The sequence below is a fragment of the Oncorhynchus clarkii genome, chromosome 6 (assembly GCF_045791955.1).
Source record: "Oncorhynchus clarkii lewisi isolate Uvic-CL-2024 chromosome 6, UVic_Ocla_1.0, whole genome shotgun sequence".
Taxonomy (NCBI): Eukaryota; Metazoa; Chordata; class Actinopteri; order Salmoniformes; family Salmonidae; genus Oncorhynchus; species Oncorhynchus clarkii.
The window spans coordinates 13306707-13378795 of NC_092152.1; the positions used below are offsets into that span (position 1 = coordinate 13306707).

The 72089-nt window shown below is 42.4% G+C and overlaps 3 protein-coding genes across 4 annotated transcripts; all 3 read right to left on the reverse strand.

Moving 5' to 3' along the window:
* Window positions 1-6452: 6452 nt before the first annotated feature.
* On the reverse strand, window positions 6453-16681 carry LOC139410644 (uncharacterized). Of its 2 annotated transcripts, XM_071156004.1 has the most exons (6): window positions 16555-16681; window positions 14654-15202; window positions 10508-10633; window positions 10077-10167; window positions 9336-9552; window positions 6752-7294 (listed from the first exon to the last, which is right to left on the reverse strand). In XM_071156004.1, exons 1-5 carry the CDS (start codon window positions 16601-16603, stop codon window positions 9339-9341), a joined length of 1029 nt encoding a protein of 342 aa, XP_071012105.1. In that variant the 5' UTR covers window positions 16604-16681; the 3' UTR covers window positions 6752-7294; window positions 9336-9338. The 2 variants fall into 2 exon arrangements, with proteins under 2 accessions (XP_071012104.1, XP_071012105.1); XM_071156003.1 differs by having other exon boundaries at window positions 6453-9552.
* Window positions 16682-17047: 366 nt separating this feature from the next.
* On the reverse strand, window positions 17048-28839 carry LOC139410645 (arrestin domain-containing protein 3-like). Its single transcript, XM_071156005.1, has 7 exons — window positions 28508-28839; window positions 20533-20590; window positions 20296-20443; window positions 19511-19607; window positions 19045-19301; window positions 17307-18795; window positions 17048-17269 (listed from the first exon to the last, which is right to left on the reverse strand). Exons 1-6 carry the CDS (start codon window positions 28761-28763, stop codon window positions 18349-18351), a joined length of 1263 nt encoding a protein of 420 aa, XP_071012106.1. The 5' UTR covers window positions 28764-28839; the 3' UTR covers window positions 17048-17269; window positions 17307-18348.
* Window positions 28840-29472: 633 nt separating this feature from the next.
* On the reverse strand, window positions 29473-32433 carry LOC139410646 (arrestin domain-containing protein 3-like). Its single transcript, XM_071156006.1, has 6 exons — window positions 32085-32433; window positions 31768-31825; window positions 31481-31628; window positions 31208-31304; window positions 30387-30643; window positions 29473-30285 (listed from the first exon to the last, which is right to left on the reverse strand). The coding sequence occupies exons 1-6, from the start codon at window positions 32332-32334 to the stop codon at window positions 29836-29838; spliced, it is 1260 nt and encodes a 419-aa protein (XP_071012107.1). The 5' UTR covers window positions 32335-32433; the 3' UTR covers window positions 29473-29835.
* Between the last annotated feature and the right edge of the window lie 39656 nt (window positions 32434-72089).

Consider the following 72089-nt stretch of genomic DNA (forward strand, 5'->3'; position numbering starts at 1 on the left):
TTTAAAAAATACCTAAAGTTGTATTACAAAAGTAGTTTGAAATGTTTTGGCAAAGTTTACAGGTAACTTTTGGGAAATTTTGTAATCAAGTTGTGCAAGTTGGAACCGGTGTTTTTCTGGATCAAACGCGCCAAATAAATGTACATTTTGGATATATATGGACAGAATTAATCGAACAAAAGGACCATTTGTGATGTTTATGGGACATATTGGAGTGCCAACAGAAGAAGCTCATCAAAGGTAAGGCATGAATTATATTTTTATTTCTGCTTTTTGTGTCGCGCCTGCAGGGTTGAAATATGTTTTCTCTCTTGTTTACTATGGTGCTATCCTCAGATAATAGCATTGTTTGCTTTCGCTGAAAAGCCTTTTTGAAATCTGACATGTTGGCTGGATTCACAACATGTGTAGCTTTAATTTGGTATCTTACATGTGTGATTTCATGAAAGTTGGATTTTTATAGGAATTTATTTGAATTTGGCGCTCTGCATTTTCTCTGGCTTTTGGCCAAGTGGGACGCTACCATCCCACATATCCCAGAGAGGTTAATGGGGAGATGGACCTGGGAGGAGATATTAGATGGAGCAGGACCCTGGACACAGCCGGGGGAGTATCGCTGTCCTAAGGAGGAGTTAGAGGCAGCGAAAGCGGAACGGCGATACTACGAGGAGAAATACAGGAGAATAGAGGAACATATGAAAGTACACGGCTAGCACGGAAGTCCGAGAGGCAGCCCCAAGATTTTTTTTGGGGGGGAGACACACGAGGAGATTGGCTGAGTCAGGTAGGAGACCTGAGCCAACTCCTCGTGCTTACCGTGGGGAGCGTGTAACTGGTCAGGCACCGTGTTATGCAGAGATGCTCGGTGTCTCCAGTGTGCTATTCTAGCCCGGTGCACTCTATTCCAGCTCCTGGCATTTGCCGGGCTAGAATGGGCATCCAGCCAGGACCTATTGAGCCAGCTCTATGTTCTGGATCTCCAATGCGTATCCCACGGTCCAGTGTTTCCTGTGCCTCCTCCCCGCACTCACCCTGAGGTGCGTGTCTCCAGCCCGGTACCACCAGTGCCAACACCACGCACCAGGCTTCCTGTGTGCCTTCAGAGCCCAGTACGCCCTGTTCCTCCTCCCCGAACTCGCCCTGAGGTGCGTGTCCCTGGCCTGGTACCACCAGTGCCGGCACCACGCCTATAGTGCGCCTCGGCAGTCCAGTACGCCCTGTTCCTCCTCCCCGCACTCTCCCTGAGGTGCGTGTCCCCAGCCCGGTACCACTAGTGCCGGCACCACGCACCAGGCCTCCAGTGCGCCTCCAGGGTCCAGTACGCCCTGTTCCACAGCTGTTTATCGTTGTCTCTGATTGGGGATCCTATTTAGGTTGCCATTTTTCCATTTTGGTTTTGTGGGTTATTGTCTATGTGTAGTTGCATGTCATCACTCGTTATTATCAGCTTCATGTTCGTTTTGTTATTTTGTTAAGTGTTTCTTCGTGTTATTCATAAATAAAAATGTATTCAAATCACGCTGCGCCTTGGTCTCATCGTTACGACGAACGTGACATTAAGAGGGTCAAAGTGCTGTTTTTTAAGACAGACTTGCCTCATGATTTGTCAACTTGCGCACATTCTCTGTCCTTTACATCTGAGTGCTGCTGCAGGATTTTTGTGTGTCTTGACCAATCAGATTCACAGAAATCGCAGATCGTGTGGGCAGGGCACAAAGCTGGAGGCGCGCTCAACACTTTCTCAGATATTTATTTAGCAAGCGTGTTAATGGGATCAAATGTTGTTTATATTCAAACTTGGGCTGACTGGGCCACCTAGACTTTTTATATCCAAAATTAACAACTGGAAGGAAAAAGTTAACACAGTAGCTGACATAGACTGATTTCACGTTTTATTAGGTCTACAGTAGCATAGGGCAGGACTACACGATGCAAACCTGCACAAAGCAAGCCCTGTGAGTTTCAGTGTCCAATCATGCTTTCTCTGTGTATAAGAATCTCCCTAGTCCTTTCTTTAAAACATAATTCATATGAACAAGTACAAGATTGCTGCGGTTTAACAGGGTTTTCATCTTCCCCAAGGGCAGTTAAAAAAAAACATGTAACCTGATTAGAAAAACTCTGGTCCTATCTAAGCCCATATTCAACCTTTTAAAAAATATTAATCACATCATACCATATAAGGTCCGGAGTTTCGCCTGGTTAGGTTACCAGACTAGGTAAAACTATGGGCCCCAGAATATTTTTCTCTCATACCACTCTGGGGACCTGTGGTGCCACCTCTAGTAGGAACTGTTATTAATAGCCTGGTCCCAGATCTGTTTGAGCTTTTCTCTACTTCCTTGTCATTGTTTGTCATGATGATTCCATAAGGAGTTTGCAAGAGAGCAAAAACAGACTGACACAAAAGCTAGTGTATTACAGACTGGCACCCAGGCTATGTAATTACCACTTTCGTGTCAATCATCCACAAAACACCAACTCCACAGACCTTGTATTGTTGTTAAACATATATTAACTCCTCAGGTTATCACCTAAAAAAAGTGTCTTATAATATTTACATATGTAATCCACTTTTTTTTATACAGTATGTGTAAGGGAATGTCATAAGAACAGTTACAATACTGTAGCAGTCCGTAATTAAAATTCTGAAAAATAAAGTACATTAATAGAGCCCAACTGATATATCGTTACACTGATATTATCGGCCGATATTGGCCTTACAGCGATATATTGATATCTGCCGATAATTCCTCTGATATTCGATAAATAGGATAACAAAATGTTTAAACTTTATTATTACGGTTAGGAGGCTCAAACACAAAGTTTACCAGAGGATAGCCGGAAATCACTTTCTCAGCAAAACCTCTCACACACCTAGTCTGGTTCCACATTTGCATGTGCTTCAGGCAAGAGCAGAAAGCTGTGAAGTAGCAGAGGCATGAAGGAGTGGCTGCTCAGCTGCAGTGTTATCCCCGTAAAACCCAGGTGTTATTACTTGACTGTGCGTGCATGTTTGTATTCATGTTGTGTTCCTAAGGAATCTGTATGTGGGTTTGGGTGTTTTCATGCATGTTCAATCATGTAGCGTTCCTAGGTATGATTGATGCTTGTACTCAAGGGTTTCTATACCATTAGCACCTATGCTGCCGCCTCAGGAAAAACTGTCAGGAAAAATAGTTTAGATTGATAATAGATAGAAAATAGATAAGATTTATGTCATGAAATTGTGAAATAATTCATGGCTGCTATCAATACCAGGTTAGGTAGCCGAGTGGTTAGAGCAGTGGTCGGGTTGATCGTTCAAATCCCAGAGCCGACGAGGTGAAAAATCTGTCAATGTGCTCAAGCAAGACACCAGGGTCACTGTTGATAATGGCAGGAGGTGACCCCACTCTCCGAGGATGTCTCAGGGAGTTGGGATTACATGCTGTGAAACAGGACAAATGTAAGCACCCACCAAATTATGAATATATAGGTAATCATGATTATTGGCATCATAACAATGATAGTCAGAAGAGTTGGATTGCAAGTTCCAACAGAATCATACTCACAATAGCCAAGTTTTTCCCTGGGCGGCATAGAACAGTTTGAGAATTTGGAACTAGACGTTCGCATACTTTTTGAGGGCGTTACAGCATGTCATCACACCCACATGTGGTGAGAGCCTGCCATAACCTATATTTACTGTACCAGTCAAAAGCTTGGACACACCTACTCATTCAAGGGTTTTTCTTCATTTTTACTATTTTCTACATTGCAGAATAATAGAGAAGACATCAAAACTAGGAAATAATGCATATGGAATCATGTAGTAACCAATAAAGTTTCTTTTAAATTTGAGATTCTTCAAAGTAGCCACCCTTTGCCTTGATGACAGCTTTGCACACTCTTGGCATCATCTCAACCAGCTTCATCTGGAATTATTTTCCAACAGTCTTGAAGGAGTTCTGAGCACTTGTTGGCTGCTTTTCCTTCACTCTGAGGTCCAACTCAACCCAAACCATCTCATTTGGGTTGTTGTCAGGTGATTGTGGAGGCCAGGCCATCTGATGCAGCACTCCATCACTCTCCTTCTTGGTTAAATAGCCCTTACACAGCCTGGAGGTGTGTTGGGTCATTGTCCTGTTGCAAAAAACAAATGACGGTCCCACTAAGCTCAAACCAGATGGTATCGCTGCAGAATGTGGTGGTAGCCATGCTGATTAAGTGTGCCTTGAACTCTAAATAAATCACAGACAGTGTCACCAGCAAAGTTCTTGAAATTTTCCAGATTGACTGACCTTCATGTCTTAAAGTAATGATGAACTGTCATTTCTCTTTGCTATTTGAGCTGTTCTTGCCATAATATGTACTTGGTCTTTCATCAAATAGGGCTATCTTCTGTATACCACTCCTACCTTGTCACAACACAACTGATTGGCTCAAATGCATTAAGAAGGAAATAAATTGTTGAGAGAATTCCAAGAGTGTGCAAAGCTGTCATCAACGCAAAGGGTGGCTACATTACAGAATCTCAAATATATTTTGATTTGTTTTAACACTTTTTTGGTTACTACATCATTCCTGATGTGTTAGTTCATAGTATTGATGTCGTCACTATTATTCTACAATGTATAAAATAGTCAAAAAACCGAAGTCGAAAAACCCTTAAATGAGTAGGTGTGTCCAAACTTTTGACTGGCACTGTAATAAGTTTGACCACCCAAATGAATTTACTCTAGAACATGACTAATATATATATATATATATATATATATATATTCACCGATATTGTCGGCCGTTATTGATATATTGATTTTTACCGGTATATTGATATCGGCTGATAATTCCATCGACATTCGATACATATGATGAAAAAATGTATTTCATGTTTATTGCGGACATTCTCATTCAACCCTTATTTTACCAGGTAAGTTGACTGGGGGACAGCTACAGGGGGAGGAGAGGGGTGGATAAGCCAATTGGAAGGTGGCCATGATGGAAATGGTTGGCGGGGGAGATTTATTTTGAAGCAGTCTAGTGCTCTTGCAATTCACCTAGCTTCCACATGGGGGAGAAATCCTAGGTGTAGCACCTTTAAAAAAATGATTTTTTACTTTTAACACTTTTTTGTGGCATCCAATTGGTAGCTGCAACTCTACTACAAACTCGGGAGAGACAACGGTCGAGAGCCATGTGTCCTCCGAAACACGACCCTGCCAAGCCACACTGCTTGACACACTGCTTGCTTAGCCCAGAAGCCAGCCACACCAATGTGTCGGCGGAAACACCGTCCAACCGAAGTCAGCTTGCAGGTGCCTGGCCCGCCAAAGGAGTCGCTAGAGCACGATGAGAGAAGGACATCCCGGCCGGCCAAACCCTCCCCCAACCCGGAAGATGCTGGGCCAATTGTGCGCCGCCTCATGGGTCTCCCGGTCACGGCCGGGTGTGACAGAGCTTAGATTTGATCCCGAGTCTGTAGTAACCTCAACACAGCGATGCAGTGCCTTAGACCTCAGGAGGCCTAAAGATGAGACATTTGTAATCAAAAGATCATATTAACATGTAAATATTATAGATCGGTAACAGAATAGCAGAATAATACTGCAGCAGATTCAATTATGCTGTATTTGAAAATAGTACACTCAATGTAGGCTACTGCCCCTTTAAGAGCTAGCATTCATTTTGTGGTTAATGTTATCCGGGATCCTTGGGAAAACCATATCCTTACCAATAATGTGCATAAATCCTGGATGACTGACAGGGGGCGCTGTATTGAAGCCACTGCGCAGTCATTTTGGTACTCCTCAATTTTAAAAAAGATTTTGGAAGCTATAGAAATGCATTTATTAAAGTCTACACTATTTTTTGACAATTATTATATTGTGAGCTAAACATTTAAATATATATATATATATATATATATATATATATATATAAAGCATTTTCCTTAAAGTATATATTTTGAGAGTACTAATGTTACTGTCCCCACTACAACAAAAAAATACTTAAGTACATGTAATTTTGTCCTTGAAACATTTAATTGAAATACTATAGAATTCCATTCATTCCTATGGAGGACTGCTCCTACTGGGTAGTGCCAATGTGGCCGACCAGCGGCTTCAAAGCCTCTCAAATGGACAAATCCAGGGATTATATAGGCCATTGAACCTAACCCTAAATTTAAAGATGCACTACGCAGAAATTGCTCCCCATTTCCTGGTTGCTAAAATTGTAATAGTTCTCTTCATTTCAGTTTATGTGACAAAACAAGCTAGTGTCATTGCACCACATAAAACCGCTGTGAAATATACTTTCTCATAACCAAAAATATTGTATTTTCAGCTGGTGTACAAAACCAAAACCTAAGAACGGGAAGCATAGAAATAACGCACACACAACAGATCTACCGCCTCTTAGACTTGCTTTCAATGAGAATGACAGATCTATAACTCACATTTCGATGTGGATTTGGTTGCAGATTTCTTTTGGGCTTGCGCCACAGACAGCTATATCAGTCCACTAACAGAGGAGTAATAAAGTTGCAGCACACCTACTTCCCACTGTTATGCTTTTGAGGGGTCTGAATTCATTTGGAGTGTTCACACTGAACAAAATAATTAAGCGAACTGCACTTAGTTCTTCAAAAATTCACTTAAAGGGACACCCTTCGTTTCAGAGGCAAGCCAGCAGTGGGATGCAGGGTGGTATGATGCTGGCTCATGATGTAATTCCTGTCACAATTTAAGAAATCAACATTTGAAACATATTTCTTGGGACTTTTTAATTTCCACACTGTAAAACAGTATATCGGCAGATATCAGTATTGGTTAGATGTGTCCCTTAAAAGATCTAAATCAGTATCGGACCCAAAATCCCCATGTCAGTAAGGCTCTATGCATCAAAATATCAGAACGTTGCACAGTAGCTGTCAACACTTCCTATATTAGTGAGCAAGTACAATATCCATAATTCAGACACAAAAATCTTTAGTTACTTTTCCACATTTCACCAATTTAAAATGTCATTTCACATCATATCTTCCATACAAAAGCTGTCATTATACTAGCTCTGAAAATATACTGTTATCAATGCAAAAACTACGATTATTCTCTTCTATTCTCATTTGGCTATATTAGATTGACAACATTGTTGACACCTCAAAACACTAGCAATTGATATCATAGCAATGCTACAAATACCTCAGGACTCACCTTGAACATGTTACGACTACAGTATGTACAATCCACTGCTTTCGCACACTTGCTGGAAGCACATGGACATACAGTACCAGTCAAAAGTTTGGACACACCTACTCATTCAAAGGATTTTCTTTATTTTTACTATTTTCTACATTGCAGAATAATAGTGAAGACATCAAAACTATGAAATAACACATTTGGAATCATGTAGTAAGCAAAAAAATATTAAACAAATCTAAATATATTTTATATTTGAAATTCTTCAAAGTTTCCAACCTTTGCCTTGATGACAGCTTTGCACTCTTGGCATTATCTCAACCAGCTTTATGAGGTAGTCACGTGGAATACATTTAAATTAACATGTGTGCCTTGTTAAAAATTAATTTGTGGAATTTCTTTCCATCTTAATGCGTTTGAGCCAATTAGTTGTGTTGTGACAAGGTAGGGGTGGAATACAGAAGATGGTGTTTTACCAAATAGGGCTTTGTCCATATTATGGCAAGAACTGCTCAAATAAGCAAAGAGAAACAAAAGTCCATCATTACTTGAAGACATTAAGGTCAGTCAATCTGGAAAACTTCAAGAAATGTTTATGTTTCTTCAAGTGCAGTTGCAAAAACTATACAGCTCTAAGATGAAGCTCTCATAAGGACCGCCAAAGGAAAGAAAGACCCAGAGTTACCTCTGCTGCAGAGGACAAGTTCATTAGATTTTGCAGCCCAAATAAATGCTTCACAGAGTTCAAGTAACAGACACACCTCAACATCAACTGTTCAGAGGATACTGCATTAATCAGGCCTTCATGGTCAAATTGCTGCAAAGAAACCACTACTACTAATAAGAAGAGACTTGCTTGGGCCAAGAAACACGAGCAATGGACATGAGACAGGTGGAAATCTGTCCTTTGGTCTGATGAGTCCCAATTTGAGATTTTTGGTTCCAACCGCCGTTTCTTTGTGAGAAGCAGAGTAGGTGAACGAATGATCTCTGCATGTGTAGTTCCTACCGTGAAGCATGGAGGAGGAGGTGTGATGGTGTCGGGGTGCTTTGCTGGGATTTATGTAGAATTCAAGGCACACTTAACCAGCATGTCTACCACAGCATTCTGCAGCGATACGACATCCCATCTGGTTTGCTCTTAGTGGGACTATCATGTGTTTTTCAACAGGACAATGACCCAACAACACACCTTCAGGCTGTGTAAGGGCAATTTGACCAAGAAGGAGAGAGATGGAGTGCTGCATCAGATGACCTGGCCTCCACAATCCCCCGACATCAACCCAATTGAGATGGTTTGGGAAGAGTTGGACCGCAGAGTGAAGGAAAAGCAGCCAACAAGTGCTCAGCATATGTGGGAACTCCTTCAAGACTGTTGGAAAAGCATTCCAGGTGAAGCTGGTTGAGAGAATGCCAAGAATCTGCAAAGCTGTCATCAACGCAAAGGGTGGCTACTTTGAAGAATCTCAAATATAAAATGTATTTTAATTTGTTTAACACTTTTTTCATTACTACATGATTCCATGTGTTATTTCATAGTTTTGATGTCTTCACTATTATTATACAATGTAGAAAATTGTAAAAAATAAATAAAGACAAACCCTTGAATGAGTAGGTGTGTCCAAACTTTTGAAGAGTACTTAGTTAGAGGGAAAGCCGGTTTGTCTAGTTCATCAGGGGTTTGGAATATTCCATAACGGTCCTTCAACCAGGTCCAGCTATATCTACTGGCAGGACTTCATTGCTACCTTTCATCTCAGTTAGGCCAGATACTTCTAAGGGAAGTGAGGGATTTCCAGACATTCCATGAAATGTGTGTGTTGAAAATGTGACCTGACAAAGATCCAACTCGGATCTAACCGTTGTCTGATTAAATCACCATGGGAGCATACCAGAGTTGCAGATATACATTTTTTCTTTGATAGTTTCTTTTGCTCTGCACCTGATAAGATGGATGTGCATATTTTTCCGAACGTTCCTGTGTTAAAAGTGTAACATAACCGTTATGCTGACTCACATCAGCACACTTGTAAAATGTTATATTGAAATGCATTGAAATGTGTGTGTTCACTGTGCACCTCTCAGATTCTTAAATAGATTTTTAGATTCCCTTTGCTTCTCTTTCTCTCTACAAGTACAAAGACACACACACACCCTTCAGTCAGTCAGGTAACTGTTGTTGTCGAACAGCGGGGTGACGGTACCGTCCTTCCACTTGATCAAGATCTCTCCCCGCTGTAGCGAGGGAGAGTAGGCCGGCCGCATGGGGTGCTGAGTGAGGGGGGCTCTCTCGCTGAGTACAGGGGACCCCGGCTGACTCACAAGCCCCGTAGGAGTGTACGACTTCAGCACACACACTACTTTCTTCTTCCTGGGAGTGTGAAATCATTAATTTGTAGTTCTGCAACTGTGTGGGCAGTTGTGGTTACTGTAGTATGTGATGAAGTTGTAGTTCTGGGTTGTCATTTGAAAAAAAAAAATCTTCCTAACCACAGGATCTTTGGAGCATAATTCAGATTCAGTGGGGAAATGTGATAATTCTTGAATGTAGTAGGCATAATACTGGATCCAAAATGCATGTTTATGGTACTACTGGGAGGCTGTATTTTCCCTTAGGCCCCGTGTCAGCAGACCAATAGTGATACAGTGGGAAGACAGCAGTGTGCAGGTTAGCCTAGCAGTTAGAACGTTGGGAAAGTAACCGAAAGGTCGCTGGTTCAAATGCCCCGGGTTGAAATGGTGAAAAAATTATTGCAATTTGCCCTTAAGCAAGGCACTTAACCTTACTTCTCTCAGGGAGGGTGGGATATGCAAAACAAATAAAAAAAATCTAATTCATGCGTGTATTAATAGATACTTGTACATGTGTGAAATAGGAGAACTATAAGCACCCACCTGTTGTGGTGGATGTTGAGTAAGAGCATGACAGTCCCCAGCACCAGAGCCAGGGAGCTCAGCACCAGCATGGTCACTTTCCAGACAAACCCTGTAACACACACAAAGAGAGATGGAGAAACTCCCATAATCGATAGTTCAGAGTAAACAAACACTTTCCACTTTCAAACTCTAGCAAACCTCTAGAACATCATATAAAAGGTCTTTAGAAACTGGAATTATCTGAGTGGGCTTGGACATTAATACACCCACTCTACAGATTCCTATGTAAGTTTTCCTCTCCTCTAACGCCACCATGTGGTAGACAAGGCACAGAGTAGAAGGCCCCAGAGCCCATCGGGGCAGAGAGATGTGTTTTGACCCTGGGTTTGTTTTGAAGGCAGTTATAGTCTTTCTTCCACACCCCTCCGGCAATAGGTTTCCCAACTCACCATACTCAGCGTTGAAGAATGTCATTGAGGGGCCCTCAGGGCCCATGGTGCTTTCAACCAGATGAGAGTGCTCTGTCCCAATGTCCATTCCAGTGGTGTTAGGGGAAACAACATCATCCCCGGGAACTGGAGGGGGGACATCCAATCAGCATTAGAGTGTAATAACACAGGAGTAATACCCTAGTTATTATCTCAAAGCCATAGCCCCTTTGTTTTATTCATCTGTTCATCAATTAGTATGCCATCTCACCAAAGCCAGAACAAAATACTTAACCGAGGACCATCAGATTGAATTGAATCAAAAGACATACACATAAGTTTAAACTAGTGCCTCATAGGACTGGCGTAGGGAGGAGCCCCAAGTGAAGAGTTTTGGACTTGCTGGCAACCAGCCCACAATAGGACCCTATTGATTGGAGGGAATTTAGCTGAATGAGATTTAGCCAGCAAGGACAGTGGAAATGCAATCCCTGATGGAACTAGTGGTATATGACCACGCTGAGATGCCATTTGGATCACCCACTGTTAAGCCTAAGACACTGACCAAACCAAGGTATTCTCAAATCAGATTAAAAAAAAATTGTTACAATGTACAGTACCAATCAAAAGTTTGGACACACACAGCGCCAGCTGTGCCACCAGGGACCTGGGTTCGCGCCCAGGCTGTCATAACCGGCCGCGACCGGGAGGTCCGTGGGGAGACGCACAATTGGCCTAGCGTTGTCCGGGTTAGGGAGGGCTTGGCCGGTAGGGATATCCTTGTCTCATCGCGCACCAGCAACTCCTGTGGCGGGCCGGGCGCAGTGCGCGCTAACCAAGGTTGCCAGGTGCACGGTGTTTCCTCCGACACATTGGTGCGGCTGGCTTCCGGGTTGGATGCGCGCTGTGTTAAGAAGCAGTGCGGCTTGCTTGGGTTGTGTATCGGAGGACACATGGCTTTCAACCTTCGTCTCTCCCGAGCCCGTACGGGAGTTGTAGCGATGAGACAAGATAGTAGCTACTAAAACAATTGGATACCACGAAATTGGTGAGAAAAAAGGGGTAAAATGTAAATAAAATAGTTTGGACATACCTACAGTACTCATTCAAAGGGTTTTCTTTATTTGTACTATTTTCTACATTGTAGAATAAAAGTGAAGACATCAAAACTACAAAATACTGTGGGGCAAAAAAGTATTTAGTCAGCCACCAATTGTGCAAGTTCTCCCACTGTAATTTTCATCATAGGTACACTTCAACTATGACAGACAAAATGAGAAAAAAAATCCAGAAAATCACATTGTAGGATTTTTAATGAATTTATTTGCAAATTATGGTGGAAAATAAGTATTTGGTCTCCTACAAACAAGCAAGATTTCTGGCTCTCACAGACCTGTAACTTCTTCTTTAAGAGGCTCTTCTGTCCTCCACTCGTTACCTTTATTAATGGCACCTGTTTGAACTTGTTATCAGTATAAAAGACACCTGTCCACAACCTCAAACAGTCACACTCCAAACTCCACTATGGCCAAGACCAAAGAGCTGTCATAGGACACCAGAAACAAAATTGTAGGCTGGGAAGACTGCACCAGGCTGGGAAGACTGAATCTGCAATAGGTAAGCAGCTTGATTTGAAGAAATCAACTGTGGGAGCAATTATTAGGAAATGGAAGACATACAAGACCACTGATAATCTCCCTCGATCTGGGGCTCCACGCAAGATCTCACCCCGTGGGGTCAAAATGATCACAAGAACGGTGAGCAAAAATCCCAGAACCACACGGGGGGACCTAGTGAATGACCTGCAGAGAGCTGGTACCAAAGTAACAAAGCCTACCATCAGCAAGGGCATTGAAGATGAAACGTGGCTGGGTCTTTCAGCATGACAATGATCCCAAACACACCGCCCGGGCAACGAAGGAGTGGCTTCGTAAGAAGCATTTCAAGGTCCTGGAGTGGCCTAGCCAGTCTCCAGATCTCAACCCCATAGAAAATATTTGGAGGGAATTGAAAGTCCGTGTTGCCCAGTAACAGCCCCAAAAGATCACTGCTCTAGAGGAGATCTGCATGGAGGAATGGGCCAAAATACCAGCAACAGTGTGTGAAAACCTTGTGAAGACTTACAGAAAACGTTTGACCTCTGTCATTGCCAACAAAGGGTATATAACAAAGTAGATAAACTTTGTTATATTGAGATAAACTTTTGTTATTTACCAAATACTTATTTTCCACCATAATTTGCAAATAAATGTATTAAATTCATTGCAGGCCTCTCTCATCTTTTTAAGTGGGAGAACTTGCACAATTGGTGGCTGACTAAATACTTTTTTGCCCCACTGTAACACATATGGAATCATGTAGTAACCAAAAAAAGTGTTAAACAAATCAAAATAATTGTATATTTGAGAGTAGTCGCCCTTTGCCTTGATGACAGCTTTGCACAGTATTGGCATTCTCTCAAACAGCTTCACTTGGAATGCTTTTCAAACTGTCTTGAAGGAATTCCCACATACTCTGAGCACTTGTTGGTTGCTTTTCCTTCACTCTGTGGTCCAACTCATTCCAAACCATCTCAATTGGGTTGACGTTTGTTGATTGTGGAGGCCAGGTCTCTGATGCAGCACAACATCACTCTTCTTCTTGGTCAAATAGCCCTTACACAGCCTGGAGGTGTGTTGGATCATTGTCCTGTTGAAAAACAAATGATAGTCCCATTAAGTGCAAACCAGATGGAATGGTGTATCGCTGCAGAATGCTGTGGTAGCCATGCTGGTTCAGTGTGCCTTGAATTCCAAATAAATCTTTGACAGTGGCACCAGCAAAGCACCCCCACACCACCTCTTCCATGCTTCACGGTGGGACCCACACATGCGGAGATCATCCATCATCTACTTATCAGACCAAATTACAGATTTCCACCAGTCTAATGTCCATTTCTTGTGTTTCTTGGCCCAAACAAGTCTCTTCTTATTATTGGTGTCCTTAAGTAGTGTTTTATTTGCAGCAACTCAACCATGAAGGCCTGATTCACGCAGTGTCCTTTAAACAGTTGATGTTGAGATGTGTCTGTTACTTGAACTCTGTGAAACATTTATTTGTGCTGCAATTTCTGAGGCTGGTAACTCTAAGGAACTTATCCTCTGCAGCAGAGGTAACTCTTGGTCATCCATTCCTGTGGCGGTCCTGATGAGAGACAGTTTCATCATAGCAGAGGTAACTCTGGGTCATCCATTCCTGTAGTGGTCCTGATGAGAGCCAGTTTCATCATAGCAGAGGTAACTCTGGGTCATCCATTCCTGTAGTGGTCCTGATGAGAGCCAGTTTCATCACAGCTCTTGATGATTTTTGCGACTATACTTTAAGAAACTTAAAAAGTTTTTGAAATTTTCCAGATTGACTGACCTTCATGTCTTAAAGTAATGATGGACATTCGTTTCTCTTTGCTTATTTGAGCAGTTCTTGCCATAATATGGACTTGGTCTTTTACCAAATAGGGCTATATTCTGTATACCATTCACACCTTGTCACAACACAACTGATTGGCTCAAACACATTAAGAAGGAAATAAATTCCACAAATTAACTTTTAACAAGGCACACATGTTAATTTAAATGCATTCCACGGGACTACCTCATGAAGCTGGTTGAGAGAATGCCAAGAATGTGCAAAGCTGTCATCAAGGCAAAGGTTGAAAACTTTGAAGAATTTCAAATATAAAATATATTTTGATTTTTGGTAACTACATGATTCCATATGTGTTATTTCATAGTTTTTATGTTTTCATTATCATTCTACAATGTAGAACATTTTAAAAATAAAGAAAAACTCTGGAATGAGTAGGTGTATCCAAACTTTTGACTGGTACTGTATTTCTATGGCAAAAGATAGATCGGTAGAACCAATACTGACAGAATAACTTGTTAGACGTTGTTTGGTAGGCACTGCATAGGAGACAATGGAAATAATAGTGACTATGACCTAAGACATGTAGCCTACAAGTACAATTGTGTTAATGTAATTCAGCCCTTGACAGCGAGGAAATGTAAGACTGATGAAAAGGGTGTGAAATAGTGAAGTGAAATATCCCAGTATGATGAAAATGAATGAGCTCTATAATGAAAGCTACTGAAGGATGATGGGACCCTATGATGGGACGGTTCTTCTTACTCGACTGTGGTTGGCTGTTTGTATTGGAAGGGGAACTTGTTGAGGAGGGCAGAGCAGCAGTTTGTGTGGACCTGTGGCGATGGTGGTGGTGATGGCTGGCTCTATTCCCACAGACAGTATGGTTGCCCAGCGTTCTCCACTTGCTGGCCTGTCTACGCTCTTTGGAGAGGAAGACCTTAGACGACTTAGAGGACACGTGAGGAGCGCTGAGGTGAAGCCCCTTTCCTTGCAGTGTGAGGTGGCCCTTCTTAGAGCAGGCCCATGCCAGGCCCTCCCTGCCCACCTCACCACCTGCAGCCCCAGCTCCCTCCTCATTCCCAGGGTCACAGTGGTGCAGTCTGACACTCAGATCATGCTCCTGGCCACTCAGACACTCTCCTGTGAGCCAGCTGCTCAGGGCTAGGCGCTCAGGGAGCCACTGCCACTCCTGCAGCGCTGAACCAGGGATGCACTCCCCCAGCACCACCCTGCTCCCGGGATGCCCATCCTGGACCAGGACCTGCACACACTTACCCAGCAGCTCATTCCTGATGCTAAAGCCAGCCGCCTCTATGGGAGAAAACAGTATAATATAACATTACAGTGAATTAGCCTATGAGAGGAAAAATGCACCTTGGACAAACAAATGTATCCAGGTCGGATGAGGTTGGCTATAAGGTGTAGGGTCATGTTATAAACTAGACAATTTTGTAATATGAGCTGGTTAAATAACAATGTCCTGGCCAGTGGAGGGATTATCCCCATGTTGTGTTTTGGTAGCTATTCATTGGTTGCATGTTTCGTCACAATATTGTTTTGAACGTTCGTTTTGTACAGATGACCAACTGAGCATTCTACTCAATGCATCATTATTGAGCACTGATGAAGACTTCATCAAAAGAGCATTTACAGTGGCTTGGAAATACAACGACATTAAATGGGATGCAAACAATTAATAGGAAAACCTTGTCATAATTTTGATGTCGCTAGACTGAATTTTGATGCAGTATAACTTTAGCTAAGATTGAAGGGAGGACACCGGATTTTAGCTAAGTAGCTAACGTTCTCATTCTAGCTATTTGTTTGACGAACTTTGCTAGCTAATGACAACATTGCCACCTGTCTAAAGTACATTTAACGACATGAAGATGCTGGCAAAATGGTTTCCTACCAAATATTTGACTATTTTAGCAATGTCATCGTATTTCCAGGCACTAAATTGTAATTTTCACTCAAAAGTCGTTAGCCTCGTCCAGAATTGCGTCCCAGTGGCGCAGCGGTCTAAGGCACTGCTTCTCAGTGCTTGAGGCGTCACTACAGACGTCCTGGTTCGATTCTAGGCTGTATCACAACCGGCAGTGATTGGGAATCCAATAGGGCGGCGCACAATTTGCCCAGCGTCGTCCGGTGTAGGCCGTCATTGTAAATAAGAGTGACTTTCTTAGTTAAATAAAATAATGACTGGGCTTATCACTTTAGGACGCCGGTAGAGGGCGGCTTGAGAACGCATGATTAGACCGAGTGATGGAGGCGGAACCATCTGTAACGTTACTCTGTGAAGTCGGGACAGTAACTAAACGCTGAATTATTGCGTTACAAGCCTACAAATGCTATTCAATTTTACTTATTTTTAATAGATTTCTTTATACTTTTTTGTTGTTGATTACTTTATACTTGTAAAGCTAACTTTTGAGCTGCTACAGTAACTACTAGCTAGCTAAAAACAAATGCACACTACTGTAACGTTAGCAAACAAGCTAAGTTTGCTATCTACAAACAATATTATTAAGTATAAACCAGAAAACTAGGTAGCTTATAATATTTTCTAGTATAGAAAAATAAAGGACAAAAACAACACATTTCCCCATTAACTACATACAGATAGCTAGTAACTTGCTAGCAACTTTCTGACAAGTTCTTACCGTGGAAAACGAGTATGAAAACGCAGGGACCCCAAAACCTGTTCCCCATGACAAGTGGTTCTGCAATGTCTCCCGTGGCAACAGCCTAAATATGTGCGTTGGAGTCGAGATGTGTTCCCCACAGGGGCGAGGGGTGTGTGAACAGAGCTTCATGCGTCCAATCAGAACTGGTTAACGGTATATGCATCACTGGCTAACCACATAATTAAATGGCACAAACAGCTACAATTTATAATTTCCATTTATGTTAATTGAGTAACTGTGGAGTAGGTCATATGCCTGCAAAACTAACAGCAAACGAATATTGATCTAATAATGATGATTGGAAGGCTAACATGAAACAGTCCTGAAAATGTCTGACATAAACAAACTGTGAACAAAGAATGTGATAGGTAACAGGAGTCTGCCCTCCTGGCCTGTAGAACAATAGAATAGAAACAATGCAATATCACACGAAGCTTAAATAAATAAATGAAATAATGGTAGGCCAATGCCTCCTGTGATATATTTAATTAGTTAAACAACAATGGCAGTAGTAGTGCAATACTGTATTATATCTCAGTGAATACATCATTTGTACATAATATGTGTTAGCAAGGTGTCCTGGTACATGGGCTTAGATCACAACAATACTGAGTAATTAATGATGCATACATTTTGCATGGCCAAACTAAGGGCACTGTGTTGGTAATCTGGACGCGAAAGAAACGCACACCTGTTTAGGCGAGGTGTTGGCTAGCGGAGAAGAACACCTGTTTAGGCGAGGTGTTGGCTAGCGGAGAAGAACACCTGTTTAGGCGAGGTGTTGGCTAGCGGAGAACACTTTAAAAAGAAAAGAGAGCTGCACTCTCTAGGAGCTCAGATGCAGTAATTTAATAACCAACGTTGTCAAGGTCTCCCCCCCAATAAATTGTCAAGTTCACCCTATCTCATAGGGAGGGTGACGTGTTCGATGCCAATATAGAGAAGGGACGAAATAGAGTGGTTCGCATTTGGAAGCGAACCAGTCTATTTCGTCACTTCCCTATATCCCTAGGAGAGTGAGTGACCTTGACAATTTATTGTTAAAACGAGAGGCTGCCTGGATTTCTTATTTAAAAATCCTTACTCCCTTCGGTCTCAAAGTAAACTTTGATCTGAAGCCATTCTTGTGATTATTGAGATTTTGCATTTCATTGTAAATGTTTGTAGGCCTATGTAGCCACATTGTATCTATGATCGTATGGTATCCATTCATGTTTTTGACATGTTCTATTTAGATCTGTAAATCAACCAATGACATCAAGCCACACCCGGCCATAATTAGACACCTGTGTGTCCTTATACCCTGATGAAGACAGCTTGTCTGTCGAAACATTGGTTATAAAATGGTTGCACTTGAGCACCTAGAGTGTGCTGCTCTCCTTTTCTTTTTGTTTTGTTGTGGTGGCAAACCTGGAGTCAAAAAAATCATTCATAAAGGCAGTCAAGAAGGCACCATATGAGTGATCTGAGCATTACATTACATAGTTTTTAAAATGTTGTATCAGACACAAATCCTGGAAGACAGAACTCAATAGCAGGTGTATATTACAGTAAAAAACTGAGTGACGTCACTCGCTCTGAGACCTGAAGGAGTTGTACCCCTTGCTCTGCAAGGGCTGTGGCTTTTGTGGCGCGATAGGTAACGATGCTTCGTGGGTGTCAGGTGAGGGGCGAGGAGAGGGACGGAAGCTAAACTGTTACATGTGCAAACATGACACTGGGAGTGAATCAGCTGTGAAACTTCTGTCAAAGATGAGTGTTTATGGTGTATCAGGGTGATGTTTCAGGTGCTGACGGAGGAAAGAGGGAACAATACGATGGGGGTTGGTCTATCTCTTGAGGAGATGGGTGTGAAAGCATCATCGGGGCAGTCGGTGGTGTATGAAATGGTGTAGCAGTTGGAGGTAGATGCATCATCAAGTGAGTTGGGTATGGGTATGTTGGCTGTAGGTCAGGGGGATAACTTCCTCCCACGGCTGCAGGTTCAGGGTACACTGGCAGGGCAGGCAGATATAGGCCTCCCCCTGGACCCGAGACAGGAGGATATGGTCCAAAGGCTGTATCACAAGGGAAGTCACTGTTGCTTGGACCACCTTTCCCGAATTCTTCAAACCTGACACGTCTGTCTGGTGATAGGTCAGACCGAAAGCAGGAAGGGATAATAGCCAATGGAAACTTGACTTCAGGGTCTGTGGCAAGAGGAACATCCAAGTATACCTTTAAAACAAACAGCATGTTATGGAGGAGTATTGGGAATGAATCAAAATCTCTTTAGCCAAATCGTAACTCGAGATGCACATGTCTGACCTGCCTTTTTGCACTGACGTCAATGGGAGATCTGTGTGTGTGTGTGACTGCGAATGTCAAGTTAATATGCATCACTTGAGCATAAAGCTTATAGTTAAAGCGTTACTTTTCTGTTTAATACTCGGAATATGAAGTGATTGTCCAGACACTTGGATGTACCTTTAGTATGTACTCTACTCTTATGATGTTACAGTTCAGGATGGACAAGTCCTGGTCAGCAGGAATCTTCAATGACCCTGCAACACTTTGTCGGGTGTTGGACGGGATAGGTTCTCTGACTACTTTGCAGACTGTCTGCTCTGCTATCTTTGTGTTGCCAGAGGCAAAGAAAGCCATTTTCTGCTTCAGACTGAATTTGGGCTTAAGGTCACGGGAGGAGTTGTTGTTGATGTTTGCACAGATATTCACAGTCTCACCTGGAGTGGAAAAAGCCACCACAAAATTAAAGACAGTCTGAGATTTCAAATTATCAACACAACAGTGCATTGGCACAGGTCCTGTACAGCTATATTGAAGGCATTACAAATATCGACTAAGCCTTGCATGTAAAAGTTAATTGTGTAATCAGGACACTTTCATAGTCATTTTCATGTTGCTACATTACAGTACCTGGGATATACATTACCTGGCATATAGCCCATCCTTTCAACGTGGACATCCATGGTGACATGCCCTGAGGTGAATATACCAACTGACTTGTTCTTCACACCATGCTGAGGAGACTGGAACGCAGGATGAGGAAATTACATTGTGTTCTATGCTAGTATGACACAAGGAAACCAAACCGGGATCTGTACATCCAACCATCCACTTTCACACATATGTGATGAATAACACCGTCCATCCATCCATCCTATAATCAAATGGACTAGATTACCATAAAACTTCAATTAAACGCTGAGTCTCAAATATCCACCTGTCCCTTTTAATTGACGGCATCGGCACACATTTCAGCAAATAAACACAGGGTCTAAATGAATTGTTTATGAATGAACTTCAGTGAGTACCGTAAATATTACCCAAAATAAGATAAAGGAGAACAACATCATTGCCATGGATGAGACAGCAGTGTCATTTGATATGGTCGGCTCAACTACCGGAGATACAAGGCACAACGAGGCGCAACAAGTGAGATAATAGTGCTGAAGCGCGAAATCGGGGCTGTATGATAGGCAGCCTAGTCTTAGCAAGTCTGATCTGCGATGGAATTGTTATTATAATCTTTATACTGGCCACAAACAGAGTGGCAGTCTTCAACATTTTATTGAGCAAAAGCTTTCTTCATTAAGGAAATAGATGTCTGGCTCAAATAAAAGCCTGTCTCTAATAAGCACCAGTTGTGTTCAGTGATCGAAGCAAATAAACACCTGGGCTATTAATTGAAGTTTTATGGTAGCACAGATTACACACCGTTAGTAGGACATGGTTCAAGTCAGCCTTGGAGACAAACGTGATTTCCTTCACCAAGTCGCGTGTCTTTAGCCAACCCCTAACCAGCTTGGCTTCCAGTTTGTACACTATCTTGCCATGTGGACCTTTGAAGGATGATGGCATGCTTCTGTAATATAAAACAGTGTTACATACCACGTAAAACAATATGTTCAATCTGTAGCTATGACTATGAATTTGGCTTGAATTTCCACTTACCCCTCAGGAATTCTGAAACCAAATGGATATCTATGGATCCCAGGGGGGAGTATATTGTCTGTAACAGAAACCCAATTAGTAATTTCAGTGTTGGGGAATGTCACGCCCTGACCTTAGTTATCTTTGTTTTCTTTATTATTTTGGTTAGGTCAGGGTGTGACTAGGGTGGTATGTGTGTTTTTGTCTTGTCTAGGGTTTTTTGTAATTCTATGGGGTTTTGGTATGTCTAGGTATATGTAGGTCTATGGTGGCCTGAAATGGTTCCCAATCAGAGACAGCTGTTTATCGTTGTCTCTGATTGGGGATCCTATTTAGGTTGCCATTTTCCATTTTGGTTTTGTGGGTTATTGTCTATGTGTAGTTGCCTGTCAGCACTCGTGGCTTATAGCGTCACGGTCGTTTTGGTTTGTATACTTTGTTCAGTGTTTCTCTTTCATTAAAGAAGAATGTATTCTTATAACGCTGCGCCTTGGTCTCCTGTTTATGACGACCGTGACAGAATAACCCACCAAACAAGGACCAAGCAGTGTGAAAAGGAGGAACAGCGCTTAATGGGGAAATGGACCTGGGAGGAGATATTAGATGGAGCAGGACCCTGGACACATCCCCCCCCCAAGCAGACACATCGATGACCCTGAACAAACTTTATTTGACTATATGCAAACTGGAAACCACATCCTGAGGCTGCACTCATTGTAGCTGGGGATTTTAACAAGGCTAATCTGAAAACAAGACTCCCTAAATTGTATCAGCATATCGATTGTGCAACCAGGGCTGGTAAAACCCTGGATCGTTGCTATTCTCACTTCTGCGACGCATATAACAAGAAGCTCCAGCGCTCAGGTCTGTTCAACGCTCGTCCGACCAATCTGATTCCACACTTCAAGACTGCTTTGATCACGTGGATTGGGATATGTTCCGCATTGCATCCAACAACAACATTGACGAATACGCTGATTCGGTGAGCGAGTTCATTAGAAAGTGCATTGACAATGTCGTACCCATAGCAACGATTAAAACATTCCCAAACCAGAAACCGTGGATTGATGGCAGCATTCGTGTGAAACTAAAAGCGCGAACCACTGCTTTTAACCAGGGCAAGGTGACCGGAAACATGACCGAATACAAACAGTGTAGCTATTCCCTCCGCAAGGCAATCAAACAAGCTAAGCGTCAGTATAGAGACAAAGTAGAGTCGTAATTCAACGGCTCAGACACAAGAAGTATGTGGCAGGGTCTACATTCAATCACAGATTACAAAAAGAATACCAGCCCTGTCGCGGACCAGGATGTCTTGCTCCCAGACAGACTAAATAACTTTTTTGCCCTCTTTGAGGACAATACAGTGCCACTGACACGGCCCGCAACCAAAACCTGCGGACTCTCCTTCACTGCAGCCGATGTGAGTAAAACATTTAAACGTGTTAACCCTCGCAGGGCTGCAGGCCCAGATGGCATCCCCAGCCACGTCCTCAGAGCATGCGCAGACCAGCTGGCTGGTGTGTTTACGGACATATTCAATATAGCCTTATCCCAGTCTGCTGTTCCCACATGCTTCAAGGCCACCATTGTCCCTGTTCCCAAGAAAGCTAAGGTAACTAGCACTAACTTCCGTCATCATGAAGTGCTTTGAGAAACTAGACACGGTCCATATCACCTCCACCCTACCTGACACCCTAGACCCACTCCAATTTGCTTACCGCCCAAATAGGTCCACAGACGACGCAATCGCAACCACACTGCACACTGCCCTAACCCATCTGGACAAGAGGAATACCTATGTGAGAATGCTGTTCATCGACTACAGCTCAGCATTCAACACCATAGTACCCTCCAAACTCGTCATCAAGCTCGAGACCCTGGGTCTCGACCCTGCCCTGTGCAACTGGGTACTGGACTTCCTGACGGGTCGCCCCCAGGTGGTGAGGGTAGGTAACAACATCTCCACCCCGCTGATCCTCAACACTGGGGCCCCACAAGGGTGCGTTTTGAGCCCTCTCCTGTACTCCCTGTTCACCCACGACTGCGTGGCCATGCACGCCTCCAACTCAATCATCAAGTTTCAGGACGACACTACAGTGGTAGGCTTGATTACCAACGACGAGACGGCCTACAGGGAGGAGGGTGAGGGCCCTCGGAGTGTGGTGTCAGGAAAATAACCTCACACTCAACGTCAACAAAACAAAGGAGATGATTGTGGACTTCAGGAAACAGCAGAGGGAGCACCCCCTATCCACATCGATCCACATCGACGGGACAGTAGACGGCGCAGCAGCGCCACTAACATTGAGTGGCTGCTGCCAGCCACTTTAATAATGGAAATTGTAAATTGATGTAAAAATATATCACTAGCCACTTTAAACAATGCTACTTAGTTTACTCGGCGTACACATCACGTACATATTCTTTATCCCTTTACACTTGTGTACATTACTGCATTGTCTAGATGCACAAGCATTGGCATTAACATCTGCTAACCCACACACAGTGGTCACAGCGTTGTGAAGACGCCACTAACAACTCATCTGGCACTACGGGGTGCCTGGGAAATCGATGGGGTCCCCAAACGTCTGACTGGAGGGCGTTTATGGAACGCCTGGGGGTCCGCCACTCTTCCCCCGAGAGTAACAGGCAGGTAACCTATCACCTTTTCAGTGTGTGCTAGGCTATCAGCCCATCCTGGCACCATGGCATCAGAGCCAGATCGAGGCTCTTGCGGTGGATGAATGGTTTCGGCACTTGGAGGAGATGTGGGATGCTGCCCATGTGCGTCTACAACGGGCCATCAGGCGGCAGAAGGTGAGTGCGGACCGCCACCGCAGTGGGGGACCGGGTCTGGCTCTCGACCCAAAACCTACTCCTTCGCCTGACCTGCCGGAAGCTGGGTCCGTGGTTTGTGGGGCCATTTAAAGTCCTGAGGAGACTGAACGAGGTTTGTTATAGGTTACAACTCCCCCTGATTACCGTATTAACACCTCGTTCCATGTGTCTCTCCTCAGGCCGGTGGTGGCTGGTCCGCTCCAGCAGTCTGAGGTGCGGGAGGTTTCTCCTCCCCCTCTGGACATCGAGGGGGCCCCGGCGTACACTGTGCGAGCCATCATGGACTCAAGGAGTCGGGCGAGAGGCCTTCAGTACCTCGTGGAGTGGGAGGGGTACGGTCCGGAGGAGAGATGCTGGGTGCCGGTGGAGGACATCCTGGATCCGTCCTTACTGCAGGAATTTCACCGTCTCCATCCGGCTCGACCTGCGACTTGTCCTCCGGATCGTCCCCGCGGCCGGTGTCGGCGCGCGTCGCGACTTCCCGCCAAAGTTGGTCCTTCTTCGTTATTTTGTGCTCTGGATATTTGTGTTTTTTCCTTGTTGGAATATTGCTTATTTTTGAGTAAATTATCTGATTATTACTCATACCTGTGTCCTGCTCCTGACTCCGCCTTATCCATTCACCTAATCATTGACACTATATGAACCCCAAGTGTTTTATTCCTTTTTCAGAATAAGTGAAATACATGCCTGTATCATTGTTGAGGGTAAAGAGTTTGAGGGGAATGATTCCTTAAATATGGAAAGCAAGAGAGGAGAAAGTTGATCAGATGTATATATATTTTTGAATTCCCTCGGAAATCCGTTGGGCCCAGAGGATTTACCACACTGCATATATTTAATTGCCAACACAATCTCTTCTATAGAGAACTGTTCTTCCAATTTAGCAGCTCCCTCAGGTTCAACTGTAGAAATATCTAAGTTCTCAAAGAAGGTGTCGAATAAGGTAGCATTACCAGCGGATTCCGAAGTGTATAATTGTGAGAAAGTTATGAAAGAATGAATTGATCTCTAAATGATCAATACATTTGTTATCCAACTTGTAATTTATCTCAGGTATGGTTTGATTTGCGCTTCTCTGACGCAGCTGTTCATAATTTTATATCAAGATTTACTAATAAGATTTTCAGCTTGTCAAGTTGAAAGAAGATCAAACTCTGTCTGAAGTGTCAAACGTTGTTTTAGTAGGCCTGTGGATGAAGTGTCAAACGTTGTTTTAGTAGGCCTGCGGATGAAGTGTCAAACGTTGTTTTAGTAGGCCTGTGGATGAAGTGTCAAACGTTGTTTTAGTAGGCCTGTGGATGAAGTGTCAAACGTTGTTTTAGTAGGCCTGATAGATTCGTCCATTAACCTAATCGCCAAATATGTGAACCGACAGCCATTTGCCATTTGCTTGAGACTGATGAAGTAGAACTTGAGCCCGGGTCCTCAGCCACCCCCATGATCCTGATATTGGATCGTCACATATGACTTTATAAATTCATGCATTGTTCCTTAAGGCTAGCCATATCAGTTTCCAGCTTCTTAAGCGTGGTTTGCAGCGTAGTCATGTCCTCCGAACATGTTGACAAGCTTTGTTCTATGTCAGAGACGGTTTTCTTTACTGTATCCAGTTCAGTGCAAACTGTTACCGTATGCTTTGCGAGTTCATTCTTGACTGCTTGTAACTCCGACTTAATAAAATTGAAGTCCTCACTGGGCACCTCTTTGAGCTCTGACTAGAGTGTAAATGAAATGTCCGCTCTGAGGGCCACAAGGCACCTCTGAGGCACCTCTGCCTTCAAATCCTCTGTGTCCATTTTTTCGCCGAGCCGAAGGGAGAAGCCACTGCTCCCACTTGTTGAATAAATGCAATTTCAGCAGGAGCTCTGTAAATATGTGACCTACTCCACGGCTTGCTCACTAGCGACACATTTTGGGGTGGTTTGTACACCATACAAATGGAGTCGGAAGTTTACATACACCTAAAAAAAAATCCCTATTTTAGGTCAGTTAGGATCACCACTTTATTTTAAGATTGTGAACTGTCAGAATAATAGTAGAGAGAATAATTTATTTCAGCTTTTATTTCTTTCATCACATTCCCAATGGGTCAGAAGTTAACATACACTCAATTAGTATTTGGTAGCATTCCCTTTAAATTGTTTAACTTGGGTCAAATGTTTCGGGTAGCATTCCACAAGCTTTCCACAATGAGTTGGGTGAATTCTGGCCTATTCCTTCTGACAGAGCTGGTGTAACTGAGTCAGGTTTGTAAGCCTCCTTGCTTGCACACACTTTTTCAGTTCTGCCCACAAAATGTTATATAGAATTAAGATCAGGGTTTTGTGATGGCCACTCCAATACCTTAACTTTGTTGTCCTTAAGCCATTTTGCCACAACTTTGAAAGCATGCTTCGGGTCATTGTCCATTTGGAAGACCCATTCGCGACCAAGCTCTAACTTCCTGACTGATGTCTTGAGACGTTGATTCAACATATACACATAAATTTCCTTGCTCATGATGCCATCTATTTTGTGAAGTGCACCAGTCCCTCCTGCAGCAAAGCACCCCCACAACATGATGCTGCCACCCCCGTGCTTCACGGTTGGGATGGTGTTCTTCGGCTTGCAAGCCTCCCCCTTTTCCGGCAAACATAACGATGGTCATTATGGCCAAACAGTTCTATTTTGTTTCATCAGACCAGAGGACATTTCTCCAAAAAGTATGATCTTTGTCCCCATGTGCAGTTGCAAACCGTAGTCTGGCTTTTTTATGACAGTTTTGGAGCAGTGGCTTCCTCCTTGCTGAACGGCCTTTCAGGTTATGTCAATATAGGACTCGTTTTACTGTGGATATAGATACTTTTGTACTCGTTTCCTATAGCATCTTTACAAGGTCCTTTGCTTTTGTTTCTGGGATTGAGTTGCACTTTTCGCACCAAAGTACGTTCATCTCTAGGAGACAGAACGCATCTCCTTCCTAAGTGGTATGACGGCTGCGTGGTCCTGTGGTGTTTATCCTTGCATACTATTGTTTGTACAGATGAATGTGGTACCTTCAGACGTTTGGAATCTGCTCCCAAGGATGAATATGACTTGTGGAGGTCTACAATTATTTTTCTGAGGTCTTGGCTGATTTCTATGGATTTTCCCATGATGTCAAGCAGAGGCACTGAGTTTGAAGGTAGGCCTTGAAATACATCCACAGGTACACCTCCAATTGACTCAAATTATGTAAATTAGCCTATCAGAAGCTTCTAAAGCCATGACATCCTTTTCTGGAATTTTCCAAGCTGTTTAAAGGCAGTCAACATAGTGTATGTACATTTCTGACCCACTGGAATTGTGATACAGTGAGTTATAAGTGAAATAATCTTTCTGTAAACAATTGTTGGAAAAATGACTTGTCATGCACAAAGTAGATGTCCTAACCGACTTGCCAAAACTATAGTTCGTTAACAAGAAATTTGTGGAGTGGTTTAAGAACCATTTTTAATGACTCCAACCTAAGTGTATGTAAACTTCCGACTCAACTGTATATACAAAAGTATGTGGACACCTCCCTGGTGTAAAGCTCGCCACCATTGAATTCTGTAGCAGTGGAAACACGTTCTCTGGAGTGATGAATCACACTTCACTACCTGGCTGTCCAATGGACTAATCTGGTTTTGGCGGATGCCAGGAGAATGCTACCTGCCCGAATACAAAGTGCCAACTGTAAAGTTTGGTGGAGGAGAAATAATGGTCTGGGGATGTTTTTCTGGGTCGGGCTAGGCCCCTTAGTTCCAGCGAAGGGATATCTTAATGCTACAACATACAATGACATTCTAGACAATCAGCTGTCTGTCCTGTCTCCCTGTAGCGCTGTCTAAGGTGTCTCACAGTATGGACATTGCAATTTATTGCTCTGGCCACATCTGCAGTCCTCATGCCTCCTTGCAGCATGCCTAAGGCACATTCACGCAGATGAGCAGGGACCCTGGGCATCTTACTTTTGGTGTTTTTCAGAGTCAGTAGAAAGGCCTCTTTAGTTTCCTAAGTTTTCATAACTGTGACCTTAATTGCCTATAGTCTGTAAGCTGTTAGTGTCTTAACGACCATTCCACAGGTGCATGTTCAATAAATGTTTATTGATCACTGAACAAGCATGGGAAACAGTATTTAAACCCTTTACAATGAAGATCTGTGAAGTTATTTGGATTTTTACAAATTATCTTTGAAAGACAGGGTCCTGAAAAAGGGATGTTTCTTTTTTGCCGAGTTTATTTTCCTTTCCTTATAGAACCACATAGATTACGTATATGTCTGCTAATGCGTGGTGGTGAACTAGAGAACACAACTCTGTATATGGACACATCTGCCTGGTTCTTGCTGGACCGCCTGTAGTGGGGTCAGACCAATGTAGAGTCAGCATTGTCACTAGCAGGTGAGGGCATCTACAGCCAACCGCTCAGATGGCTCCAGCTAGCCGTTTTTACACAACCTATTCCAGACCGGTCTGCACGTTTTAAAGTTTGAATGGCGTTTCTAGCTTCAACAGTGGAAGACTAGTTGAATTGTATGTCCATTAAAATACACTGGGATTGATGCAAATATGGTTGTAGTGTAACAAGTATTAGTAGTACCACAGTTTTTTTTCAAGCAACCTGACCAGGACGTTTTTATGTTGTTTTGGTGTTGATAGCTTTTACGCACGCTACATACAGGTGGCAACGGAATAATAATACAAAGTATAAACAGTTGTGATTTGCATTCAGCAAGCACACTTAATTACTAGTTAATTGAAGTACATGTAGTTCACCCAACATAAGCTATAAAAATAAAGAGTCGCACACTCAATATATAAACTCCAAGTAATTGATTGGGTATTAAAGAAGGCACAGTGGTGCAGAAACGTTTGTGATTTACCCAATATATTACTGGGAGTTTATATATAGAGTGTACGACTCCCTTTATTTAAATGTATTTTATAGCTTAGTTTATTCGCCGTTAGTCAGCACCTCTACATATAAATACTTGTATATGGTTGTGCGCCAGTTTGTTTTTTATTAAAAAAATTGATAACTGACATCGCGCCTGTGCGCCGGCAGGATACACGGGGTGGGGTCATATTGGGATGGGTATGGTAGGTTATAGTAAACGATTAAAAACACAAAATCTCCCCTAGACTTACCTTTAGGAGATTCATTAATCATAAACGTCTTAAGTTTGAAATATCGATTGTGAGCAGAGTAAGTCCTAGTGTGGTCTTTCGTACGTTTCGTCCAATGGACATTTGCGTCCCCTTTGGCTTTGATGAAAAGGCTTTCCACTTTGGTTTCCTTTATTAACTCCAAAGTGATTATTCCAGATATACAGTCGCCTTCGGAAAATTTATCATATTCATTAATAACATCGTAACTCAAGTCAAAAGTTTTTACTGAAGGCATTTTCGACTTTCACATGAACTTCTCTGAAGCCAAATCCGCTAGCTTTAGCTTACTCATAAATAGTGATGTCATTGCCGTGGGACTGTACACAGTCATACCGCAGACTAAAAAAATACAAATAAATAAATATACCGCAGACTATACTCTACTGCCCCTCAGTGGCAGTAAGAAACGAAGGGTTTTGTCTAGAAGGGATAGGCTACAGTTTAGGTCAAAAGCGACTTTTCGTAGCAGGTTAGGATAATTAGTTGAAGGTTAGCGAAAATGCTAAATGCAACTTTTGACAAAAGCTGTATCCCATGTAGACATGACCAGTGTAAAACGACTGTACTGTTGTTACCTTGTGTAGCCTAATGTGTGAATCTGAGATTATTTGAGATTCGGCTACAGTATGTGGAAAGCACTGTCCTAGGTTAGGTGTGGAGCTAACCCAACTAAAATCCAACCAAGAGTCCAACTAAAATCTCAAATTGCCCCTTGGCACAAACTGCCATGAGGGTCATAAGAGTGAGGCAGCATCCCTCCCTGCAAACCATTTTGATAGACTGTTCTACTGCACTCCTTCATAATACCTAAACAGCAGAAGTACACAGAGCTCACTGAGCTGTAGAACACCAGTAACAGAAAGTGTAAGGACCGTGTGCAATTATACATAGGTGTACAAGTTAGTTGGGCTTTGATCAGCAACAGTTGAGATGGAGTCAGAAGATCAGGTGTGTGGTATTTATTGAACAGTGCAGGTAATGAAAACTAGATCTGAACAATCACCTTACTCGAATAACAATAACAATGACATTAAAGTCATACAGATGTTATATGTCTGTAGTCATCTTTTTTGCATAGCTTCGTAGATGTAGCTTTACTGATTCATGTTCTCATTTGCTGCAGACACATAATGGCTGATCTGGATTGACATATTATTATTTAAAGTCTTTGAGACAGTATAGCAATTCAGTTAAGGCTGTGGGTTACATAACAATGGCATTATAAACCTACTTCAATATTGATTATTGTAACAGGTAGGTAGTTATATAGCAGCACTAATCAAAAGGCCTCTGTCAAATATGAGTGTTTATAGGGTATTAGGGTGAGATGTTTCAGGTGCACATGGAGGGAAGAGGGAACCATACGATGGGGGTTGGTCTAGCTCTTGAGAAGAGAGGGGCGGGTGCATTGTTGGGGTGGATATTAATGTATTAAATGTAGGTGGAGGAAAAACTGGGCCAGTTGGGTATGGGTATGTTGGCTGTGGGTCAGGGGGATAACTTCCTCCCACGGCTGCAGGTTCAGGGTACACTGGCAGGGCAGGTGGATATAGGCCTCCCCCTGGACCCGAGACAGGAGGATATGGTCCAAAGGCTGTATCACAAGGGAAGTCACTGTTGCTTGGACCACCTTTCCCGAATTCTTCAAACCCGAGGACAGGACTGCCTGGTGATAGGTCAGACCGAAAGCTGGAAGGGATAATAACCAATGGAAACTTGACTTCAGGGTCTTTGGCAAGAGGAACGTCCAAGTATACCTTTAAAACAAACAGCATGTTAGAGAGAAATATTGGGATTGTATCCCCCACAATTTTTTGTTGTTGCTTAATACTAGTCAGGAATATGACCCTGGATGTACCTTTAGTATGTACTCTACTGTTATGATATTACAGTTCAGGATGGACAAGTCCTGGTCAGCAGGTATCTTCAATGTCCCTGCAACACTTTGTCGGGTTTTGGACGGGATAGGCCCCCTGACCACTTTGCAGACGGTTTCTTCTTCTATCTTTGTGCAGTCAGAAGCCATGAAAGTAATTTTCTGCTTCAGACTGAATTTGGGCTTAAGGTCACGGGAGGAGTTGTTCTCGATGTTTGCACAGATATTCACCATCTCACCTGTTGTGGGAAAATCCACCCAGATAATTAAAAGGAAAGTTCAGGATTTTACAACTTGACTACTAGTGGTTTGTCTATGGGCCTGGAAAAACTATAATCCATGGTTCGGTTTTCTCTAAACAGCCCCACTACTAACTTCAGATAACCTTAGCCTCCTCTGGCTAATTTTGTAGTGGCTGTTTAAATTAAACAAAACCATGGACTACAGTTTATCCTGGCCCATAGACTTTCAGGGTTGGGAACCATCAAGTTGTAAAATCCCGAACTTCCCCTTTAAAGACAATCTGAGATTGCAAATGACCAACACAATAGTGCTTCAGCACAGATGAGGTACTGAATGTTGAAGACATGAATAAATGTTGACAAAGCCTAAAGCCTTGCATGTGAAAGTTGATTGTATATTTAGGACACTTCCTGGAGGTATTGTGGACTTGCTATTCTCTTATCCAGTGAGATTGTAAACTAATCTGTTGAATTGGCGTTGTTATTCAACAGAAAATATGTGCCAAAAGGCAACATGCTTTGTGCTACATAGAGGGCTCTGAAACAACACTTGTACATTACCTGCCATGTAACCCATCCTTTCAACATGGACATCCATGATGACATGTCCTGAGGTAAGACAGCCCATTGACTTGTCCTTCACACCATGCTGAGGAGACTGGAACGCAGGATGAGATTACATTATGTTCTATACTAGTATGACACAAGGAAAACAAACCCGGGATCTGTACATCCAACCATCCACTTTCACACATATGTGATGAATAACACCGTCCATCCAAACATATAACATGATAAATAACAAAAAGGACTAGATTAGTAGAGTTAACACACCATTAGTAGGACATGGTTCAAGTCAGCCTTGGAGACAAAGGTGATTTCCTTCACCAAGTCGAGTGTCTTTAGCCAACCCCTAACCAGCTTGGCTTCCAGTTTGTACACTATCTTGCCATGTGGACCCTTGAAGGATGATGGCATGCTTCTGTAATATAAAAACAGCGACACATACCTTAAGGTGCTGAATCTATGTAATCAACAGATATCATCATTTGTACATGTAGGTTGATTTAAAAGAGCATATAATTTGTCTGTCTATGAATTTGACTTGCTTTCCCACTTACCCTTCAGGAATTTGGAAGCTAAATGGATAGATATGGATACCAGGGGGGAGTATGTTGCCTATAACAAAAAAATCGTAGTGGTCAACATAATATCCAATTAGTAATTTACCTTATTAATGAACCCATTACAAAAAAATTTTGATCTGGCGAACATTAACCAACCGCCGCTCGACTATAAATATTAGATTACGTAGCCTACAAATCCCGCTCACCTAACGCGACGGGCGACCTGACATATATAAATATTGGCAGAACTATAGTTGGGGTTACGGATAGGTTAGGCCTGTAGTAAACCGAGTAAAGACTGTCCCTCCTACCTTGAGGATTTTCATTAATCATTAATTTCTTCAGTTTAAAATATCTGTTGTGAGCAGAGTAAGTGTTGTCATCACTGTCAACAGTCCAATTGACATTAGCGTCCCCTTTGACTTTGATGAAAAGGCTTTCCACTTTGGTTTCCTTTATTAACTCCAACGTAATTCGTCCAGATACACAGTCGCCTTCAGAAAATGTATCATGTTCATTAATTATATCGTAACTCAAGTTAAACTCTTTTATTGAAGGCATTTTCGACTGCTTTCCTAAAGTCAATTCCGCTGAGTAGAGCTACTGTAATGACAGAAATATAAAAATTGTTCCACTGTCTTCAGTAGCCTACGGTGTGTCAGACGGGACATACTGGGACTCTTTTAATGCATACCATGGTACACCATTGCCTCCCAGTGTACTGGCGTCTAAACTGCTACCCAGTCTGTGAATTTGAGATTATCACTATTATTAATATAGTCTGGATTCTGGAGTATCTGAGACAAACACTGGCCTAGGTAGATCGTGTTAGGGGCTAACCTCTTTCCCTATCAAATCAAATGTATTTATAAAGCCATTCTTACATCAGCTGATATCTCAAAGTGCTGTACAGAAACCCAGCCGAAAAACCCAAACAGCAAGCAATGCAGGTGTAGAAGCACGGTGACAAGGAAAAACTCCCTAGAAAGGCCAGAGCCTAGGAAGAAACCTAGAGAGGAACCAGGCTATGAGGGGTGGCCAGTCCTCTTCTGGCTGTGCCTGGTGTAGATTATAACAGAACCCGGCCAAGATGTTTAAATGTTCATAGATGACCAGCAGGATCAAATAAAAATAATCACAGTGGTTGTCGAGGGTGCACCAGGTCAGCACCTCAAAAGTAAATGTCAGTTGGCTTTTTATAGCAGATCATTAAGTGTATCTGAATATCTGAGCATCTCTACCGCTCCTGCTGTCTCTCTAGAGAGTTGAAAACAGCAGGTCTGGGACAGGTAGCAGCAGGTCTGGGACAGGTAGCAGCAGGTCTGGGACAGGTAGCACGTCTGGTGAACAGGTCAGGGTTCCATAGACGCAGGCAGAACAGTTGAAACTGGAGCAGCAGCACGGCCAGGTGGACTGGGGACAGCAAGGAGTCATCAGACCAGGTAGTCCTGAAGCATGGTCCTCAGGCTCAGGTCCTCCAAGAGAGAGAAAGAAAGAAAAAAAGAAAGAGAGAGAGAATTAGAGAGAGCATACTTAAATTCACACAGGACACCGGATAAGACAGGAGAAATACTCCAGATACAGTATAACAGACTGACCCTATCCCCTCGACACATATACTGCTGCAGCATAAATACTGGAGGCTGAGACAGGAGGGGTCGGGAGACACTGTGGCCCCATCCGATGATACCCCCGGACAGGGCCAAACAGGCAGGATATAACCACACCCACTTTGCCAAAGCACAGCCCCTACACCACTAGAGGGATATCTTCAACCACCAACTTACCATCCTGAGACAAGGCCGAGTATAGCCCACAAAGATCTCCGCCACAGCACAATCCAAGGGGGTGCGCCAACCGAGACAGGAAGATCACGTCAGTGACTCAACCCACTCAAGTGACACACCCCTCCTAGGGACGGCATGAAAGAGCACCAGTAAGCCAGTGACTCTGCCCCTGTAATAGGGTTAGAGGCAGAGAATCCCCATGGAGAGAGGGGAACCGGCCAGGCAGAGACAGCAAGGGCGGTTTGTTGCTCCAGAGCCTTTCCGTTCACCTTCCCACTCCTGGGCCAGACTACACTCAATCATAGGACCTACTGAAGAGATGAGTCTTCAATAAAGACATCATCATTGAGTCTTCAATAAAGACTTAAAGGTTGAGACCAAGTCTGCGTCTCTCACATGGGTAGGCAGACCATTCCATAAAAATTGAGCTATTTAGGAGAAAGCCCTGCCTCCAGCTGTTTGCTTAGAAATTCTAGGGACAGTTAGGAGGCCTGCGTCTTGTGACCACAGCGTACGTGTAGGTATGTACAGCAGGACCAAATAGGAAAGATAGGTAGGAGCAAGCCCATGTAATGCTTTGTAGGTTAGCAGTAAAACCTTGAAATCAGCCTTTGCCTTAACAGGAAGCCAGTGTATAGAGGCTAGAACTGGAGTAATATGATCAAATTTTTTGGTTCTAGTCAAGATTATAGCAGCCGTGTTTAGCACTAACTGAAGTTTACTTAGTGCTTTATCCAGGTAGCCGGAAAGTAGTGCATTGCAGTAGTCTAACCTAAAAGTGACAAAAGCATGGATACATTTTTCAGCATAATTTTTGGACAGAAGGTTTCTGATTTTTGCAATGTTACGTAGATGGAAAAAAGCTGTCCTTGAAACAGTCTTGATATGTTCGTCAAAAGAGAGATCAGGGTCCAGAGTAACACCAAGGTCCTTCACAGTTTTATTTGAGACTACTGTACAACCAAGATTAATCAAGATTAATTGTCAGATTCAACAGAAGATCACTTTGTTTCTTGGGACCTAGAACAAGCATCTCTGTTTTGCCAGAGTTTAATTAAAAGTAGAACATTTGCAGCCATCCAGTTCCTTGTGTCTGAAACACAGGCTTGCAACGAGGGCAATTTTGGGGCTTCACCATGTTTCATCGAAATGTACAGCTGTGTGTCATCTGCATAGCAGTGAAAGTTAACATTTTGTTTCCGAATGACATCCCCAAGAGGTAAAATATATAGTAAAAACAATAGTGGTCCTAAAACGGAACCTTGAGGAACACCAACATTTACAGTTGATTTGTCAGAGGACAAACCATCCACAGAGACAAACTGACATCTTTCCGACAGATAAGATCTAAACCAGGCCAGAATTTGTCAATTTGTCAAGAACCAATTTGGGTTTCCAATCTCTCCAAAAGAATGTGGTGATCGATGGTATCAAAAGCAGCTCTAAGGTCTAGGCGCCCGAGGACAGATGCAGAGCCTCGGTTTGACGCCATTAAAAGGTAATTTACCAACTTCACAAGTGTAGTCTCAGTGCTATGACGGGGTCTAAAACCAGACTGAAGCGTTTCGTATACATTGTTTGTCTTCAGGAAGGCAGTGAATTGCTGTGCTACAGCTTTTTCATTTTTTTTTGAGAGGAATGGGAGATTCGATTTAGGCCGATGGTTTTTTATATTTTCTGGGTCAAGGTTTGGCATTTTCAAGAGAGGCTTTATTGCTGCCACTTTTAGTGAGTTTGGTACACGTCCAGGGGATAGAGAGCCATTTATTCTGTTCAGCATAGTAGGGCCAAGCACAGGAAGCAGCTCTTTCAGTAGTTTAGTTGGAATAGGGTCCAGTATGCAGCTTAACGTTTTAGAGGCCATGATTATTTTCATCATTGTGTCAAGAGATATAGTTCATAAACACTTGAGTGTCTCCCTTGATCCTAGGTCCTGGCAGAGTTGTGCATACTCAGGACAACTGAGCTTTGGAGGAATACGCAGACTCCTTAAAGAGGAGTCCATAATTTGCTTTCTAATGATCTTGATCTTTTTCTCAAAGAAGTTCATGAATTTATCACTGCTGAAGTGAAAGCCATCCTCTCTTGGGAAATGCTGCTTTTTAGAATGATCGAGCAGCAGAGAGGTCTCCTCGATATTGCACGGTACTGTCTTTCCAAGCTAGTCGGAAGACTTCCAGTTTGGTGTGGCGCCATTTCCGTTCCAATTTTCTGGAAACTTGCATGGGTATTTTCTGTGTACCAGGGAGCTAGTTTCTTATGACAAATAATTTTTGTTTTTAGGGCGACTGTATCTAGGGTATTGCGCAAGGTTAAATTGAGTTCCTCAGTTAGGTGGTTAACTGATTTTTGTACTCTGACGTCCTTGGGTAGGCGCAGGGAGTCTGGAAGGGCATCTAGGAATCTTTGAGTTGTCGGAGAATTTATCGCACAACTTTTGATGATCCTTGGTTGGGGTCTGAGCAGATTATTTGTTGCAATTGCAAACATAATAAAATGCTGGTCCGATAGTCCAGGATTATGAGGAAAAGCATTAAGATCCACAACATTTATTCCATGGGTCAAAACTAGGTCCAGAGTATGACTGTGGCAGTGAGTAGGTCCGGAGACATGTTGGCCAAAACCCACTGAGTCGATGATGGCTCCGAAAGCCTTTTGGAGTGGGTCTGTGGACTTTTCCATGTGAATATTACAGTCAGCAAAAATTAGAATATTATCTGCCATGACGACAAGGTCCGATAGTAATTCAGAGAACTCAGTGAGGGACGCTGTATATGGCCCAGGAGGCCTGTAAACAGTAGCTATAAAAAGTGTTTGAGTAGGCTGGATAGATTTCATAACTAGAAGCTCAAAAGACGAAAACTTTTTTTTGTAAATTGAAATTTACTATCATAAATGTTAGCAACACCTCCGCCTTTGCGGGATGCACGGGGGATATGGTCACTAGTGTAACCAGGAGGTGAGGCCTCATTTAACACAGTAAATTCATCAGGCTTAAGCCATGTTTCAGTCAGGCCAATCACATCAAGATTATGATCAGTGATTAGTTCAGTGACTATAACTGCCTTGGAAGTGAGGGATCTAACATTAAGCAGCCCTATTTTGAGATGTGAGGTATCACAATCTCTTTCAATAATGGCAGGAATGGAGGAGGTCTTTATTCCAGTGAGATTGCTAAGGCGAACACCGCCATGTTCAGCTTTGCCCAACCTAGGTCGAGGCACAGACACACTCTCAATGGGGATAGCTGAGCTGACTACACTGACTGTGCTAGTGACTCCACTAAGCTGGCTGGCTGGCTAACAGCCTGCTGCCTGGCCTGCACTCTATCTCATTGTGGAGCTAGGGGAGTTAGAGCTCTGTCTATGTTCGTTAATATGAGAGCACCCCTCCAGCTAGGATGGAGTCTGTCACTCCTCAATAGGCCAGGCTTGGTCTTGTTTGTGGGTGAGTCCCAGAAAGAGGGCCAATTATCTACAAATTCTATCTTTTGGGAGGGTCAGAAAACAGTTTTCAACCAGCGATTGAGTTGAGACTCTGCTGTAGAGCTCATCACTCCCCCTAACTGGGAGGGGGCCAGAGACAATTACTTAAAGCCAACACATCCTTCTAGCAGATTTACACGCTGAAGCTATGTTACTCTTGGTTACCTCTGACTGTTCACTATGATCTTTAGCTCCTGGTAAAGGGCTAAGGTAAAGAGGCTATACATAGAAATATAATCTAGATTCTTTTCAATGGGGCTATACACACACACACACACACACACGCACACACGCACACACACACACACACACACACACACACACACACACACACACACACACACACACACACACACACACACACACACTTTTAGACAGCTGTAGCAAGCGCAACATTTTTTTTTTTAAGGTGAAATGTTCTACTTTTATGATGCAAACTAGTAATTATTCCGAGCTAACACGTGAGAGCAAATGTAGGCTATTTATTTCGGAATTGTATGATTTACATTCACATAGTTTCAGTAGAATTATAAACAATCACAGTGGATAAACAATAATGCGACAACATGTTTCAACATAGTGTATTAATTCATTAATTCATTAATTAATCACATCTCAGCTTTTGCAGCCCATAGGCCTATTTCTGGCTGGATAGATTGTATCCTTGCTTTAAGGAGAGAGGGTGCCTTGGTCATGTCCAGTCTTTATTAGGATTAAGGAACAGCTTGACATTTTTAGTCCTCTCTTTGAATCAATAAGTTTAATACTCATGAGGGCCAATGGGGATCCAAGTTGGCTGTACGCATATTGTGGCCACGGGGCGCATGTTAAATGTTCAAGTGGTAATCAATGCAGAGAAATTAGCTATTGATCTCTTATAGTTTTGTAATAGGTTATTGGTTTGCTCTTTCAGAAAATTCCAATATTCTTTGGATGAGTGTGATGGCGATATTGCTATAGCGGGAAGTGCAGATGTGTGTGTGTGTGTAGCGCTGAGCACTCAGGGTAACCCTCTAATTAGTACAGAGGGCAGATTCAAAATAAACATGTTGCGAGGAATATCAGTGATTCGCATCACATCTTCAGTTCATTAGAAACCGTCGTGGAACTTGGGGGAATCATTATTGGCTTGTTGATTTGTTTCATATGAGCTATATGCTCACTGTGAAACCAACACATACAGTGTATAACAGCATAATAACAACTATTTCACTCTTTTAAGAACGTATTCAAGACAGTTACAACAGCATAGCATGTGTGCAGTGAAGTGATGTTGTAAAATATCATGAAGTTGTATTTTTATGAGAGCCTTTGTAAGAAAGAGACTCAGCACTCAGTCTTGTAAGTAATAGATGCCATGAGGAATCCAAGTGTAAAGTTTTCTTGTATCGCTCCAAATAGCAAAAGGCAAAAAATCTTGCCGGAACTTATACAAAATGGTTTAAAATTGAATAAAATTGTTGCACAAAAGGCTACAATAAATAGACTGCTGCATTAAATAATCACAACAATAACTCTGCAAAACACTGAGATAACAAAAGCCCAGAAAGGTTACCTCACCAGATAGTGAGCATTGATTATTAACCCCGGCCTGTAGGTTAGACGCAGCCACACTGCCCCATTCTGAATCTGATTCTGAATTCATCTCTCTTCCCATCTACAGTGCCTTCAGAAAGTTTCCATACCCCTTGACTTATTCCACATTTTGTTGTGTTACAGCCGGAGTTAAAAATAGATCATATATTTTTATCTCTCACCCATCTACAAACAATACCCCATAATGACAAAGTGAAAATATGTTTTTAGAAAATTTTGTACATTAAATATCCAATTTACATATGTATTTCATTCCCTGAGTAAATCATTTGTAGAAGCACCTTTGGTAGCGATTACAAATGTGTCTTTCTGGGTACGTCTCTAAAAGCTTTCCACACCTGAATTGTGCAACATTAGCCAATTATTCTTTTGAAAATTCTTCAAGCTCTGTCAAATTGGTTGTTGATCATTGCCAGACAACCCTTTTTACATCTTGCCATAGACTTTCAAGTAGATTTAAGCCTCCATCCTACTAGACTACACTGTAGCAGTTAAAGATGCACTGGTCACACCCTGATCTGTTTCACCTGTCTTTGTGATTGTCTCAACCCCTCTCCAGGTGTCGCCCATCTTCCCCATTATCCCCTGCGTATTTATACCTGGTTATCTGTTTGTCTGTTGCCAGTTCATTTTGTTTTGTCAAGCCTACCAGTGGTTTTCACTCTGCACCTGGCTCTCAATTGTTCCTGTTTCCTAGCTTTCCCGGTGTTGACCTTTCTACCTGCCTGCCGTCCTGGACCTTTGCCCCACCTTTCTGGATTACTGACCTTTGCCTGCCCTGACACTGAGCCTGCCTGCCGTCCAGTACCTTTGCCTGCCCTGACACTTAGCCTGCCTGTCATCCTGTACCTTTGCCCCACCTATCTGGATTACCGACCTCTGCCTGCCCTGGACCTGCTTTTTGCTTGACCCTGTCCGATTAATAAACTGTTATTACTTCGACTTTGTCTGCATCTGGGTCATACCTGAAATGTGATACTTACGCTACACTTCCTGAGTTACATTTACACACGGGCTATATAGCTAATTAGCGCCGATGGTCGCCTCTGTCTTCTATCTGTTTTCCATAAACAAGCAAGACATGGAGATATGGCCATGTGGGAACACTATAAAGACGTGTAACAATTTAACATAAAAATATATAAAACTCAGCAAAAAGAGAAACGTCCCTTTTTCAGGACCCTGTCTTTCAAAGATAATTCGTAAAAATCCAAATAACTCAGAACTTCATTGTAAAGGGTTTAAACACTGTTTCCCATGCTTGTTCAATGAACCATAAACAATTAATGAACATGCACCTGTGGAACGGTCGTTAAGACACTAACAGCTTACAGACTGTAGGCAATTAAGGTCACAGTTATGAAAACTTAGGACTCTAAAGACGCCTTTCTACTGACTCTGAAAAATAAAAAAAGTATGGCCTCCCGGGTGGCGCAGTGGTTAAGGGCGCTGTACTGCTGTGCCACCAGAGACTCTGGGTTCGCGCCCAGGCTCTGTCGTAACTGGCCGCGACCTGGAGGTCCGTGGGGCGACGCACAATTGATAATTAGCTGCAATTTCCAGCTAATTATCATTTATAACGAGGCTAGTTGGTTGATGTGCATACAACTTCCTGAATTGAGTTGGTTGTAGTGCACGGTTGGTTGTAGTGCACGGTTGGTTGTAGTGCACGGTTGGTTGTAGTGCACGGTTGGTTGTAGTGTACATTTCCAAAAATATTAAAAATATTATCCAAACCAAATGTGCCAGTTCCATGTAACTGATGAATTTGGCATTATGATAAGGTAAGAAGTCATGAGTCAATGGAATGTGTAGGTAGTTAGCTTCATGTGAAATCTCTAGTCAGTGAAGAAGTGCGTGCTGCACAACCTTTCAAAACTTCCACATTCCTCAAACTCAAATTTGTCAAATATACACTATACGACCGAGAGTCCCCAACCTGCTTGTTGAACATCGCAATCCCAAATCATGGGCATTAATATGGAGTTGGTCCCCGCATTGCTGCTATAACAGCCTCCACTCTTCTGGGAAGGCTTTTTACTAGATGTTGGACCATTGCCTTTCTTCCATTCTGCCACAAGCATTATTGAGGTCTAGTCTAGTGGCACATTAATGCGGTTATATTGGGTTCAGGGCAGTGGGGGATCTTGTCTAGTGGCACAGTAATGGGGATATAGGAACTGAGCCCTAGGACCGTGCCTCAGGACTACCTGGCATGATAACTCCTTGCTGTCCCCAGTCCACCTGTCCGTGCTGCTGCTCCAGTTTCAACTGTTCTGCCTGCGGCTATGGAACCCTGACCTGTTCACCGGACGTGCTAACTGTCCCAGACCTGCTGTTTTCACTCTATAGAGACAGCAGGAGCGGTAGAGATACTCTTAATGATCGGCTATGAAAAGCCAACTGACATTTACTCCTGATGTGCTGACTTGCTGCACCCTCGACAACTACTGTGATTATTATTATTTGACCATACTGGTCATTTATGAACATTTTAACATCTTGGCCATGTTCTGTTATAATCTCCACCTGGCACAGCCAGAAGAGGACTGGCCACCCCTCATAGCCTGGTTCCTCTCTAGGTTTCTTCCTAGGTTTTGGCCTTTCTAGGGAGTTTTTCCTAGCCACCGTGCTTCTACACCTGCATTCTACACCTGCTGTTTGGGGTTTTAGGCTGGGTTTCTGTACAGCACTTCGAGATATCAGCTGATGTAAGAAGGGCTATATAAATACATTTGATTTGATTTGATATATAGGGTTTATGGTAGTGGGGGATCTTTTCTAGTGGCACAGTAATGGGGATATATAGGGTTTATGGCAGTGGGGGATCTTGTCTAGTGGCACAGTAACGGGGATATATAGGGTTCAAACACACATCAAGTCCAGATCTGAAGAGAAAAACATCTGTTCTACTGCCCAGGAGGTTCTACTGCCTTATTTATTTGCCAATTTCATAGAAACATCGGTGAGAGAAAGAGAAGAGTGCCTCTCCAGTACATTAGCTATCTGTAGCCATAAATCAATAGCTGAGATAAGTCTTATAGATCAGCCTAACACAGGGATCCTACCCAGCCGTCATTACCAGAAAAAGTTTGACATTTTTATTGATAAAAATAATGGTCCGACTTGGGCTAAATCATGTTAAGTGATGTGACATTACAGTTTCAAATATCATATTTCTGTCAAGACAATGATGGTGGAAGGCATTGTCACGGCACGATATCTGACAACAGGAGACATCTGGGGGGATGAGAAAACATTTATGGGAAGATTTTACTGGTCTGAATTAGATTTTTTTTTGTACATTGTCACTTTCCAAGCAGCTGTAAATTTTATGCCAGCACTGTTGGGGATTGGAGACATTTACACGTCCTGACAAATTGCTGGCTGTATTTACTGGTCTCATCCTTTTTATACCCACCCAACACATACACTCAAATATTTCCTTACAGCAAATTTGTGTGACACACACTATCATACCTGAGACCTTACTGGGCAAGCCTTAATAGGTTCATGTTGAGTTCTTTGGTGTGCTCTTAATGGTTTTGTACCGGGGGCCTTGAGTGGCTCCTAACCGTTTATATGAACCACATTGTCAACGTTTCAACGGCTGTATGCACCAATCATCCCTGGATGATGCAGCAATGAAGATATGTTCACACACACACACACATACACACACACACATGCGTACGTGCACATGCACACACACACACACACACACACACACACACACACACACACACACACACACACACACACACACACACACACACACACACACACACACACACACTGATGCTGGCTATCAGGAGGATACAAAGTTTAATTTCTGGATTAAAAGTTTTAGAGATGAGAATGAAAATGTACTGATGATCTGCATTGCACAGAGTGAGTGTGTATCCATCTACAATAAAATCCAAATTTGTCTATAAAAAAAACCTGTTGATCTGTATGCCCACTGGGTGGCACTATTAGACTGACCACTGGGTGGCACTATTATACTGCCCACTGGGTGGCACTGTTAAACTGCCCACCGGGTGGCACTATTAGACTGCCAACAACAACATGCTGTAGTGGAGAGAAAAGGAGAGGGGAGGACCACACCACGCCACCAGAGCTATAAGAGCAGAAAGCAGCCATTGCTGTTATCTTTTAATAGATTTGTACTATGGAAAAGCAGGTGCCAGTTGTTAATGTCTCCAATTGCCAAAGTTGCCTACGGAATTTGACGCATCCATCAATGTCGGACGCGGTGACACCCTGTCGTTCTCCTTCACGCGGAGCGCTGGCCTGACTGGGCTGGAACAGATTAGGCTTCTCTCTCCTCCAGACTCCACCACCAGACACACTTACAACGATATCAATAAAACATGTTTTAACATAATGAGATCACAAACAAAAAGATAGTATTATAGTAATACTAGTGATAATGATATTAATTAGATTGTCACCGTATGGTTTCAAGAAGTATGAATGGCCAAATTGATAGTTATATTTTCCAGATTGAGCCTCTCAAACTCTAGTAGTTAGACAAGGACAGGATATGAAATGACTATGAATATGTGTGTTCAACTATGGTTTAATGATCCCTTGGTTTCCACGGACTCCATACATGATTCTACTGGATAAAAACCTCTGTTTATAGCTTCTAAAAGCCTATACTGTAACCCCCCCAGGGTTGAGTGTGAGAAAGAGCCACCTTGATAAACAGTACATCCATGTGCCCAACTCCTTGACCACCCCACTGTGTTCTGAGCTTAACACAGGGGCACCACGTTGCCCGCAGGACGGCCCTGCTCACTGAAACACCCACTGCAGCTGCCGCTCTTTTCAGGGGGGCATTACTGTGCTAATATCTTGTTAGGGCAGTTTGTGTTGCTGGGTCTCTGGGAGGTCAGTGTCAGTACTGCTTTGGTTCAAGCCCCTTGATGTGTCTGCAGAAGCCCAAGTGCAACCTCCACCTTCTGACACCACGGGAGGCCCCCTCTCTCTCTCGCCCCAGGCCCCCTTTCTCCCAAGATGCAACACTTCCAGCCATGGAGCCAATGCGGAGTCAGACGGTCTCGGTCACAAATGATTATGGGGATTTGGGCCTTTCTTACTGATAAGGGAACGAGACAAATAACAAGGAACATACTTCATACGTTTCCTCTTGTTCTCTATCGTTCATTTCTTTTCTGTCGTTCTCCTCGCCCTCTTTACCCTCCTCCTCTGAGTCTGGGATGTGAACTCTGTCAGGGTCCTGGTGTCAGGTGGACAATATCACATGAGGAGCGTGGCCCTGATTCCTAACCCTCTCTTCCTCTCTGACATTTCTCCTAACCTAAAACAGAGTTGATGCTCCATAGCACGCAAGTAATTGTGACCATCACGTTGCTTTCCTCTGTTTTCCATGCCGTTGGTAAGCATTTTTGTGTACGTGCTGTTTTGTGAGGCTCACCTCTTCGGAATCCCTCAACCATGAGTGTGGATTTATTTTCCCAAATCCCGTTTTACTGATGGATTTAGATTGTACACCTGTTTGTGATGAGATACAGGAATGTTGTTTAGAGTACGTAGATACTGTAACAACACATGCAAGCTCTACCGGTAAATCGTTTTATTGTTTACTATCTTCTACTATCCATTCACAATGCTCCAAAGGAACAGAAATCAGACAAAAATATGGGCTTCCACATACAGATGTCAAGTCACAATTGATCCCCATTAAAATTAATCGCAGGAGACTTGGTTCAGCACAAGTCCTGAAATCCAACACCTTTCAGAAACAAATAAACCCCCCAAACTTAACAGGAATGGACATTTGACCTGCTGTCTACCTGATTCTTATTGGTATTCAGAGCACACAACGAATGCCTTCTGTATCAAAGGCAGCGAGGGAGAGAGACATGGATAGAGAGACATGGGGAGAGAGGGCTACCTGTGAGCAAAGTCCTGAAGGGACAGGTGCTCTGGCCTTCTCCATCGGAATCATCAATCAGTGCATTAACGTCAGCCCAAGGCCAATTTAGGACAAGAGCTCTCTGTCCTGGTGCAAGTGGTCTGGAGGACCACAAGGTTGGACATTAGGAAAACATTGCCGCAAGTAATATCTCTCTCTCTCTCTCTCTCTCTCTCTCTCTCTCTCTCTCTCTCTCTCTCTCTCTCTCTCTCTCTCTCTCTCTCTCAATTGAATGTTTGTCAAAGTGTCTAATATTTAGAATCAATCTTTGGAAAGTACTTGCTGTCCCTGTACGACAAATTCAATATGTCTAGTGCGGAGGGGAATTTAACCATGTTGATGTTTTTCTAGTATTTCCCAGTTGGGAGGAGAAAAAAAGAGGGTGGAGGGAAAGAGGCCCTCTTTCCCCTTGATCACAGGGCTAATTTGGTTGAGCAGGTTGAGCGCTCAATTTGGCACTGAGTTGCTTTTTAAGGTTAATTGCAGAACAGGAGTGTTTATGTTGCCGTAATATGGACTTAACTCTCCCAGTGAAGCTCCGAGCATAAAAAACATGTTCCTCCCCTTAGTACTCATACTCACCTCTCTCTCTCTCTCTCTCTCTCTCTCTCTCTCTCTCTCTCTCTCTCTCTCTCTCTCTCTCTCTCTCTCTCTCTCTCTCTCTATCTCTCTCTCTCTCTCTCTCTCTCTCTCTCTCTCTCTCTCTCTCCTGCGCCATGGAGAAAAAAAGACAAACGTAATGTTGAACAAAAGATGGAGGAAAGTCTAGCCAATTAGCTGCTAATGAGACAAGCTTGTGAGGATATCCAAATCCTCAACGTGCTAACGTTTACAAAACCCCGCCCCCCCCCAGTCCCACCGTGCCCTTGCATGTGGCCTTCGTATGAGACAGTTAGGGCACCGGTGGGGCCTTCTCTGTGATTATTCACACATGGCCGTGGCCCCTGTGCTTTGAGTTGGGACCTGGGAGAAGGAGGAGGAGGGAATGCCTGACTTATGATTCATGTACACGGGACTGACATGCTGCCACAGCTCCCCTCCATTTTTCTATTCTCCCATCAAACCACAAATAATATGCTGAGAGAGAAACTAGCCTTCCCAGTTGCCTTTACATGCTTTTATCAGGGAGGCCTGTGTTAAAAGTGGAAATAAAATCTGTTTTTGTAATATGGATCTCTGGACAGCCTCCAGACCATAGCTGGCCTCTTAAGTTTGCCAATAAACAGAGAGATAAAGCAAACAGATCTAGGGGATGTAATCTCATAATGTTTGGATATAAAGTAGGGAAATTGAACGTCAGAATGCCCATATCCCAAAGAGAATTCTAATCGCATGTATCATTGCTAGTTCTTTCTGGACAATTCTATCTGCTTACCGGTAGGTGTTCATAGAGCTGGTCCTGAACTTGATGATGATAATAAAATGTTCAGCAAATGCAAAGGAGCAACTTAATAGAGGCCTATTTGTTTTTTTTGGGGGAAAAACTGATTGTATGAAATGGAGATAATTGAAAGGAATAGAGAGCGAGAACTATGCGACGCCTTGCTGAATGTACTTTTTGTTGTGGGGCAGTGCATGTGTGCATGTTAAAAGGGTTCTGGTGCAAACTTTTTTCACAGGGATTTCTATGATTAATTCTGTCCGTAAACATCCATAAATGAATAATGAAATAAATAATGAAAATGTTATTACTTTGGCAGCTGGGTCATTTCACGATTCCTGCTTCCCCTCTGCTTGTATCCGACTAATTAGCTTTCCAAGGAATTGTCCTCGTTTTCACAAAATTAATTTCATCAGAAAGGGATGCCCTAGGAAGTGGCTGTATACATCCACAGGAAAAAACCAACAACAACTTGACAGACACAGCACATCTCTCACCTCTGTTCTCTCATTGGTTGCTAACCTCCAGAAGTGGTGAAATTCTAGTTCCTGTTTTCATGTCCGAGCCAAGCACATAATCTAACCTAATAGTAAGGGCTGATATTTTCTTTAGCATAGAGGTGGAATCCAAAGTAAGGAGGTCATTTTACCATCAAGTTGTGATCCATGTAAAGTTGTGTATTCAATGTTTTGTAATACTGTAAACTAGGGTTGTTACAATACCAGTATCAAAGCAAAGGAAACTAAACATGAAGTGGACGTAAATGCAAACTGTAACGTGATTGACATAAACTGTAATGTGATTGACATAAACTGTAACGTGATTGACATAAACTGTAACGTGATTGACATAAACTGTAACGTGATTGACATAAACTGTAACGTGATTGACATGGGCTGGGTAGGCCTCTTGGAGGCACTCTATGGCAATCTAGTTCCCTTCTCCTGTCCCCCTGGCTACCCAAACTCCCTCCCTTTAGGATCCCTGGCCTGTGCCCTATTCTAGGTTGTTAAAGGCTGCTGTGCTAGGACAGAGGCTTGGCGATAAGTAGCCCTCATTTAATACAGATTTTAAAGAGGGCAGTAAACCTGGAGCCTCAGAATAGCCACCCCCCCATCTCTCTGGCATACACAGATGACCCTCTCTCTCTCTCTCTCTCTCTCTCTCTCTTACCCTCTCTCACTCTACTTTCTCTCCTGTCCCTCTCTCTTTCTCTCTCTCTCTCCCTCTCTCCCTCACTCGCACTCTCCTCTCTCTCTCTCCTCATTAGAGTCACTGCAAGCTCTTTCAAACGGCTCCTTCCTTCACTCTGCGTTTTACTGTTAATTAGTTTGCTTTGTAAGGTTAGACGTGCGGACGGAGCAACTTTGGGAGTGTTTGGCTGCCATCTGTGTGCATACGGCTCTAACTATGTACAGATGGCTTATGCTCAGAGACAGGTTGCTTCTTGGGGAAAAAAACCCACCAGAGACGGTTTTGGTTGTTTGAACAAGATTCATGGCCGTCCTCACAGGTAACTATTTGAGCCGTAATGATGATTGTTAGTCAGCCGTCACAAACGGAGGATTGAGAGCAAAATAAAACAAAATAAATCATTTCCCTTTTTACATTTTCAATAACAAATCCATGTTTTCCAAATGAGAACATTTAATTGTAGAATTTTAAACTGTGGCACATACTGAACCAACTGCAGCTACTTGAGAAAACCTCTCTTCATTTGGTCAGGTTAAAATGCCATTAGCCACTCAGTGAACCACGTAACTGAAGAAAAAAGGTAAAGATTGGCAAATAATAATCAAAGACAAAATATAATCAAAGACTCAGTTATTACTGACAAGGTAATGTTTGCTTTGTCCCACTGCACAAAAAGTGTCGTTTTTGAAATGGCAAATAAAACACCAGATTGTAAAACTAGGAAATAGTTAACAGATTTACAGTAGTCTACGAAATGCTATAAAAGAAGATTGTTTTCTTTACTTGATTCTTTTCTCTCATTGTCAAGCACAACCAGATAACACATTGATCTTTTAGAATTTATCTTTTTAAATATGTATTTACAACCAGTACCTGGGGCACATGGGGATTGCCTGCCATGTGACATACTACTTCCTCTATCATTTTTTCTCAGCCTCCCTGCAAGGTGCCTCTTGCTGGTGGGAAACCTGCCTCTGTCAGTTGCATGTTCAGTGGCTAATGCTTTCTGCTGGGCATTGTGATTGACCCTCTGACAATTAAAAAAGGGTTAGCTCAATTATTGTTGGTCTCCTGCCACATACCTTCTGTGGTTACGAGCTCAGTCTCTGAAACTCCACCTATGGTAAACCTGCTCTCTGAACTAGCCAAAATAATTAGCCCCCCAATGTCAGTTGGAGATTTTTCTTTTGGTCATTTATTTCCTCTGTACAGATGAGGCCCAATCATGACAAGATGCTTCAGGTGTCGGCAGGCTGAAACACACAAGGCTTTCGTCCACTATCCCATAGGTTGACTGGGCTTATAATGGCTTTCACATGTCCATTGTCATGGTCAGATTTTCCTAATTGAACCAGTTAAAGCTAGACTTTGAAACTTTTTGGAAGTTAAGTATGTTTTCACTATTTTGTGGTGAGATAAAAAGGCAGAATATTTACCTCTGCTCAATTAGAGGCGCTCTAACACAACTCAGAAGTAGCTCTAATGGAAGAGAGAACAAAACAGTTGCTCTCCTCAATCTCATCCGGAGTGTGCATGAAAGAGTGAGAGCAGTGTGCAGAAAGGGTGAGAGAGAGGGGTGGATAGAGAGAGAGGGAGATAGAGAGAGAGGGAGAGAGAGAGAGAGTGAGATAGAGAGAGAGGGAGATAGAGAGGGAGGGAGATAGAGAGAGAGCGATAAGGAGAGAGAAAGAGGTATGGGGGGGGGGGGGGGGGGGGGGGGGGGGGGGCTGGTGGCTGGGTTGAAAGTGGTGCTGAGACTCGCAGTGTCAGCGGTTATGGAGTCAGTTGAATGTGTCATTTCATTCGATTTTTAACAGCATTATTCATTATCATATATTGATGTAGGTAGCATGGCTGGTGCTCTGGATGGTAGCAACCAGGGATTTTACTTTTACCCACTGCTTTAGATTCAAGGACAGCATGATCATCATCAAAATACAGTAAGCTACAATCAACAGTCATTTAGTATTATTTTAAGCTAATGTGATTTAGCTGTCACATTCTGACCTTAGTCCCTTTGTTTTGTCTTTGTTTTAGTATGGTCAGGGCAAGAGTTGGGGTGGGCAGTCTATGTTCCTTTTTCTATAATTTGGGATTTCTGTGTTTGGCCTGGTATGGTTCTCAATCAGAGGCAGCTGTCAATCGTTGTCCCTGATTGAGAACCATACTTAGGTAGCCTGGTTTCACTTTTGAGTTGTGGGTGATATATTTTCCGTGTCAGTGTTTTTTCCACACGGGACTGTTTCGTTTGTTTAGTTTATTCACGTTGTTATTTTGTATTTTAGTGTTCAGGCAAATAAACAAGATAAACACTTACCACGCTGCGCATTGGTCCTCCAATCCTTCCTACTACTCCTCTTCGTCAGAAGTAATTAAGAAAAAAGAAATACTCAATGTTACAGTAATGCTTGTTGTCCGCAGCAACCCACTCTCTCTTTAGTCATTTTCTTTTCAACCAAAATCTCTTCATCAGTGAAGTGGCTCTTCTAAATCCCGAGAATGAAGCCAAAACACTGGAAGAAAAAAATAGCTTTTGTGGTTCTAATAGGAAATGGATCCCAGGTGTTCGATAAGGCTATAGTGGACATGACAGCAGTGCAATCAAGTGTATACATTTAATTGCAGGTTCATTTTGTGCTGTTTATTAGCCGTTTAGGGATACAACGCTCTACTTGAACCCTGTTATTGCCAGGGAGAAAAGATGGTTGTTTCATTGCACAGATTTACAAAAGTACATTTTAATGGCTGTAGTTCATACATTCCTCTTTCAGGTAACTTCTCTTATGGCAAATCTCCTCCGAGCATGTAGTATGATACAGTCCTACACACAAACCTACACTCACAGTATTACAGTAATATATGATACATATGTTACTGTGTTATATTAGGTGTGTAGTGCACAACCAGGACCAATACGTTACCACAAACACACAGTCCCATAAAATATGCCCAATACTATCTGTCAAATACAGATGTAAAACATGCCCATAAGCTATTTGTCACTAGAGATGATGGTGTGATCTTGCTTTGTCCTTTGGCACTGATTACTAACAGCCATGGATGGACATTTTTCATGACATTAAGTAAAATCATGTTTGCACGAAAGATAGTATGTCCTTTAATGCTAATTATCTCTATATTTCTTTAGAGCTTATGTGTTTGGATCACCACAAATTACATATATAATAATACATTTGTATTTCCTTATATAGATGCAACACAAAATATTTCCACAGATTGATTTCCAAGCCACATTTCACACTTAAACATTAAAAAGCCGTGCCATGTTAGTGGTGACAGAGCTAAGAGCTGGTGTCCGTCTTGGTCTCTGCCAATGCCACAATAACTGTACCAGGCCTGTGGACAGACTGGCCCTTTTGTTGAAGACTCCCTCTCGCGGCACCCCATTAATAAACACCCAGAGAAGGTAGTGTTAATTGTTATCATGCACATGGGCTCTGGCAATCCTATAAATCAACTAGCTAATTGCAACAAATTGCAGTCTGACATTAAGCTATGATTCCAAACAGGCAAATATTCATCAACATTACAAGTAGCCCATAAAAGACTGAGCCGGCAATTTCAGAGGATCATATATATCTCCCGTCTTACGCCACATTATTTATAGATCTGGCTTGTCCTCAGCATTATAAGTGCTCAAAGTGAGTGTATGAGATGCCAAGGTGTTTCATTATTTTCTTGACTTTAGCCCTGGCGGTGGCAATGTTACCAGTCACAAGTCTTGTCATCCTTGTTACCCTGCGAGGGCAGTGTGCTGCAGTCGTTGGACATATCGATTTGCCTGTTCGCTGTCATAACTGACTTACCCTCAGGCATTGTTGCTATGCAAGCACACAGGAAACACTAGCTCCACCACGTACACTTCTACTCTGTCACTTCTACAATGACAGGTTGAACATTGCTTTACATCACTACTGCTGGCAAAGGATTCAATTGAATTTAATATGGAATTTATAAATAAATTATTAAAGTTGGGATTTAGTTTCGAATGGCCGTTAACCTACAGGCAGTACAGTTACTGCAGCTGAGTTGTCAAACAGTTACATTTTTTATCACTTAATCTTTGATCAAAATGTTTATTTCATATAGACCAGCAACTACTAGTTAGACCTCCATAACTGTCATTCAGTGCAGATTATCAATTCAGCCCAATGCATTACGAGCTGCTAACGTTTTCATTGTCCCGCCCATTCAGCTTGAACAACACATACAACACATACAAACAAAAGTTTGGACACACCTACTCATTCAATTGTTTTTCTTTATTTTTACTATTTTCTACATTGCAGAATGATGACAGCTTTGCACACTGTTGGCATTCTCTCAACCAGCTTCATGAGGTAGTCACCTGGAATGCATTTCAATTAGCAGGTGTGCCTTGTTAAAAGTTCATTTGTGGAATTTCTTTCCTTCTTAATGAATTTGAGCCAAGCAGTTGTGTTGTGACAAGGTAGGAGTGGTACACAGAAGATAGTCATATTTGGTAAAAGACCAAGTCCATATTATGGCAAGAACAGCTCAAATAAGCAAAGATAAATGACAGTCCATAATTACTTTAAGACATGAAGGTCAGTCAATCCGGAGAATTTCAAGAACTTTGAAAGTTTCTTCAAGTGCAGTCGCAAAAACCATCAAGTGCTATGATGTAACTGGCTCTCATGAGGACCACCACAGGAAAGGAAGACCCAGAGTTATCTCTGCTGCAGAGGATAAGTTCATTAGAGTTAACTGCACCTCAGAAATTGCAGTCCAAATAAATGCTTCACAGAGTTCATGTAACAGACACATCTCAACATCAACTGTTCAGAGGAGACTGCGTGAATCAGGCCTTCATGGTTGAATTGCTGCAAAGAAACCACTACTAAAGGACACCAATAAGAAGAAGAGACTTGATGGGCCAAGACACACCATGTCTTTATGAGACGCAGACTAGGCAAACGGATGATCTCCGCATGTGTGGTTTCCACCGTGAAGCATTGAGGAAAAAGTGTGATGGTGCTTTGCTGGTGACACTGTGATTTATTTAGAATTCAAGGCACATTTAACCAGCATGGCTACTACTGCATTCTGCAGCGATAGGCCATCCCATCTTAGTGGGACTATCATTTGTTTTTCAACAGAACAATGACCCAACACACCTCCAGGCTGTGTAAGGGCTATTTGACCAAGAAGGAGAGTGATGGTGTGCTGCATCAGATGACCTGGCCTGCACAATCACCCGACCTCAACCCAATTGAAATGGTTTGGGATGAGTTGGACCACAGAGTTAAGGAAAAGCAGCCAACAAGTGCTCAGCGTATGTGGGAACTCCTTCAAGACTTTTGGAAAAGCATTCCAGGTGAGGCTGGTTGAAAGAATGCTAAGCGTGTGCAAAGCTCTCATCAAGGCAAAGGGTGGCTACTTAAAATAACATTTTGATTTGTTTAACACTTGGGTTACTACATGATTCCATATGTGTAATTTTATATTTGTGATGTCTTCACTATTATTCTACAATGTAGAAATGAGTAAAAATACGGAAAAGTCCTTGAATGAGTCGGTGTGTCCAAACTTTTGACTGGTACTATATGTGTTAGTAGAGTTTCCCTCAGGTGTGCACCGGGAGTGCAAGATGTCTCAGCGAACGTCAGCTACTCATTTCTCATGTTAGCGTTCACAGGAAATGTTGATGTGAATTGTTCAATTCGGCTCCCCAACAAGCACACAAATCAATGGTGTGTATTAGGAGAGTCTCCTCCTACTGTTTACCACATAATAAATGCCCCTTCCTCCAACATATCACTTTGTCTCTACTCTATTTTTACCCCCTCTTCCACCCCTCCTCCTCCTCAACTGTTGAGATTCTAGCCAGGTGATGGATCACAATGGCTGGCAAAGCTGTTTGAGGTTGAAAAAGGAAAGGGGGGGTCCTATTTGACACTCTTAATGTTGATGGCTTATTGCCATGCTCTCTGATTCAGCTGGATGTGTTAGAGGATCTTCTGGGCGGTGGAAAAGGTCATTTGCTTTTAGTTGTGCTCTGCTAGAATACTAATACTGTCCTTATTCAAATGATCTGCTCCAGCACTTATTAAATTGATGGCCCGGCGCTCTAATTTAATAGTGTTGCAGCCCAGGCGAGGGCCACAGCTGCAGTCAGCAGGGAATTAGATGCTTCTGAGGCAAAGTTCAAGCAGGAGCCCCTGCATTTGGGGATGCATTTTTCCCACCAAATTAGCAGTCAGTGGCAGTGCACAATTAATTGCCGCAAACCAGGAAAATCTTGTCATTTAATAAGGCGCTTAGCCCCCACCCATACCCCCCCACTCTCTCTCTATCGCCCTCTCTTGCCCTCTCTCTCTCTCTTTCTCTCTCTCTCTCTCTCTCTCTCTCTCTCTCTCTCTCTCTCTCTCTCTCTCTCTCTCTTGCCTCCCTTATTCCCTCCCTCCTTTACTTTCCGATTCCCTCTCTACCTGCCTGTCTTTCTTTTTCCCGTTTCTTCCACTCCACTTTACAAAAACATGGGGAACTGATCCATTTAGTGCAGGGCTATAATGTTATTTAATGTACTGCTGGTTAAATGGAGGCTCTGCTGGGTTGTGTGAGTTTGGAGCTCCTGTGATTCTGAGCCTGCTGTGGGTTGTCCAGCGTGAGTAGAGACGGGGCCCAGTCCTATGATTTCACTCAATCAATACACACAGCTCTGTTAAATGACTGATTTAAGAGGAAGTGTTTGTGTATGTGTGTGCGTATGTGTGTGCGTTAAAGGTTAAAAGTGAACTGGTAAATGAGGGATTGTGGAAATACATTGTGTACAATGGTTCCTCAATTAAATGTTTTGAGATTATGCTGTGGGACAGAGGTAAGTTTTCTGGTTTAGTACGTTACCCTGCGTCACTGCTTCAGTGCTCCAGATCACCACAAGGCGGAGTGCTGATTATGCTTTTGGGTCCGAAGGCGCTAATGTGTCTTTACCTGAATGATTGCTGTCAATGAATGGGCGATATAAACCAAATAGATACTGTTAATTGTGCACAACTTCAACATTGAATTTGAATTAACTGAATGATAAGGATAAAGAAGAAGAGGGTGATTGAATTTAGAACCATAGTGTAAGAATTGCTATTCCTCTGTCCCGCATGCACACCTGAAAAAATACAATACTTTTTTTATTTCTACTTCGTCAGAAGAAGCTGTAACTGGACTGTAGTATATTACCTAGTAAAACTGTTTTTACACTGTAGGTCTCTGAGAAAACATATAGCCTAGCATAAACTGTGTTATAGTGCTAGGAATTACCAGGGACCTTATGATGCAATATTATCACTATACTTAGGTGCCGATACGATATGAATTGCGATTCTCACAATTCTATATGTATTGCGATTCGATACTGGGATTTTATTGTAATTTGATCTTCTTAACATATTGCTCACTATACTGTGCCTTCGGAAGTTATTCAGACCCCTTGACTTTTTCCACATTTTGTTACGTTACAGCCTTATTCTAAAATTATTTTATTCCCTCATCAATCAACACAACATTACCCCGTAATGATAAAGCAAAAAAGTTTTTTAGAAATTTGTGCTAATTTATTTAAATGAAAAACTGAAATATCACATTTACTGGACATAAGTATTTAGACCCATTACTCAGTACGTTGTTGAAGCACCTGTTTGGCAGCGATTACAGCATCGAGTCTTCTTGGGTATGATGCTACAAGCTTTGCACACCTGTATTTGGGGAGTTTCTCCCATTCTCTGTAGATCCTCTCAAGCTCTATCAGGTTGGATGGGGAGCGTTGCTGCACATCTGTCTGGAGCAGGTTTTCATCAAGAGTCTCTTTGTACTTTGCTCCGTTCATCTTTGCCTCTATCCTCACTACTCGCTCACTACTCCTACTGCATGATTCTACCATCACCAATCTTCACTGTAGGGATGGTGCCAGGTTTCCTCCAGACGTGACACACATTTCAATCTTGGTTTCACCAGACCAGAGAATCTTGTTTCTCATGGTATGAGAGTCTTTAGGTGCCTTTTGGTAAATTCCAAGCGGGCTGTCATGTGCCTTTTACTGAAGAGTAGCTTCTGTCTAGCCACTCTACCATAAAGTCCTGATTGGTAGAGTGCTGCAGAGATGGTTGTCCTTCTGGAAGGTTCTCTCTTCTCCAAAGAGGAACTCTAGAGCTCTGTCAAAGTGACAATCAGTTTCTTGGTCACCTCCCTGACCAAGGCCTTCTCCCCCTATTGCAAATTTTTCCGGGCGGCCAGCTCTAGGAAGAGTCTTGGTGGTTCCAAACTTCTTCCATTTAAGAATGATGGAGGCCACTGTGTTCTTGGGGACCTTCAATGCTGCAGATATGTTTTGGTACCCTTCCCCAGATCTGTTTCTCGACTCAATCCTGTTTCAGAGTTCTACGGACTATTCCTTCGACCTCATGGTTTGGGTTTTGGACTGAAATACACTGTCAACAGTGAGACATTATATAGACAGTTGTGTGCCTTTCCAATTCATGTCCAATCAATTGAATTTACCAATCAAGTTGTAGAAACATCTCAAGGATGATCAATGGAAACAGGATGCACTGAAGCTCAATATCGAGCCTCATAGCAAAGGGTCTGAATACTTATGTAAATAAGGCATTTCTGTTTTTTATTTTTGTATACATTTCAAAAAGCCTGTTTTCACTTCTTCATAATGAGGTATTGTTTGTAGATTGCTGAGAATTTTTTTTATTTCATCCATTTTAGAATAAGTCTGTAACTTAACAAAGTGTGTAAAAAGTCAAGGGGTCTGAATACTTTCTGAAGACACTGTATGTCTGCTGCAGAGAGACACGAAAGAGTATGAGAAATTTGGTTTGATCGGTCATGGAAATAAACGTACTAAAAACATGTTGGCTCACTATTTAAAAAGAAGATGTAGAACAAGCTATAGGATGAAAAATACAGGTACAGCCGACTAGTGCTAGCTAATGTTACACAGAATTCTATATATATTTTTTTACAAATCGATAGTTGGAGTCAGTATCGATTTAATATTAATAATGTTTTAATATATAACTAGCGATTTTTTTCCGCCATCACTTAGTAGTGTTTGATGTGCAACGACAAGTGTTGAGAACAGTGATCAGCAATAGCCAATGAGAGCTTACCAGAGAACAAGCCAGTGAGATGATGACGTTGTTTCGCATCACCTAGAATGTGCAGACTCTCTGTCACGCCTTCTCCCGCTCCCCATGTCTGGCGCTCGAGGGCCACAATGGAAACGGGGTGCCTCAGTTGGCTCGTTGGGCTTCCACCCCTCAGCTGGCTCGTTGGGCTTCCACCCCTTAGCTGGCTCGTTGGGCTTCCACCCCTCAGCTGGCTCGTTGGGCTTCCACCTCTCAGCTGGCTCGTTGGGCTTCCACCCCTTAGCTGGCTCGTTGGGCTTCCACCCCTCACCTGGCTCGTTGGGCTTCCACCCCTCAGCTGGCACGTTGGGCTTCCACCCCTCAGCTGGCACGTTGGGCTCCCACCCCTCAGCTGGCTCGTTGGGCTTCCACCCCTCAGCTGGCTCGTTGGGCTTCCACCCCTCAGCTGGCTCGTTGGGCTTCCACCCCTCAACTGGCTCGTTGGGCTTCCACCCCTCAGCTGGCTCGTTGGGCTTCCACCCCTTAGCTGGCTCGTTGGGCTTCCACCCCTCAGCTGGCTCGTTGGGCTTCCACCCCTCAGCTGGCTCGTTGGGCTTCCACCCCTTAGCTGGCTCGAGAGGTTTCCTTGCCTCAACCGGCTCGTCAGGCTCCCACGCGTCAGCCGGCTCGTTGGGCTCTCACTCCTCAGCTGGCTCATCAGGCTCCCACGCCTTAGCTGGCTCAGCAGGCTCTTAGCTCTGAAGTTCACAAGCAATGTTTTTCAATTCAAAATGTTGGCTAGATAGTTCAACTCTGTATGGCAAGCCTGAATGTCTGACTGAAAAAGTTTATGAGGCTGCTTTGAGCCCCACCTCGTTGTAATCACATTATCTCCTTGTTTTAGCGAGACAGCGTGGTATCGACAATCCTCACGACCAGTTGAAGAGTCTTGTAGTGTGTGACCCCCGTCTGTGCCACATCGTTTAGTGTGGCACCACTACGTTGGCGAAACAAAAAACTACAGGAAAGAAGATCATTTAATGTGAGAGGCTCAGTGATGTTACGATTTTGAACCTTGTGTAGTGTACGTCCGGCTTTAATACTATAGTCAGGGGTTCTTAAACCTTTTCAGCCTGGGACCCAACTCAGAAATGTTGTGTTTTCCTGGGACCCAAGCTTAGGAAAATATGCAACTATATGTAAATATCGGTGCACTTCATTGCCCTTCTTGCCTAAAAAAATTGCAATATAGACATAAACAAATAACAATGAAATACCCATAAATATATTTTCATGTTTATTTTCCCCCATTAAAAACGCTCTTACATACCTGTCTAGGTTGGAGCTGTTGCTGTTAAAATACAATAAATCATTTCATTCTGAACTGGTATAAACGGACTAATCACATCACACAAATGTATAACAGAACACACACACACACACACACACACACACACACACACACACACACACACACACACACACACACACACACACACACACACACACACACACACACACACACACACACACACACACACACACACACACACACACACACACACAGGCTTTATGATCGTGCAACCATATGTAATAACAAATTATCTGGCCTGCTGTACATCGTAGTGTATGAATTATTATTGATAGAAAGTCTAGGTTAGAACTGCTGCTCTTAAAATACATATTTTTTTTCTGAACCGGAATAAACTGATTGATCACATCATACAGATGTAGACCAGAACACACACACAGTCCTAATGAGGTGTGTGGCTGGTTGAAGTTTTCAACAAGCATGTCTAATCTGAGCTCAGTTTTTGACAGTCCAACACTGAGGTCATGCTCAGCATTGACACTGTTTCTGTACTGGAGAACCCTGACTTGCATAGTATGTGGTGCCAATCTGGACCAGAACATCTACTGCTTTCTCAGTCAGGGAGGAGACTGCTTCCTGCTGCAGTGTTTGTCTCAAAAAGCATCTGGCTTCAATCAGTTTATTCCAGTTCAGAATAAAAAATATTACTTCTAACAGCAACAGTTCCAACCTAGACTTTCTACAGTAATATGTACAGTAGGCCTGATAATTTTTAATCTTCATCAGTACTGTTTATTAGGGTTGCACTGTCAGTAGTTAGTTGTCTTGCTTTGGCTAAAGTTAGCTATTAGCTGTGTAATGTTACAAGGCCAGGGGATTGTTTGAAAGAGAAACTCACATCTACTACTGTGAGAGAGAGAGTACTCTCTTATCAATTCCAGTAATCAATTTCAGTAATTAATACAAAAATTAATTTAATTAATTAAATAATAAATAATACATAAAATAATTATACATTTACGTCACGACCCACAATTAACAGGTCCGCGACCCCATACTTTAAGAAACGCTGCTGTTGGTGGTTTGAAAACCTTTGAATCCCGTACAGGGTTCTGATTGGCTGCTCTCTGCTCACCTGCACATAACCTCTCCTCCACCTCTCTCTGCTGTAATATAAATCCCTACCATTGATCTAAGGTCAGGTTCACCCACCCTCCCAATAGTGACAGGTAGGTATAGGGCAGGGTAAGCTGATCTCAGATCAGTACTGGAGCCCCCTCTAGTCTTGTCTAGTCACCTTCCTCTTCCCTCCCTGTTTCCAGAGCCTATTGACAGGTAATGGTGCCTGGTCATGTGGTCCACTGGGCCATAAATAAGAGTGGGGGCTCTCTATCAGTGCTGACAGAGCACAGTGGCCCTTATGCCTGGCACTGCGCCCGCTAAACCCCTCTCCCCATCATAATAGACTGCACTGACACCAGTCAGCATTGTTGTTATCAGATTTATGTGACCTTGATTCAGTTTAGCGCTGTGATTTGTTTACTGGCACTTATTTTGATGCATGTGGAAGTGAGTGTTAACCATGCGACAGACAGACAGACAGGCAGACAGACAGACAGGGAGGGAGGGAGGAGGGGAGAGATCCCTCCCTCTGGGGACAGATGACATACTACATCATTCACAAAGCTGATGTCTTTTTCTGCTTTAAATTGGCTTGCCTCGAACAAACGCATCGCAAGTACACGTAAACAATATATTGTATTGTGTATAGGGATGGCCATTCTACATTTTTTGACTGTTCGAGTACCCGCACAATATTTTTCGAGTACTCGGGTACTCAAATGGAAAAAAAATATGTTTTTAGAACACAAGGCCCACACTGAAAAATATATGCGCACATTTAACTATATGCCAACAGATTGCAACAATAATTTATCATAACCATTACAAATAACACATCCTAATTGCTAAATTGCCCCATATATATTCAGTCAATAAAAAAGCAACTGCCAATTATGATAAATGTATTGAAACCGTAATACCAACTGGTTATTATATTATATCGTGAAACACGATCTTCAAAAAGGCAGTAACCTCAGCAGAGGCGCTGGCTTGTAGAAACCTATGGCCGTGCAATGGCATAGCCTTGTTTTGTTCATTTAGCAGACAAGATGCTTATTTTCCGAGCCCTTATCACGGTCAAAACACACCTATTTTTATAGTAAAAAATACATGATGTAATATAACAGAATAAAATATAACAGAATATTTTTCCAAATGAAAAGACTTGCCAGTGTGAAGTGATGCAAATCTCCTGTCTGGTACAGCTATTCTCAAAGACTAATAATTTGAAACGGGACGCAATTTGGTGAGTTGAACTACAATTATTTCAGGGTTACAAACCAAATCTGTCATCTTTTTGATATACAGTCTTTCTATTTAGTTTATTCTGCCTGTTCTTTGGAATTTTCTAAATGGATGATCAATTCCACATTGAACACTGCATAGTGGTGAATTACGGCCACAATATCTGTTTGGTGAGTAGGCAAATGCTTAATGATTCTGATGAAATTACGCTCTTTGTCTTTATCAAACTAATGATTTTGCATATTTTCAGTGTGGAACCTGTCAATGTTTGTGGGGTTATAGCCAATGATGTGTATAAACCCTGGATGACTGACAGGGGGCACTGTGTGTCCATTAGGCTATATAAAAATAGCAGTGGTTTTGAGGTGGTGTATCAAATCAAATCAAATCAACATGTATTTGTCACATACACATGGTAAGCAGATGTTATTGCGAGTGTAGCGCAATGCTTACGCTTCTAGATCCAACAGTGCAGCAGTTTATAACAGGTAATATCAAATATCGAATATTGATTCCACAACAAAACCTGATATCTAACAAATTCCACAACAAAACCTAATACACACAAACTAGTAAAGGAATAGGATAAGTATATATATAAATATGAAATATATGTATGAGCAGTGACAAAGCGGCTAAGATGCAATAGATAGTATAGAATAGATAGTGTAGTATACAGTATATACAGTACATATGATAATTGTAATGTGAGATATGTAAATATTCTTAAAGTGGCATTATTAAAGTGACTAGTGTTCCATTTATTAAAGTGGTCAATAATATTGAGTCTGTAGGTAGGCAGCCGCCTCTCTGTGCTAGTGATGGCTGCTTAGCAATCTGAAGGCCTCGAGATAGAAGATTGTTTTTCAATCTCTCTGTCCCAGTTTTGATGCACCTTTACTGACCTCGCCTTCTGGATGGAAGCGGGGTGAACAGGCAGCGGCTTGAGTGGTTTTTGTCTTTGATGATGTTTTGCCTTCCTGTGACATCGGGTGTTGTAGGTGTCCTGGAGAGCAGGTAGTTTTCCCCTGTGATGCGTTGTGCGGACAGCACCACCCCTGGAGAGCCCTAAGGTTGTCGGCGGTGCAGGTGCCGTACCAAGCGGTGATACAGCCCGACAGGATGCTCTCGATTGTGCACCTGTAAAAGTTAGTGAGAGCAAGCCACATTTTTCTTCAACCTCCTGAGGTTGAAGAAGCGTTGTTGTGCCTTCTTCACAACACTGTCTGTGTGCGTGGACCATTTCAGTTTGTCGGTGATATGTACACCGAGGAACTTAAAACTTTTTTACTCACGTCAGCTGCGGAGAAGGAGAGCCCACAGTCTTTGGTAACGGTTTGCGTCGGTAGCACTGTATTGTCCTCGAAGCGCGCAAAGTTGTTGTTTAATTTGTCTGGAAGCAAGACGTCTATGTTCGCGACGGGGCTGGTTTTCTTTTTGTAATCCGTGATTGTCTCCAGGCCCTGCCACATACAGTACATCTCGTGTTTGAGCCGTTGAATTGCAACTCTATTTTGTCTCTATACTGACGCTTTGTTTGTTTGATTGCCTTACGGAGGGAATAACTACACTGTTTGTATTCGGCCATATTCCCAGTTGCCTTGCTATGATTAAATGCGGTGGTACATGCTTTCAGTTTTGTGCGGATGCTACCATCAACCCACGGTTTCCGGTTAGGGAAGGTTTTAATGGTCACAGTGGGTACAACATCTCCTATACACTTCCTTATAAACTCGCTCACTGAGTCAGCGTATACGTCAATGTTGTTATCTGAGGCTACCCGGAGCATATCACAGTCCACATGATTGAAGCAATCCTGAAGCGTGGAATCCAATTTGGCAGACCAGTAGTGGATAGACCTTAGCACGGGCGCTTCCTGTTTTATTTTCTGCCTATAGGAGGGGAGCAACAAGATGGAGTCATGATCAGATTTGCCAAAAGGAGGGCGGGGGAGGGCCTTGTATGCGTCGCGGAAGTTAGCGTAGCAGTGGTCGAGCGTGTCACTCACTCATGCTGATAGAATTTAGGTGTCCTTGTTCTCAAATTAGCTACAATAAATGCAGCCTCAGAATATATGGTTTCCAGTTTGCATCAAGTCCAGTGAAGTTCCTAAATGACCATCTTGGTATCCGCTTGCGGGGGGATATACATGGCTGTGACAATAACGGAGGAGAGTTCTCTTGGGAGATAATACGGTCTGCATTTGATTGTGAGGAATGTTGTCAGGTGAACAAAATGACTTATGTTCCTGTATGTTGTTACAATTACACCATGAGTCATTAATCATGAAACATACACCTACGCCCTTCTTCTTACCGGAGAGATGTTTATTCCTGTCAGTGCGATGCACTGAAAATCCAGGTGGCTGTACTGACTCCAACAGCATGTCCCTAGCTAGCCATGTTTCCGTGAAAGAGAGAATGTTACAATCCCGAGTATCTCTTTGGAAAGCAACTCCTGCCCTAATTTTGTTGACTTTGTTAACTTGGGACATTAGCGAGTAATATACTCGGAAGTGGTGGGTAGTGTGCGCCCATCTGAAGCCTCACTAGAAGAACGCTCTGGCACCCTCTCCTTCTCCGGCGTTGTTTTGGGTCGGCCTCTGGAATCAGTTCAAATGCCCTGGAGACAAAGGATCCGCTTTGGGAAAGTCGTATTCCTGGTTGTAGTGCTGGTTGTGCTGGTAAGTTGATGTCTCTCTGATATCCAATAGTTCTTTCTGGCTGTATGTAATAACACTTAAGGTTTTCTGGGCTAACAATGTAAGAAATAATACATAAAAAAACTAAATACTGCACAGTTTCCTTAGGACTAGAAGCGAAGCTGGCATCTCTATCGGCGACACCATGGTGGAGCTGTATGTCTGTTAGGCTGTATAAGGATAGTAGTGGTGTTGAGGGGGTGTATTGGTGGAGCTGTGTGTCTTTTAGGCTGGGAAAACAGAGTCTCCCTGATGTACAGTGTGGGGATCAATTAGGAGAGCGGCTCTTTCCTTTTGGCTGTTGGAGAACCAGTGTCATTGATGAATGCCTTATAGACTCATAGAGACATGAGAAACTCCACAAGAGGTAATACTATGCGCAACATGTAAACCTGTGATATTACGTGTAATGTGTTAAGACTGAAGGGGGATGAGTTTGGCTGAAACACCGGTTATAATATGGCATGAGTTTGAGCATTGATGGGGAAGGGTTTGGCTGCGGCGCAGGCAGGCAGGATGACACGGGTCCAGAGCCTGAGGCTGCCAGAGAGACTGGAGAGCCCAGCTGTCACCTCACTCGTTCCCCTTCTCTGGGGGCAACTGTCAATCAGAAGCTCCTTATATTGCTAACTCGTTGATGCTAATTACTATTGTCAACCACAGAGACCCAGAGGATGCTAACGCTAGCTCCAGTGCCCTTTTTGTAGGGATAATTTTTTGCCTCCAAACATGAGATGAAAAACTGAAATCCCGAGGATGGAATCAAAGGTTATTATGGTAGTGCATTAATGAGGAATTACTGATATGAAAGGCATGATCACAAAAGTACCCAAATGGCCATGTTCATGCCCTCCGAGCAAAGTCACCAAGAAGAAGGGAGCTCATATGTACAGAGGGGAAGAGTGGAATTACATGCAGAGCAATAGACCTAATGAAAAACAAGATGGATGCCCTCCATAAGACGGATGGCTGGATTATTAATTGCTAGCCATCCACTCCCACAGATAACGATGAGATGTATTCCAGTGAATTTGTGCAGAATATATTTAGTTTGAATGGATTATTTATTGTGCTTCCATCAGTGAGGTGGTGTGTTTGGAATAGTGAGGCTTTAAGTAATGGCCTTGCCAGATAAGTCCCTCTCTGAGACCTTCCCTCTCAACCCACTGTCCCCCTCCATTACCACAGAGAGAGGGAGGGGGTTGTGTGTGTTTGGGGCAGTGTTGGGGAGTAGTGACCTCAAAATCAAATTGTATTGGTTGCGTACCTAGTTTAGTAAGTGTTATGGAAGGTGCAGCGAAATGCTTATGCAACTACTTCCTATCAATCAATGCAGGAAAGGTCAACAAGCACACAATAATCCAAATGAAAACAATTATTAAAAACAATGTACAGCAGTAGATATATAAATAGTATGTAAACATTACTAAAGTGACCAGTATTGAATGACTGTGTACATAGGGCAGCAGTCCCCAAGGTGCAGGGTAGAGTACCCGGTGGTAGCCGGCTCGTGACTAAGGGGCAGAGTAGGGAACTGGGCAGAGGGCATGATACTGGAGTTCGGTACATGTTGTTCAACTAGTAATTTAACTCCATTTGCAGTAGCTTGGTGGAAGTTGACCTAAATTAAAATCTTGTTAATGTTTTCAGTAGTTAATTACTTTTTTGCATTGTAGTGTTGTAGCTAACTACTGGAACAACACACTACTTCTTTTTGCTCAAATATGGTTGAAGTAGGCAAGAATTTCCTTTCTGTTTTGGCATCAGACCGGCCTAATTCTCACTTGAAACATAGTTTTTGTGTTTAATAGGCATAATTACACATTCTGTTAACATATGACTCAAGAACGATATGTTCTTGCAATTGTATTCTATGACATTTCAACACTGGTTGGGGGGAGGGGGGCGACGGTAAATAGCTCTCAAGTGGGACATTGTAAGCTCCCGTCTTCCTTTATCAATTACCAAATGCAAGTAACAGTGAGGATACAAACAACATAGAAACATGGATTTAAAAAAAAACTTTAGTTGTAGTTTATACTTTTCTGACCGCAGCTACATATGCTGTATGACAAACAATGCCCACGGATCCGTAGTTGAGTGTTCCACGAGGAATCCGTCAAGGCAGTTATTGCTATACTATCCATCAGGATGCAGGTACCAGTGTATGATCTGCTATTACACAGAGTGTCAACTGCCTTTCAGCAATGCGTCAAATTGAACAGAATTCTGACAGTAAAAGTAAAAATATGCATTTTCTCTGAATGTAAAGGCAATTGTCTGAAACAATACGAGCCCATAAACAATAGAAAGACATTAGTTCATTCTACATTCTAGGTATTTAGCAGACACTCTTATCCAGAGTGCATACATTTTCCTATTTACTCATGCTGGTCCCCCGTGGGAATTGAACCCACAATCCTGACGTTGCAATTGCCATGCTCTACCAACTGATCAACACGGGACCAACCCAAGAGCCCATGATGATCGACGGTGGGGGATATTATGCATTCCAGTCTGCACAGTCCAGTCCCCCTGTATTCTCTTCCTTCATTTGTTGAAGTATGGAGGGACAGCATTATCATAAGATAACAGTACTCCCCGTCCCTCTCCACCTCCACCTCCATCCCATCACCTCTCACAGCCCATAAATCAGGCCACTGGTGTCATAGAGGCTGGAGGCGTGGTAGTCGTGGCGACGCAGAGGATCCCGGCGTGGGTGTGAAATCACTTGACCCCCCGGCATTAACCTTTCTGGAGTGAATGGCCGCTCTTCTCTCTGCGGCTGGGAACAAAAGAGGCCTGGTATTGATTAAACTCCAACGCTCGCACTTGATATTAAACACTGGCTTAGGCGCCTGTGTTCCCTAACAACCCCCTCTCTCTTGCTCTCTCTGTCTCTCTCCCTCTCACCCCCCCTCTCTCTACACACACACATGTACACACACACACACACACACACGGACACCACCTGACCAGGCTGAGTAGTGGAAAGGTACTGAGGGTCACGGGGAGAGAGCATGAGAGGGGGAAGGTTCAGGTCCCTGGTGGGATCAGTGTTTTGTCATCTGGAGTGGTGTTTACTTTCTCTCTCCTCCATCTCCTCCCCCTCCTCCAGATCGATACGTGCTGTCTGCCCATGATGCTCCATGAGAGTGTGTGTGTATCCGATGCCGCGGACGCTGACCCAGCTAAAGGCTAAGGAAGTGTAGTCTCTTCTCCTGATTCCGCTGTCTCGTTATCAAGTCTATACTGTAACCGTGTGTCACAGTCAAACCCCTTCCTGAACATTCAGTTGCTCTTCTAAAACCTCTCTTGTGTATCCTACATATTTAGAAATCAAGGACATCAGTAAAAACATGTGCCAAAGTTAGCTAAATCATTACAGCCAATTGTGAGTTTTACTGTAGCAGGGATTGCCACTCATCACAAGGATTCGTTTAGGGAGAGCAGTAGCCTATACTCTCTAGTAATGCACTAAGATGTAACCAAAACTCTTCAGATGAGCACGTGATTTGTTAGCATGGAGTACTGTGTTTGGAGAACGTTTTTAGGGAGTGCTCCTCATCTGCTGTTTTACTGTTCTAAAATAACGGCACGTTGAAACGCTTTTCATTCAAGTGTCCAATTAATAACATTCACAAATTGGAGGAGAATAAATCATTCTGCCTACTTGTTATAAGGGCTTTACACCAGCAGCTATTTTTAATTAAATTAAGACACAGGAATGCAATATTACTGTAAAATATAGACCAGGAATTACAAAATAAAATGAATCTTCCCTCATTAAATAATTTATTCCTGACATTTAGTTAGCTCAACTCTAAACAAACAATGATCAAACAATGTTTTGGAGTTAAGTAATGATTATATTATATGACTAAATTTATTTTTAAGAAAGTTAATTGACGTAAGTGTTTCCTAAACATATTTTCTCTCTCCTATGGTGACTTTCAAAAATATGAACACAAAAACAGTAACTACAAAAAACAAACATAATGTTATGAGATGTGTGGTGAATCATGTGTTGCCATCTTACATCTCTAACATCATAACTTGATTACCACTTTCACCTGCAATCCACCATGGCAAGACTTTTGATTCAAGCAAAGGGACAAACTAACTACCACATAAATACGATGGAATGCCTCTCTCCTTCCACCCCCGACAGACAGTAAAGTACATTTAGGTCTGTCCATTCTTTTGCCCTTCTGATTATAATGAGAACCACCATGGTTTTTAATCCTTGATAATTAAGAAAATAAATTGAAAGGAGAGATTCACTCCACTGATGTATTTGATCTATTCCAGATGGAAGCAGAGGGGGTCACAGGTTAAGAGGAGACAAAGTGTAAGAGGAGGACTTAGGTATTGAACCCCAGTCTCCAGTGGGGAATTTTACATGTGCATAGAGCTCGAAGTGTTACCAACCTGACTCTATAGCCCTGCACAATCCTTGACCATTATGTAAGGTCTGTATTGTTGTACTCAAATGACTGAGACACCGTTATGCATTTCAATATGTCAAATAAAATTCATGCATTCAGTCATTTCTCCAGGCAAACTCCATTCCCCTTACAGGCAGAAGCTAAAAGCTGCTATTTGTTACAGCATGACGACAGCTGGTTTGAAGGTGGATGTACCTGTGTTCTTCTGTCCACCTAAACTCTGGGACAGGACTATGTGGATAAGGCTAATATGGGGAACACCATCGTTAGCTTCCAGGAAGGGGCAGTCTTGTTTCGGGCCTAATTGTCATTCCTTCAAGAGGGAAGGGGGGGGGGGGACTGTCACATTCTCGTCACGTCCCAGCGGGCTGGTAAATAGAGCGTGTGAGTGTACCCCGCTTTCTGATGGACTAATAGCCGCTCCGTCCGTCCCTCCCTCCCTTCCTCCCTCCCTCACCTAATCCTCCTCCCCCTCAATTCCACTTCAGATTTCTTTCCCTCCTTATTTATCTTTACTCTGACATGTTCTTCACATGACTAGAAAATAATTAATTACTGCACCAAGTGATGATTTATGATATTACTGATATAATTAATGATACACATCAATTTTCCTGCATAATTGAAGGGGGCTGCAGAGCCATCCAGGCAGTGTGAAAGTCTACTGCCCGGAGAACATGAAAGCACGTCCCCAGGTTCCTCCTCCCCCAAGGTGCCACCCCCCCAGGTTCCTCCTCCCCCCAGATTCCTCCTCCCCACCCCCCCCAGGTTCCCCTCCCCACAGATTCCTCCTCCCCCCAGGTTCCTCCTCCCCCTTTTTCTCCTTCCCTCTCTTTCTCCTTCCCTCGCCTTTCTTACATGATGCCGGGATGACGTTGTGTGTGTGGCTCGCTCAGCAAGATGCATAATCCCTGTCATTCTGCTGTAAATAACGCTAAAGAGTCGGACACTTGTTTTCTCATGTAAATATGCATGCATACATATTTAGGTCTGTGAATCTGTGTGTGCAGGCCTGCTACATTACACTCCTATGGGAGTGTGTAGGTAGTTATACAGTGATATATGATTCATGAAGATGCGTGCAAGGCATATCTATTTCCAGGTCTACCCCCAAGACTATAGACAACAAGGTAAAACATGAATATTTGATTTGTACGGAGAAGGTAAAGGGTCTTCGCTATGCACTGCATTTCAAACAGTCAACTCATATAGAGCCTTAAGATTGGTCATTGAAATGTATCATATGTTCTACTTTTTCCTTCCTGATGGGATGTTATCAGGAATATTTCTATAATAAAGGATAAAACAGTATTTTGTACTATTATTTTGATTAATAATTTTTTTATGACATGCAAATTGACAATCCACCCTTTGTGAATTGTAATATGTGAGGCATACAATGTTTTGAAAAAATACTTCGATTTTTTTCAGAAATGCAGTATAATATATTATTTATGACATAAGCCTATATTGAGAGACAGTGAAGAGTTGACCATGATTAGCAATACTCTAGTTGAAGGTATTTTATACTCTAGACTCAGAAGAAATAAGGAAATATATTAATCATGAAATAAACGCCTTTGTGTAGTGTACTTAGAAGTGAAGGTTATTTACCTTTACAAAAATTGATTTCCCTTGTTGGTACAGCTAGGTGGGGATCTAGAAGGATGCTAGAATTATGTTACAAAATCAGCAAAATCTCTCCATTTATCGATCAGCTCCAGAAAACATATTTGTGAACATTCAAACTTACCTGGGCAATAACGTTTGTTACACACAGAGACACAATAGTTAAAAAGCAAGATAAGAATACATTTGGTCAAAGAGTGAGTGTGTATGAAAGAGAGAGACAGAAAAGAGAGAAAGGTAGAGTAAAGGAGAGAGAAAGAAAGAAAGAGAGCGCACTGACCTCAAGTGCCACAACGCGGCTTGCCGTTGGATGTGTGATCTAGTAGTTTAGACTGACTGATGGTTTCAACACACGGAATGTGGAGGGGGGTGTGGTGCACTGGATTAGTCTCCATAGCAACAGCAAAGTATCCCTGTTTGTAGATGACAAATTCAGCTACATGTGAACGTGATTGACACACCATTCCCGCGCAGCTGACCCATAGAAATGAGCGCTGAGCGTTATTATTATGCGCAGCTGCTTTGAGGGGTCTCCATACTTTTGAAGTGCTCTTGTAAGTGCTTCTCTGGCATTTGCATAAGAAACATGACATGCTTTTTAGGGGGGTGGGGGTTGTTATGGGGTGCCTTCACAACTGTATCTTGACAGCATATTTGTGATCAATGAGAGGGGGATTGCCCGAGGAGAGAATAACTTAATTTCCAAAACCCTGAAGCTGACAGAGGAGTTGGTGGTAGAAGTTCACCGTGCAGTGTCACACACTTAGGCAGTAGTAGAACAAAGTACACTGATTGTGTGGTGTGTGAGTGTGTGGCGGATGCCTTCCATTATACACTTTATTCCACTTTCTGAGAGTAAACTAAGAGAGACATTTTAAAACTGAGTAAGACATAAATTAATAAATATGATGACATAATAAATCATGAATAGAATGAAGATAACTTGTTGATGTAACAATGAGTGTGTAGTGTGTAGCTATGGTTGACTTCTGAGAAGTGCACAGCAGAGGAGTGAAAATGTGTCGTTCCACAGATTGAGAGTTTAGTAAACTAGAGCTCTAGTCACCAGGCCCCTCCTTCAGACATACTCATGTCACACAGCAATGGGCAGCGATGGAGATTGAACCATCACACGGCTGTGTTTGACACTGTGTTTGACTGGTGTGTGTTTGTCCATTATCTGACGAATCATTGACACCTCTTGCAATAGTCGATGTTATTTCTGTTGACCAACTCTACAGTGTCGTCTTACTTTACAATCTACTGCATAAAGAAGAAGTCTTGTTTTCACCGTATGTTTTAGCCATTCAAAATTCAAAAGGCAGGTGCCTGGTAATAGTTGAATAAGATGAGAAGAAAGAACACTTCTCTTTATTAAGCTTTACGTATCGGCCTCACGACCTTCCTCAGAGCTTCCTTCAAGAGCAGTGTGCTGCTTCTTATTTTTTCCTCACCGTTATGTTTTAGTAAAATCACAACATTAATAGGAATACTAAAACATTTTCCATACTATGACAGACGGTAATAGTGATACATAATAAATCACGTTCAATTCATTATTTGAATGTATACAATAATAACTGAAGGTTGTTCTGATCAGGTGTTTGGTTATTTATGGTTCAAGAAATGTGTCTGTAAACACTAGGGGGCAGCAATGTTCCACAGAATGACTCCTGTGTTCTGAGGTAGTCATCAATGGAAAGAGAAATATGAAGTGATACGTTCGGTGTCGTTGTTTTAAAGTACGTAGCAAAGTAACAATAACACAATTTCATCTAACTCCTTAAAACTATTTTTCTCGCCGTATTTTTCCGTACAAATATTGTGTTTCTCAAATTTAAGAAACTCTAACATTATATTTGCAAACACAATCAAGGCCTTATCAAATATACAATTTCCTTGTGTGATAAATTGAGGAATGAAGAGAAGCTGTGGTCATTGTAAGAAAGGCTTTCCAGTGAAAATGCCATCCGGTTAATGTTTCTCTTGTTTTAGGTTTACACTATGGGACTGAATTCTTGATGGTAAATGTTCCTAAATGGCAGCCAATTTCATCTATAAAGGACAACTTTACCTGATAGGTAAATTTTATGTTGTTGGTCGTATAAAATATTAAAATTTGAGTCAATTATCATGAGCTGTTCCTTCTAAAGCATCATTTGAATAATCTGTAGCCTATTATGACAGACAAGCTTTTATGTATTGCTCACACACAGTAGACTACCTATATAGGGAATAAACCACCCCAGGTAAGGCATTTTAACCATTAAGTAGACAATAATGAGTTTTTTGTCTTCTTATTTTCATTATTTGCATGTTTTTGCAGTAGGTCTAATTCTCTGTGCAAATACTTAGAAATAGATGAATGGTAAGGGTTGCCTACGTCAACTATTTTAGACTATTGATGTAATGAGGCCAAATTCAAACTCAGATTACATTTAATAAATGTAACATTTGTGTGAGTAAGACTTTATAATACCTTTCGTTAATGAGCATTAATTAAACTATTTATAAATAGTGTGTACACTATTAATACATTAGTATTTCATTATTTTTATACATTTCTATAAGCATTACAATTCATGAGCTTTTATAACATTTGCAATAACACATTTATAAACATTTATGAGCATTTGTGATGGCTTACTCATGAAAGTTATTAGAAAGTGTAACATTTGTTTTTGTGGGCTAATGATTTTTTATTGTAATTCAGAATTATACTAAATTAATGGAAGGTGAAGATTAGTTTACATTGCACATTGAATTTATCCTGATGCAGTTCAGATTCTCAGCTGCAGAAAAAAACATTTGTTTGTATAAGTAATTATCAACAATGCAATATTGTTATATTAGACTATATTCAATTGAATAGAAGGCAACGTTTTTATTTTGTTAGAATTACAAGCAGTTCAGTTACATAAATGTAATTAATATATTCACGATAATAGTAATATAATCCCAAAAATAGCCTATAATATTCATGGCATTTACTGTACTTTGAATTTACCTGAATTACAGTTTCAATGTTAAATTAATCAAGCATTTTCTACGAATTCTTTGTAATGTAACATGTTTTCCTGAATCTGAATCAGACTGGATAAAGGTGGTATAGGATTGCATAGCCTAACAAAGCAGCTCTTCACGGCACCATAAAGAATGAGGGGAGAATAAATGTGTAGGGAAAGACAGAGCAACGTCAGCCTAACTCAAGTCTTTATCATAAGCTTCGTGTCAGTGTCCTGTCGTTGCCATGGCGTTGTCAAGCCAACGTCATCTAAAGGCGACACGCGTCATCTGTCTTTTCACTGTCTCCCTCCCCCGTTCACTCTATTCTTCATTTTCTTTTTTGCTGAGCGATA

What these genes read in the sequence shown, in the direction of transcription:
- LOC139410646 (XM_071156006.1), bottom strand. Translation starts at nt 32,334, where the DNA reads ATGCCTTCAATAAAAGAGTTTAACTTGAGTTACGATATAATTAATGAA. An exon ending in TGAACCATGTCCTACTAATG is followed by an intron (nt 31,305 to 31,480) that starts GTGTGTTAACTC and finishes CCTGCGTTCCAG; the next exon opens with TCTCCTCAGCATGGTGTGAA. An exon ending in AAGGATGGGTTACATGGCAG is followed by an intron (nt 30,644 to 31,207) that starts GTAATGTACAAG and finishes TTCCCACAACAG; the next exon opens with GTGAGATGGTGAATATCTGT.
- LOC139410645 (XM_071156005.1), bottom strand. Translation starts at nt 28,763, where the DNA reads ATGCCTTCAGTAAAAACTTTTGACTTGAGTTACGATGTTATTAATGAA. An exon ending in GATTAATGAATCTCCTAAAG is followed by an intron (nt 20,591 to 28,507) that starts GTAAGTCTAGGG and finishes TTTCTGTTACAG; the next exon opens with ACAATATACTCCCCCCTGGG. An exon ending in GGTTTCAGAATTCCTGAGGG is followed by an intron (nt 20,444 to 20,532) that starts GTAAGTGGAAAT and finishes TTTATATTACAG; the next exon opens with AAGCATGCCATCATCCTTCA.
- LOC139410644 (XM_071156003.1), bottom strand. Translation starts at nt 16,603, where the DNA reads ATGGGGAACAGGTTTTGGGGTCCCTGCGTTTTCATACTCGTTTTCCAC. An exon ending in TTTCATACTCGTTTTCCACG is followed by an intron (nt 15,203 to 16,554) that starts GTAAGAACTTGT and finishes TTTCTCCCATAG; the next exon opens with AGGCGGCTGGCTTTAGCATC. An exon ending in ATTCTTCAACGCTGAGTATG is followed by an intron (nt 10,168 to 10,507) that starts GTGAGTTGGGAA and finishes TGTGTGTTACAG; the next exon opens with GGTTTGTCTGGAAAGTGACC.